At 40.6% G+C, this 72,089-nt stretch overlaps 1 pseudogene; it reads left to right on the forward strand.

Moving 5' to 3' along the window:
• Positions 1-10,976: 10,976 nt before the first annotated feature.
• On the forward strand, positions 10,977-56,621 carry LOC136318374 (histone-lysine N-methyltransferase PRDM9-like; annotated as a pseudogene).
• The last annotated feature ends 15,468 nt before the right edge of the window (positions 56,622-72,089 follow it).

Here is a 72,089-nt window from a genome sequence, read left to right on the forward strand (position 1 = left end):
TAGCATCCTTGTTCTGCTGTCACCTTTTTGACTGACAGTCTTTCTGCCTCACTATCTCCTCTCCTCAGCGTTCACATACATGCCATCCTGTACACATGCCTCCTGGGAGGCTGCTCAGACAGGCTGCGCTGCCTCAGCAACTGGGAACCGGACCATCTGAAGCAGCGAGCAGTGTCTGGCAAACTACCTGACTGGACACCACTGTTCTGGGCGGTCCCTGACTGCCGACAGCAGGAGTGCCCCATGGGTCAGATGGGCAGATCCAAAAACCCCTGCCTGCTGGGGGAACAGCATATCTGACACCGCACCCCACTGAAAACCCTGTAGACAGCTGTCCTTACCTCACAAATCAGTCTTTCCTACTGGTGCTGAAAGGTAACTAATCATCAACATTCTTAATCTTTTACTTTCCAAAATCCACCATCTACAGACCCGCTTCTTTACATGGGGAACAAGTGCCTGACAGAAAATCACTCAGATGACCCTAGGGGACACAGTATCACTTACAGAATGTTTCTCATTCTCAGGGACACCGTGCCTCCAGACATGAACTCAGTAAAAATACTAAATATCAGTTAGTAAATAATTTTTAAATCAACCAAAGACTCATAAAAATAGGTTTACAAAGAATTAAGTCAATTTCCCCAAGATGTCTATAAATTTCTTAGGATATAAAATAAAACATCAACAACATGCTCTATTTACATAAAGACAAGAACAAGCATTTATGAAAAAGGTGCTTGCAACCAAGAAACTCACTACAGGAAAAATTAAAGAGCCTATTGCAGCATACTCCAATGTACACTATGAAGGGGTTACAGCCCAACAAAGTAGGGATCAAAGACATGACCTTCAAACTCCTTGATACTTGGAAATACCAAATAAGAGAAAGTCCCGTGGTAACGCAACTGCCTGCAGGAAAACCAAGAGGTGTCGGACACATTTTACCCAGAAAAGACACGTTGAAATGGGAAAGAAGGGCTCCGCAGACCCAGCACAGAACAGTGATAAAACACCTTGACTTCCACACTCAAGGAAAGCTGGGAGAAACAGGCTCATAGAATGAAGACACTCAGCAGCTGGAACCCTAAAGTCAGTAACAAAACTCTATTCTGAATGCTGTATCACCACCTTCTCTGATTGATAGATAGCAAGGTAGAAAGAACACATGCAGTGAAGCACTATCTGCTCATCCAGGCCAAAGAAATAACATCCAACAATGCAAACAGAGGCTGATACACACATTTTAAACATGGTTATGGGACCTCAAACCACATCCTCATACTAAGGGAACCCACCTCAACAACCAAGACAAGTTAGGCACAGGTGGAATAAATGGACAACCATCGCACCCTGGAAACCTTAGGCAGGAGTGGAACTACAAAAAATATGAAAGAGTCCTCAATCACCACAGAGTAACATTTAAGCAAACAAACAAGCAAACAATGAGACAAAGGAGAAATCCAACAGGTGAAGCCAGGACTGTAACTCCAAACAGCCACTTTGATAACAACCTTTCTGAACTCCAGGTGAAAAAACAACATGAAAAGAGAACTCTGAAAGCCTCCCATCTCCAACTAACCCAACACCAATAGAGTGAAAAAAAGCTAATGAAACGAACCAGCCCAGCACTTACAGGTCCTGGAAAACCAGAGTGGTGGCACAGTTTCTACAGGTACAACTTCTGCAGTCCTCCATAGCTCATGTTCCTCAGCACTTTCTCATTTTTGGCAAGTGGACTAGTCAACAGAAATGTACTGGAAAGGTAATCACTGCAAATAATTTTCAGTTCCTGTTGATGGAGGAAACCTTAAGGGCCTCTCCATGATGTCAAAACCATGCACCAACAAATTGCAATATAGGTTCCCTGACAGCAGTGCTATCCCCAATTGGCACACTATGGGGCACCCCTTTTCTGTTCCTCTGGATGGCCTCTACTGAAAAGTTCTTTCAAAGGTACACGCACCTTGATGGCAAACATCCCAGTGTCACGGTGATCACACCATTACCATAAAGTAGGGCCCATAACAGCAGCTCTGGGTCATATGAAATGATGAACAAGCTGTGACACACAACCAGCACCAGAACCAACATCAGAAAGCCACACACAGCCTGACCAGGTGTTGGCACAGTGGATAGAGCATCAGACTGGGATGTTAAAGAACCCGAGTTCGAGACCCTGAGGTCGCTAGCTTGAGCACGGGCTCATCTGGTTTGAGCAAGGCTAACCAGCTTGAGCCCAAGGTCGCTGTCTAAAGCAAGGGGTTACTTGGTCTGCTGTAACCATCCCCCCTCCTGTCAAGGCACATATGAGAAAGCAATCAATGAACAACTAAAGAACTGCAACAAAAAATTGATGTTTCTCATCTCTCTTCCTGTCTGTCACTATCTGTCCCTCTCTTTTGTCTCTGTCAAAAAAAACAAACTCCTCAGCTGGAGGTTGTTGGCATCCAACCACAACCAGGTGCCCAGACATGATACAGAACATGAAACCTAAAGGGAAGATAGAAGACAGCAGAGACAGAGACATATATCAAGCCCTTCGTAGCAGGTTACATCCTTCAGAACTGAGTTCCACACCACCCACAGACCACACTCTGAAACATGGGACTCAAAGGCAATAGCAAAGCAACCTAGGACATCTGACACCCATACTGAGCATGCACAGATGACCTTAAACCACAGTCCCCAGCAGAAAAACCCCAGAGCACACTAGCCAGGAAGTAAAATCAAAATGTAAATCAAGTGTCCACAAACTTTCAGGAAGATGGTTTTCACTCTATTTCTCACCACCTTAGTGAATCGAGGAATCGAGAACCACATGGGGAAAAGGCTCTATGAACAGGACTCCCCAAACGGACCTGTAAGGAAGCCCTGCCACCACACATCACAACTCTTTTTTTTTTCCTTTTTTCTGAAGCTGGAAACAGGGAGAGACAGTCAGACAGACTCCCGCATGCGCCCAACAGGGATCTACCTGGCACGCCCACCAGGGGCGACGCTCTGCTCACCAGGGGGGCGATGCTCTGCCCATCCTGGGTGTCGCCATATTGTGACCAGAGCCACTCTAGCGCCTGAGGCAGAGGCCACAGAGCCATCCCCAGCGCCTGGGCCATCTTTTGCTCCAATGGAGCCTCGGCTGCGGGAGGGGAAGAGAGAGACAGAGAGGAAAGCGCGGCAGAGGGGTGGAAAAGCAAATAGGCGCTTCTCCTATATGCCCTGGTTGGGAATCGAACCCGGGTCCTCCGCATGTTAGGCCGACGCTCTACCGCTGAGCCAACCGGCAAGGGCCATCACAACTCTTTTTTTTTTTTTTTTTTTTAAACATTTTTTTTTTTAAATTTTTTATTTATTCATTTTAGAGAGGAGAGGGAGAGAGAGAGGAGAGACAAAGAAAGAGAAGGGGGAGGAGCTGGAAGCATCAACTCCCATATGTGCCTTGACCAGGCAAGCCCAGGGTTTCGAACCGGCGACCTCAGCATTTCCAGGTCGACACTTCATCCACTGCGCCACCACAGGTCAGGCTATCACAACTCTTAAAGAAAGGATAACTCAGGTCTGACCTGTGGTGGTGCAGTGGATAAAGCGTCGACCTGGAAATGCTGAGGTTGCCGGTTTGAAACCCTGGGCTTGCCTGGTCAAGGCACATATGAGCGTTGATGCTTCCTGCTCCTCCCCCCTTCTCTCTCTCTCTCACTGTCTCTCTCTCCTCTCCCTCTCTCTCTCTCTCCTTTTTAACCAGCGACCTCGGCATTCGAAGTTGACACTTTACCCACTGTGCCACCACAGGTCAGGTTTCTCTCTTTCCTTTCTAAAATGAATAAATTAAAAATAAATAAAATTAAATTAAAAATGCAATATATTTAAAAAAAAAAAGAAAGAAAGAATAACACATGCCTGATCTGTGGTGGTGCAGTGGATAAAGCATTGACCTGGAATGCTGAGGTTGCCAGTTCGAAACCCTGGGCTGGCCTGGTCAAGGCACATATGGGAGTTGACATTTCCTGTTCCTCCCCCCTTCTCTCCCCCCCCAATGAATAAATAAAAAATCTCAAAAAAAAAAAAAGAAAGGATAACACCGAACAGCAACAGAAAGGACCCATCCCTCAACCTCTGGAAGAAAACGTCCCAATAAGCGGACAGAATGAGATTAAAATGCAAATTCACAACTTCCTGATCACTGTTTAATACCTACAAAATTCCGTGAAATATGCAGATACTAAAAGAGAGCACAGTGAACATAGGACTGTGAAAGACCAAACAGTGAAATCTTACCTCTTGGGATCCGGTCCGCCCCAACCTATTTCCCCCTGTGTCCCTACTTTCTACATTCTCAACTCATGCCAGAGGACTCTTTCCTTCTTCCAAACTTCTGTCTGGGGCATCCCACCCACAGGCACTAGACAGCCATCATCAACCATACTGAAGTACATTAGGACAAAATGAAAACCAATACAACTGAATAAATACACCAAAGCCAATGCATCCCTCTCACGATGCAGGCTTCCATGTGATTCCCACACATGTCCACGGGAAGGCAGCGCGGAGCTGCACCTCTAAGTGATTCTCAAGGACATCTACTCAGCTGGAAAATAAAATGGCCAACAGGCTCCTCAAATGATTACAATCCTAAACAACGTTTTAGTTCCCAGTGTTAATCCAAATTCGGAGGGACCCGAAATATGGAAGACAGGAGCAAGGTCCGTCATTTACACATCAAAGCTTTATTGTCTAGCTTGGCCAAGCGGCAGAAACTCTGACAGAAATCTGACAGAGAGCGCTCCGGCCCTTTGTTCTACCTAGTTTTTATAGTTTTGTAAGTGGGAAGTACAGAAGCAAAAATTGCAATTAGGAGCCCTTTACCGCTTGTTGGGCAGATAAAATGTATTATGCTCACTTTGTTAAAGAGGCCATTGCCCAGGTGATATTAATGTGTGTTGGGGTGGGCTAAAGGCAGGCAGAATCCTTTAGCCTGGGGCTTGGTTTTGGGATTAAGCCTTTCCTACCCTTTTTGATGTAGGGCGGTACAATCCAATCATGCCTCAGAGAGGTGACTTTGTATTAGAGACTTCCCTGTTTTGTATATTGGATTAAGGGTTTGGATTTCTACACTATAAAATGGGAATGGAGTGGGAGTTTGCGCTCTTGGTTCCTGAGGTTAGCATGAGAGAGCAGAGAGAATAGAGCCAGCAGCGGGAGGAGGCCACGTGGAGAAGGCCAGGAAAAGCAGCCAAGATGGCGGAGTACTGAGTGAGATGCCAGTTTGTACAGAGTTTGTATCTGGATAAGGAAGGAAATGGGGAACTGAGGAGAATAAGGCTGTTGAGCTAGAAACCTTTGATTCTAGGAAACTCGGATAAATCAGTAGCTTTGTGAGCACTGAATGTGACTGGGTTTTGGAGCCAGTGTGTATTTTTACTTGCCCACCGGGTGCAAGCTAGATTAAAGACTATGGCCCACCAGTTTTTGGCTCCATGGTTTCTTTACCGACTGTCCAAATCCAATACGAACCTGCATAGGCCAGAAGGCTGCTGTGATAGTGGCCCTGGCCCTGCCTGCTGGCTTTACACCGCTATTGGTTATAGTCATATGTCCTTTAACATGATAGGACCACATTCAATTTGCAAACCATACATCATTTTGGAGAAAACAAATTTACAATCCAACACAATGGTATAAAGATGTCTCTTTACATATTAAAGGCATTCCTATATTATTTAGTGTTTATCTGCTATCTCTCTGTCCAGAGTCACACACTCATTTACATAGGAGAGGTAGTTTCGGTGGGACAAATGCCTGCAAATGGCTCATTGCTATAAGAAAAGGTTTATTTTGGCTTTTCTCTTCCTGCACCTGGCTAGCCATTCACCCCTTTCCCCACAGGTGTGGTGGAATGTCTGGGAATCCATGTTTTCCTCCCCTTGCATTTACAATACAATGCCAAGGGCCATCCTGGTTTTGACAATCACACAGCACAAAGACTATTCTCACAATTTCTCTGCACACCTTAATCCAAATTAATAAAATGTTTTCCAAGCCTCCTAAAATATTAATATTAATTCTGTAGCCTTTGGTACTTTACAACACCTGCGGGTAAAATGGCTCAGTGGCTCCTCACCAGTACACAGAATATGGGCACCGGGAATATAGTAACGTGGAAAATTTCCACAAGGAGCAGTCAGAGAACAGACATCAAAATAACGCAACAGACTGTGAGCTGAGTCCACACAGAGACAACACAAAAACAATGAAGATGAAACCGTCTTACCCTCACACGTTGGGGATACCGTAGTCTCCTCACTTCCAAGAGCAGCTAACATTCCCAAATGACACCCTCTTCTGAAGACCCAGAAAAGCTCTTCCATTCCAAGCACGGGGCAGTGGGTAAATATTCCAGTAGAGTTCTATCAAGGAGCATTAGCTTCATAACACCCCAAGTCTTACCTGTCCGGATGCACTGTCCAGGAAATCACATCGTTCTACCGGCACAAGCTGGGCCCACCCACGTACAGCAGTCTTACTTTTCCAGGCAAACCCACGGCAAAGACACTCACCATGGACAGGGAATGAGGCTTCGCAGTGTTGCATTGATCATAGCAGAAGACTATCCAGGGCTCCATCGGCTGGATACCTTTGCAGCCAGACAGGCGTCCAAACTCTTCTGAGGCCCCAGCCTAGAATGCCTCCCTTCTCAGAAGTGGCTCTTCATATGCAAATGCTGCAGTCCATACACAGGAATCTACTCACCTTGGGGCTGAGTGATTTGGAGGATTATCTAGGCTGGCCCCTGACTAACTCTGTCCTTTGTCTATTTCAAATGCAGCTGTTGGGTCATGTGCTGTGACACTGACCGAGTTCTCATTCAGGGAGAACTCCGAAGGGGGGAGAACGACCCGGAATGCCCTACCTCATTTGCCTCCCCAGCTTCAGTCCCGCCCACTCACCCTCCAGGGGAAACCTCCCATCTACCTCCAAGCCTAACACCTCCCAGTAACCCCTAACACTGTAGCCCTATCCCAAAAGCCGCACGCCCTAGACCTACCCTTTGACCACCACCCTGGAAGACACTCCTCGACCCTACGCATCCCTGAAACAAACCAAAAAGCGGTATCAGACCGCAGAGTCCTGGTGGTGGAAGGCAGGTGCTACACCTCGGGCATGGACTGCAGTCTGAGGTGGAACCCTGAATGTATTCCAATACATAACATGGCAGCCCAGGGACCCTGTCTCAAACTGCAGCCAGAGCCAGACACCAGGCCTCGGACCCCCGAGCCCTCAAGCCCCATGTCTCCCACCGGGTGGTGGGTGAGCTCAGAGCATGGATGATATCTTCATGAAACTTCTTCACCTAGGTAGGAAAAAGACAGTTAGCTGTAAATGATCCACATAACAATGACAATGAGGGCTGTGATGTCTTACTTCCTCACACTACACGGTGCAAAACACAACTGACAGGCTTCAGTAAGAGGCATTACTTTTGATGAAAGTTCTTCTGTCAGGCAGAACTACCCAGCATGAGCTGTCGTGGGTTAAAACATCAGATTTTCTGTTCCTTGGATCCACTTTACTTCCCCAACCTTCTCAGCTTCATTTACTATCCACAGTTCTGTTTAATTTAAAAAGAGCTATATTTTTTCTTTTTCATCAACAATAGAAACATAAATTTTCCTCAAGACCAGAAAGCTGTAAGAATCAGAGACAAAGCGACATGTACACCATGCCCTCAATTGGATAATAGCAACACCAGATGTCATACTGCACCGTATTCCTACAGAAAAACACACAAAGCCACACTATTTTACAAAACTTTCTATTCATTCAATAATCTGTGAATCTAGACTTCACCAAAATCTATAACAGAAAGAAGAGCTTATTTTTATCACATTTAACCAGATTAATTATTAAAAATGTCTTCAAAACATTCAAACCACCTGACCAGGCGGTGGCGCAGTGGATAGAGCATTGGACTGGGATGTGGAAGGGCCCAGGTTCGAGACCCTGAGGTCCCCAGCTTGGGCGTGGGCTCATCTGGCTTGAGCAAAAAGCTCACCAGGCCTGACCTGTGGTGGCACAGTGGATAAAGTGTCGACCTGGAAACACTGACGTTGCCAGTTCAAAACCCTGGGCTTGCCTGGTCAAGGCACATATGGGAGTTGAAGCTTCCTGCTCCTCTCTCTCTCTCTCTCTCTCTCTCTCAATCTTTCTCTCTCTCCTCTAAAAATGAATAAATAAATAAAAATAATTTTTAAAAAAAGCACCTGACCTGTGCTGGTGCAGTGGATAAAGCGTCGACCTGGAAACACTGAGGTTGCCAGTTCAAAACCCTGGGATTGCCTGGTCAAGGCACATATGGGAGTTGATGCTTCCTGCTCCCGCCCCTCTATAATAAATAAATAAAATCTTAAAAAAAAAAGCTCACCAGCCTGGACCCAGGGTCCCTGGCTCCAGCAAGGGGTTACTCGGTCTGCTGAAGGTCTGTGGTCAAGGCACATATGAGAAAGCAATCAATGAACAACTAAGGTGTTGCAACGCGCAATGAAAAACTAATGATTGATGCTTCTCATATCTCTCCATTTCTGTCTGTCTGTCCTGTCTATCCCTCTCTCTGACTCACTCTCTGTCTCTGGAAATAATCAACAACAACAAAAAAAAACATTCAAACCAACATGGAAAGCCCATTTGAGCTAAACAGAAACACATTCCACTGGAAAGCCACACTATTCAGAACACCTTGGTGTTGGAATCCATGGGAGTCTGAAAAGGCCAGAGTAACAGGCTTTATTGAAAGGAAGAAAGAAACCCTTGGGAGAACCTGAGGAGGTACTGAGTCAAAAGTTCTTGTTTGTGCCTTTTACGGTGTTATGGTTTCGGCTTTCTGGAACACTCCTTTTTGGGGCAGGTTGACCAGCTTCCTGAAACTCTTCTGCCTCAAGGCAATTATCCAGTAAGTAAGGGTGAGGTCAGGCAGCCAGGTGGGACAACAAAAGCTGGAATTTCTGGTAAACTCATATATCTATCACTTGGGAACTAATGAACAGATGATATACAAAAGAATGTGAAAGAAATCAACCACAGATATTTTACTATAGCTCCAAAGATGAAAAGAAATCCTACCACAACACATTGAATCAGTGCCCCATAGGAAAACCATCACAATACCTCATGACAATATCCAGGTGAATTCATTATGGACTATACTAGAAACCCATAATGGGAAACTGTTGTAAAGTACCATACCTTACTTCTATGGGTTTACGTAGAGACACCAAGTCCAAATGAATTTTTGAGGAGTTTTATTAATAGGAAGAGATTTATTAATAAGCCAGCTGCATATGACAAACACAGGGTATAGCTGACCCAAATCGTGCAGTCCCCAATATAGCTCCAAGGCTTGTTATATACACTTGATCACATATAGGTTAGTGGGAAAATGAGCTTATAACATCCATCTATAGCAGGGATAGTCAATGTTTTTTACCTACCACCCACTTTTGTGTCTCTGTTAGTAGGAAAACTTTCTAACCAGCCCCAGGTTCCACAGTAATCGTGATTTATATAATAGGGAAGTAACTTTACTTTATAAAATTTATAAAGCAGAGTTACATCAAGTTAAAGCATATAATAATAATTATTTACCAAATACTTTATGTCAAATTTTCACTAAGTTTGGCAGAATAAATCTTTATTGAACAACTTACTACTGCCCACCATGAAAGCTGGAATGCCCACTAGTTGGTGGAAGGGACCAGGTTGAACAGCACTGACATAAGGTTTGTTCTGTCCTTACTGATTTATTTATTTATTTATTCATTTTAGAGGAGAGAGAGAGAGAAGGGGGGAGGAGCAGGAAGCATCAACTCCCATATGTGCCTTGACCGGGCAAGCCCAAGGTTTATTGGGGTTTTTTAAACTTTTTTTTTTCAATTTTTATTTTTTAATTTATTCATTTTAGAGAGGAAAGAGAGAGGGAAAGAGAGAGAGAGAGAGAGAGAGAGAGAGAGAGGAGAGCGAGAGAAGGGGGAGGAGCTGGAAGCATCAACTCCCATATGTGCCTTGACCAAGCAAGCCCAGTGTTTCGAACCCGCAACCTCAGCATTTCCAGGTCGACGCTTTATCCACTGCGCCACCACAGGTCAGGCAAGCCCAAGGTTTTGAACCACTGATCTCAGCATTCCAGATCCGTGATTGTTCCACTGCACCACCACAGGTCAGGCCTTACTGATTTTTTTGAAGCAGGGTATCTATCACTTTTGAAGGAGTGACGATCAGTCTCTGAATGAGAGATGTGTTGAATATATTTCAATGATTGTTTTTCTTTTTTTTTGTAACTGTGCTGTAAGTGGCAGTTTATGTTATTGAGTTTATATTAAGTACAGGAAAAGTTGGAATCACCGAGTGAATAAAGCTTATTGATAGGAAGTGCTACTGTTTGCAGTGATAATTTTTGCCCTCAATCTTAACAACAGTTGTATAATATCTTTTTGTATAAGGTTTTCCTAATATAGGAGGGTTCCACAATAAGTTTTTGATGTGACTGAGAAGGAATTAATTGTTGTATTCATATTTATTAATTCTTGTAGTATTTTCCTTGGAATGACCGTCACCCTTTATTCACCCCACTGCGCAGTTTTTCTACCATTTCCCTTGCAATCATCGTGTCCCTTTAGGGTTATTGCATTTCAGAATGTCTCCTATGTTGTGATACCTGTTTATACTCTCTAAAGATGGCATTTTCAATGGCAGTTTTTAGTTTTATAAAGTGACAACGTATTTATTTTGCTAAAGTAAATGTGAACGTGTGTACCAGGTTCATGGCTGTTTTCATGTAAATTAACCATTGAAAACTGAAGTTGTTTGTGAGCTGCTGGGCCTGTCACGAGGCCTAAGGTAGGATCAGCAGGGAGGTGAGAGGTGGGGCCTGGGGTAGATGCGGGGTGGGGCTGGGCCAAGGGAAATTGGCCGGGAGCAGGTTGGAGATGAGGCGCAGGAAAAGAGGCAGCAAGGCCGTGGACGTGAGGTGCGAGGCTTCCAGGCAGGGGCCGCAGTTCACTAGTCGGGCGGTGCAGAGCTCGGATAAACGTGAGTGTATCCCAGGGGCCTGGGGATAATGGGGTGGGGGATGGGACAGAGGAAATGCAAGCGAGCTAGTGGTTCATGGAGGAGGCGCAGCTGGCCGCCAGAAGAGAAGAGCTCCCGGACTGTTTGTAGGGAATATGCTTCTGCTCCCCATGTAAGATCAGCAGAATGACCTGCTGTTTGTATTGTATGTCACTCATCATCTTGTTTCTTGTGGGGAAATGTATGGCCAGTAGGCAGGGCCATGACCACCACTAAAGCAGCCCGGCTCATGCAGGTTAACATTGGATTCCGACAGTCGGTAAAGAAACAATGAAGCCAAAAACTGATAGGCCATTTTCTTTAATACTAGCTTGCACCCAGCAGGCAAGTAAAAACACACACTGGGCTCCAAAACCCATTCACATTCAGTGCTCACAAAGCCACTGACTTATCCGAGTTTCCTAGAATCAAAGGTTTCTAGCTCACCAGCCTTTTTCTCCTCAGTTCCCCATCTCCTTCCTTGTCCCAGATACAAACTCTACACAAACTGGCATCTCACTCAGCATTCCGCCATCTTGGCTGCATCTCCTGGCCACGTGGCCTCTTTCTGCTCTCTGCTCTGCTCCCTCTGCTCTCTCATGCTAATCATCTCAGGAACCAAGAGCACAGGTTCCTGGATCTGTCCCCATTTTATACTGTAGAAATCCAAACTCTTAATCAAATATACAATATAGGGAATTCTTTAGTACAAAGTCACTTCTCTGAGGCATGATTGGAATGTACCACCCCACATCAAAAAAGAGTGTGAAAGCCTGACCAGGTGGTGGCGCAGTGGATAGAGCGTCGGACTGGGATGCGGAAGGACCCAGGTTCGAGACCCCGAGGTGGCCAGCTTGAGCGTGGCTCATATGGCTTGAGCAAAGAGCTCACCAGCTTGGACCCAAGGTCGCTGGCTTCAGCAGGGGGTTACTCGGTCTGCTGAAGGCCCGCGGTCAAGGCACATGTGAGAAAGCAATCAATGAACAACTAAGAAGTCGCAACGCGCAACGAGAAACTGATGATTGATGCTTCTCATCTCTCTCCATTCCTGTCTGTCTGTCCCTGTCTATCTCTGCCTCTGTAAAAAATAAAAAAAAAATAAAAAAAAAAGAGTGTGAAAGGCTTAATCCCAAAACCATGCTGCAGGCTACAAGGATTCTGCCTGCCCAGAGACACACATTAATATCACCTGGGCAACGGCCCCCACGTGGTCAGCGCCACTTTAACAAAGTGAGCATAATACATATTATCTGCCCAACAGGTACGGTTTGTCTTCTGAGTACTATTGGGCTTTGGGGCAGGATTATTGTGTGTGCTGGGGAATGGGGAATGTCCTCTGCATTGTAGGTGCTTGTGAGGAGGTGTTCCTTCTATTCACAGCCCAGAATTAACATCCAGCCAGATCCCCAAGCTCTTGATCAGGGGTCCCCAAACTACAGCACGCGGGCCACATGCGGCCCCCTGAGGCCATTTATCCGGCCCTCGCAAGCACTTCCAGAAGGGGCACCTCTTTCATTGGTGGTCAGTGAGAGGAGCATAGTTCCCATTGAAATTTTGGTCAGTTTGTTGATTTAAATTTACTTGTTCTTTATTTTAAATACGGTATTTGTTCCCATTTTGTTTTTACTTTAAAATAAGATATGTGCAGTGTGCATAGGGATTTGTTCATAGTTTTTTTTTATAGTCTGGCTCTCCTATGGTCTGAGTGGAAGTGAACTGGCCTCCTGTGTAAAAAGTTTGGGGACCCCTGCTCTTGATATTATTAAATGGCACCTTGTTGGCTGAATATGGCCCTGGGGCCTATTCACCTTTGTCAGAAAGCACAGCCCTGGAAGCTTTGAGCAATCTGGCCTTGGAAGTAGTATTTTCATCATTGTTCCTTTGAAATTATTTTATAAGATTACCATTGATTAAATTTTGTATTTAAAAAAATTATTTTTTTTTTGCACTTTTCCGAAGCTGGAAACAGGGTGGCAGTCAGACAGACTCCTGCATGCGCCCGACCAGGATCGACCCAGCATGCCCACCAGGGGGCGTCGCTCTTCCGCAATCATAGCCACTCTATGTATTTTTTAATTTAATGTTCATTCATTTAATAACATGTCTATGTAATGATAATTTTGGTCAAATAAGTTTGTAAATATAATGTACATGTTTGCTCACTTATAGTTTATATTGTGTATGTGGGGCAGGCTGTAAGCAGGCCAGGTCATTACAACTCTAAGGCTTAGTTTTAAGACTAAGCTTTTCCCCACACCTTTGACTGATTGCATGATGTAGGGTGGTGCACTCTTATGAGGAATCCCATTATGTCTCAGATAAGTGACTTTGTATCAGAGACTTTCTGGTTTGTATATTGAATTAAAGGTTTTGGATTTCTACATTATAAACTGGGGCAGACAGTGAGCTTGTTCTCTCTCAGTTCCTGAGATTAGCATTAGAGGAGAAAGCAGAGAGGAGAGCAGAGAGAGGCCACATAGAGGAGGCCAAAAGAAGCCGGCGAGATGGTGGAGTGCTGAGTGAGAAGACAGTTTGTGCAGAGTTTGTGCAGAGAAAAGGAGATGGGGAACAGAAGCAAGTAAGTCTGGTGAGCTAGAAACCTTTGATTTTAGAAAACCTGAATAAGTCAATAGCTTTGTGAGCACTGAATAAGTGGGTTTTTGAAGCCAGTGTGTGTTTTTACTTGCCCATCAGATGCAAGCTAGGATTAAAGTTGATGACCCACCAGTTCTTGGCTCCATTTTTTCATTACTGTCTGTCCAAATCAAATTCAAACCTGCTTGGGCCAGGTAGCTGTGATGATGGCCGTGCCTACTGACCATACAGATAATTTTCTTACAGGGTTCTAGATGAAGGGTTAGAAGAGCTGTAAAGAAAGAAATGTTATACAGTACCATACCCCAGATTCTGAAAGGCACTGTACCTTACTTTATTGAGTTTATGTAGAGACACCCAGTCCAGATAAATTTTGAAGAATTTTATTGAAGGAGATTTGTTAAATATGCTGGTCACATATGGTTGACTCGGGCATAGCAGTCCCAAATCATGTCCCTCAAGTACATCTCAGAGGCTGGTTATATACCTTTTGACAACACACAGGTAGGGAAGCATGACAGCAAGACACAATCATTAACAAGATTTACATTACATTAACAAGATTAACATTAAAACTTTCAAGGTAATACAATCAAAGACATTTACAAATCCTTTTAGTGTCTATCTTTCCTCCTTTGCCTAGAAGTACATGTCACTCTCAGGATTACAGGAAGGGAGGAAGAGCTAAGATCAGTGTAGGGTGGTATGTAAATTTTGTCTCTTATTGAAAGCAAAAAGGAGTTCCTCAGATAACCTTAATCATTTCAGAGAACTTAAAACCAAATGACCCCAGTCATCCTTGTAAGTCAGGAGACTTCAATATTCTATTTCTTCCATTTTCCAAAGAAAGGACTGGACAGAAAGCTGACTTTCTGTCCCTTTAAAATGGCAATGTCAATACTAAGTTTTACAGTTCTCTGGTGTGTTACTGCAGTTCATGGCACTTTTTTTAGTTTATTGAAATGTGTAGGAAGGTGGTTTATCATCCAGTATGGTCAGTTTTTAAAAAGTGGCAAGCATTCTTGTAAGTGTGGTAGATTTGAATATTTGGAGTATTGTGGATGTTGGGCAGATAAAATATATTATGCTCACTTTGTTAAAGATGGTACTGCCCACATGGAAGCCTGTCACCCAGGTGATATTAATGTGCGTTAGAGGCGGGTTATGGGCAAACAGAATTCTTGTAGCCTGAGGCTTTGTTTTAGGACTAAGCCTTTCCCACCCTTTTTGATGTGGGGTGGTACAATTTCATCATGTCCAGATAAGTGACTTTGTATTAGAAACTTCCCTATTTTGTATATTGGATTAAAGGTTTGGATTTCTACACTATAAAATGGGGGCAAAACAAGAGCTTGTGCTCTTGATTCCTGAGATTATCATTAGAGAGCAGAGAAAGGTCACATGGAGGAGGCCAGGAGGAGCAGCCAAAATGGCAGAGTTTTTGCAGGGAGAAGGAAGGAGATGGAAAACAGAGGTAAATAAGTCTGTTGAGCTAGAAACCTTTGATTCTAGGAAACTCGGATAAGTCCATAGCTTTTTGAGCACTGAATGTGAGTGGGTTTTGGAGCCCAGTGTGTGTTTTTACTTGCCCACTGGGTGCAAGCTAGGAGTAAAGATAATTGCCCACCAGATTTTGGCTTCGTTGTTTCTTTATCGACTGTCTGAATCCAACGCAATCCTGCATGGGCCAGGTGGCTGTGATGTTGGCCTTGGATATTGGCCTCACAGTGGATTAGTTATATTTATGGAATGTTATTTGCCACTTAGGTTATTTTAAAAAATGTTTTTACACATTTTTTAGTTGCACGCATCAGTTTTGAAAGCTGTGCTCCATTGCTGATTGAGATGTGTGTTCAATTACCTTTATAGTTATGTGTGTTTCTGTTCTCATTTAGCTGTGGTGTGTTATTTGAGTTTGTTATGAATTGCATGTGAATGTAGATATTCCCGGTCTACTGAACCTACTAAAAAGATTTTGTGTAATTATGGGACCAGGTTTTGCCTTAAAATGTACTGTAAGTTACCCAAATATTTTTGGTGTTTATTTTTAGTTCTCTTAATGTCTTGCTGCCTTATGTTATAGGCAGCTCCAGTGTTTTCTATTAGGTGTGGGTAGCTATTAACTTCCAGAATGAAGTGCTTTCAGTGGATGTCAGGATGTAGGGGTGTCATTTGTTTTCTCATATGGTTGTTTTGATACCAGTTATGATATGTTACAAAGTACCCTACCCCAGATTCTGAAAGGCACTGTTCCTCACTCAATCGAGTTTATGTAGAGCAGTGGTTCTCAATCTTTCGAATGCCGTGACCACGCAATTCAGTTCCTCATGTTGCGGTGAACCCAAACCAAATAATAATTTTGGTGGCTACTTCATGACTGTAATTTTGCTACAGTTATGATTCGAAATGTAAGTACGTGATATGCATTATGTATTTTCCAATGGCTTTAGGTGACCCCACTGGGGTTACAACCCACAGGTTGAGAACCGCTAATGTAGGGACACCCCGTCCAGATAAATTTTGAAGAATTTTATTGAAAGAGAAGATTTGCTAAATATGTCAGCCACATATGGCTGACACAGGGCATAGCAGTCCCAAACCTTGAGCCCCGAGTACATTTCAGAGGCTGGTTATATACATTTTGACCACATACAGGTTGGGAGGGGGCATGAAAGCAGGACACAATCATTAACAAGATTATAACATTTGTCTAAGGGATTTACAGAAAATGTTAAAACTTTCAAGGTAATACAAAGACATTCACAAATCCTTTCAGTATCTATTTCCTCTTCTTTGCCTAGAAGTACCCTTGAATTTCAGGATTCCAGGAAGTGAGGGAAAGCTAAGATCGGTGTAGGGTGGTATGTTAATTTTGCCTCTCATTGAAAGCAAAAGGGAGTTCTTCAGATAACATTAATCCTTTTAAAGAATTTAAAAACAAATGACCCTAGTCATCTTTGTAAGTCAGGAGACATGTATATTCTTTTTTCTCCATTTTTAAAAGAAAGGACAGGAAAGCCTGACCTTTTCTGCCTAGAATAGCAATATTAATTTTGTTACTTTTTGGTACCTTACAACAATATCATAACTTTTTCTTTCATTTAAAGATAAACCTTTGTCATATATATTATGTGTTTGAATTTGAATCCATTACTTTGTGCCAATAATTAGGCTATTTATGTTTATTGATAAGGAGTTACCCCAGCAGTTCATTTTAATAGCCATATGCCACAAGGAAATTATTCAATGTAGTTGTGGTTTTTTCTATTCATTGCTTTTTGTATACTGTTGATCAAATAAGTTTGTAAATATGATACTGATAGATATATGAATTTATCAGAAATACTAAATGCCCTTTGGCTATTCTGCCTGACTGTCGGACCTCAACCTTATTTACTGGATAATTGCTCCTGAGGCAGAGGAGTTCCTAGAAGCTGGTCAAGCATCCTAAGGAGGAGTGTTCCTGAAAGCTGAAACTATAAATCTGCAGGAGGGGACATACCAGAACTTCTGGCTCAGTACCTCCTCAGGCTCTCCCAAACACTATAAAAATTTGCTCCCTAGTCTGTATTGGTACCCTTCTCCCTGGAGAAGTGCCCAACAGGGTTTCTTTCTTCCTTTCAATAAGCTTGCTACACTGGTCTTTTCAGATTCCCATGGATTCCAACAGATATATAGGTTTGCTCACTTATAATTTACATTGGGTATAGGGGACAGGCTGTAAGCAGGCAGGGTTGTTACAGCTGAAGGCTAAGTTTTAAAACTAAGCCTTGCCCACCCTTTTGATGAATCCCATTATGCCTCAGATAAGTGACTTTGTATCAGAGACTTTTTTGTTTGTATATTGGATTAAAGGTTTGGATTTCTACACTATACAATGGGGCAGACTGAGAGCTTGCTTTCTAGGTTTCCAAGATTAGCATTAGAGAGCAGAGAGCAGAGGAAGGCCACATAGAGGAGAGGAGAAGCAGCCAAGAAGGCAGAGTGCTGAAAGAGAAGCCAGTTTGTACAGAGTTTGTGCAGAGAGAAGGAGATGAAAAACAGAGATGAATAAGGCTGGTGAGCTGGAAACCTTTGATTCTAGGAAACTCAGATAAGTAAGTGGTTTGGGGAGCCCTGAATGGAAAGGGAAGTGTTTTCCCATTGTGTGTATTTTATGCCCACCGGGTGCAAGATAGGATTAAAGCTAATGGCCCATCAGTTCTTGGCTTCATTGTTTCATTACTGTCTATCCAAATCAAGTGCAAACCTGCCTGAGCCAGGTGGCTGCTTCTACTCTCCTCCACGTGGCCTTTCTCTGCTCTCCTTTAGCATGGGCTCCTCTGCCCCATCTTATAGTGTAGAGATCAAAACCTTTAATGCAATATACAAACAAGAAAGTCTCTGATACAAAGCCACTTATCTGAGGCATAAATTGGATTCCTCATAAGTGCACCACCCCCTATCATGCAACAGTCAAGGTTGTGAGGAAAAATTTAGGCTTAAAACTAAGCCTTAGGTTATAAGGACACTGCCTGCTTACATCCTGTTCCCCACATCCAATACAAACTATAAGCAAGCAAACATATATATCATATTTGCAAACTTATTTGACCCATAGAGCTCTTTTTCTCTATATATATAATTTCACACATACTAACTGGGCCCTGTGTAAAGGGCATGGTCTTGCTTGTCATATCCCTATACACTAAATTAGCTCCCACCCAGAGGGTATAGCTTATTCACTTACCTAAGTAGCTTTTAATATTATACCTTAATATTTTAATATATTTTCTATATTTCTATGTATTTAATTACTATAACATTATATTACTGTAACATTCTACCCTTTGATCCTGATGAGCTGTAAGCTTTCTGGCTTCTGGTGCCTGTCCAGTCATGCTTGTTGTGTTCATGTTGGCAGGAAGGTAGATATTGATGGGGAAAGAGAAGGAAGAGAGTTTCACACTGTATTTTATGAAACTGCAAGGAGAAACTTCATGGTTCCATTTAGTCTAATCTGATAGAAGGCTCCAGTATGCATAGGGTTAATGGCACATTAAAAAAATTCATTGTGTCCTGAGAAGTCCATTGGCCTCATCAACCCTCTAGCCTCAGGTTTGGGAAGAGTTTCCCCAAGGCACTGCTGGTCAGGTGTTTTGGGGAAGCAAGGAAGAAATGGTTCCATTGTAGGAGACACACCATGGGAGTCAAATGTGGGTGGGAAACACTGTGAGTTTCAGAGTTGAGATAGATTATGGTTAAAAAAAAGTAGTCCTTTCTAGTTGTGGAAAATAGAAACATGATCTGTTGAAAGATCTGGGTCTTTTTCTTTATTTTTCTGTCCCTTTTTTCTGCATTTTTTTAGAGAAATGTACTAGGCATGTTGCAGATATATCACACCATTTCTAATTGGATTTTAATGTTTTTACATTGATTTGAGAAAGAGAGAGATAGAGAGAGAATATAAAGCCAGTAGTCAGGGCCGCTATCACAGCAGCCTGGCCCATGCAGGTTTGCATTGAATTCGAACAGTCGGTAAAGAAACAATGAAGTCAAAAACTGGTGGGCCATAATCTTTAATCCTAGCTTGCACCTGGCAAGGAAGTAAAAACACACACTGGTCTCCAAAATCCACTCACATTCAGTGCTCACAAAGCTACTGACTTACCTGAGTTTCCTAGAATCAAAGGTTTCTAGCTCACCAGCCTTATTCACCTCTGTTCCCCATCTCCTTCCTTCTCCCTGCACAAACTCTGCACAAATTGGCTTCTTACTCAACACTCTGCCATCTTGGCTGCTTCACCTGGCCTCCTCCATGTGGCCTCTCCCTGCTCTCTGCTCTGCTCTTTCTGCTTTCCAGTGCTAATCTCAGGAACCCAGAGAGCAAGCTCCTGTTCTGCCCCCATTTTATAGTGTAGATTCATAACTTTTAATCCAATATACAAAATAGGGAAGTTTCTAATACAAAGTCACCTATCTGAGTCATGATGGGATTGTACCACCCCACATCAAAAAGGATGGAAAGGCTTAGTCCTAAAACTAAGCTCCAGGCTACAAGGATCCTGCCTGACCACAGCCCGCCCTCAACACACATTAATATTACCTGGGCCATGGCTTCCATGTGGGCAGCACCATCCTTAAAAAAATGAGCATAGTATATTTTATCTACCCAACAGAGTAGTATTAGCTTATTTCTCCACTTAGTTGTTCCATTTAGTTGTGAAATTTTTGTTTGCTTCTTTTAAATATTGAGACCTGGGATGGAACCCAGAACCTTGACACACAGGAAGGACACTCCATGCACTGAAACATCTGGTCAGGGCACCATAGGTTTATTTGTTTTTTATTTTACTATTATTTTTAAGTTGAAAAAAATTTAGAATTCCAATTGCAATGTATGTTTCAGGTTATTTAAAATGGTATTTAATAACTAAGTAAAAGGACTTCCTGTTTTATCTATTAATACTGATTTCAAGGTTGACTGTTATGAGAGTAGGAAACATGGGTTATGTAATTTTAAATCTCTAAAGTTTGTTGCTGTGGGTCAAATAAGTGTAAATATGATGTATATGTTTGGGGCTTATAGTTTGCATTGGGTGTGGGGCACAGGCTCTGAGCAGGCATGGTCCTTATAGCTTAAGGCAGGGGTCAGGAACCTTTTTGGCTGAGAGAGACATGAATGCCACAATTTTAAAATGTAATTCCATGAGAGCCATACAATGACCTGTGTAAGTTATGCATTATCTAATAAAAATTTGGTGTTGTCCTGGAGGACAGCTGTGATTGGCTTCAGCCACACACAACCATGAACATGAGTGGTAGGAAATGAATGGATTGTAATACATGAGAATATTTTATATTTTTAACGTTATTTTTTTAATTAAAAATTTGTCTGCGAGCCAAATGCAGCCACCAAAAGAGCCACATATGGCTCATGAGCCATAGGTTCCCAACCCCTGATCTATCCAATTTAATCTGCAACAACAACCAAAAAATGCCATTGTCATTTTTTTTAATTTTAATTATTAATACTAGAGAGAGGAAGGAGGTGAGACAGACAGATAGTCAGAAACACCAATCTCTGTATGTGCCATGACCCAGGATCAAACCTATGACATTAGTGTATGGGTGTGATGCTCTAACCCAGTGGTCGTCAACCTGGCCCCTACTGCCCACTAGTAGGCATTTCAGCTTTCATGGTGGGTGGTTGCAGAGCACCACAAATACATACTAATTGACTAACTATTGACCAGTCAAGATCAGCAGTTAGACTCTGTTACAGGGTGTTTGTATTGGGACCGCATCAACCTCTTTCACAACCACCTGCCCCACATCTGCAAATGGCCAGGTACCTAATCCTGGGTTCGCACCCACCTCCCGGGCAGTTTATGACCACTATTGTTGGCCCAAAACTAGCAATTTTTCATTTTATTACCCCATAGCAAAGACAAAGAACTCCATGGTTCAACACTTCTTTCTATGACAGAAACTACTAGACAATGGAGATACCAATTAACTCATATTTTCATCTCAATTCCCAGATTTTATGGTAATAAGGTGACATTCTAACCCCCCCCCCTTGGACTGCCAAAACTAGCTGATGTCTTGCTACTGCACCCCAATCATAAAGAAGTGATGCCATTGGCCAATACTCGCTACATAAAATTTTATAAAATGCACAACCACAGATACTCACTAACTTACTCTCGTCTCAACAAACTCACTCAATCATGACACTTGTATCATCACAACCACACAACAGACTTCAAGAGCATAAGTTTTGTTCACATTTTGTAAGTGAAGCTAAATTGTTATGTAATCAAAACTAAAGACAGTACATAGTTGATTTCTGAGAGCAAGCACAGTTTCAAACAAAATATTGTGAAATATTATAAGCCCATGTCTCAAAAAAAAAATGCATGCAGCTATTTGCCAGAGTATCTGAAGATGCGTTTCATAAAATCTCTGGCAAATAAACAACATTCAGTGTGTTTATTGTGCCATAAAACATTATCTAATGAGGCAATGAAGTCAAGTCAATTGTGAGAACATCTTTTACAAAGCATCCAAATGACAAGCACATTGCATATTATTATTTTATTTTTTTTAATAAATTTTTATTAATGGTAATGGGATGACATTAATAAATCAGGGTACATATATTCAAAGAAAACATGTCTAGGTTATTTTGTCATCAAATTATTTTGCAAACCCCTCGCCCAAAGTCAGATTGTCCTCCGTCACCCTCTATCTAGTTCTCTGTGCCCCTCCCCCTCCCCCTAACTCTCTCCCTCCCTCCCTCCCATGTCCTCCCTCCCCCCCCACCCTTGGTAACCACCACACTCTTGTCCATGTCTCTTAGTCTCATTTTTATGTTCCACCAATGTATGGAATCATGTAGTTCTTGTTTTTTTCTGATTTACTTATTTCACTCCTTATAATGTTATCAAGATCCCACCATTTTGCTGTAAATGATCTGATGTCATCATTTCTTATGGCTGAGTAGTATTCCATAGTGTATATGTGCCACATCTTCTTTATCCAGTCTTCTATTGAAGGGCTTTTTGGTTGTTTCCATGTCTTGGCCACTGTGAACAGTGCTGCAATGAACATGGGGCTACATGTGTCTTCACGTATCAATGTTTCTGAGGTTTTGGGGTATATACCCAGTAGAGGGATTGCTGGGTCATAAGGTAGTTCTATTTTCAGTTTTTTGAGGAACCACCATACTTTCCTCCATAATGGTTGTACTACTTTACAGTCCCACCAACAGTGAATGAGGGTTCCTTTTTCTCCACAGCCTCTCCAACATTTGCTATTACCCGTCTTGTTGATAATAGCTAATCTAACAGGAGTGAGGTGGTATCTCATTGCTGTTTTGATTTGCATTTCTCTAATAGCTAAAGAAGATGAGCATCTTTTCATATATCTGTTGGCCATTTGTATTTCTTCCTGGGAGAAGTGTCTGTTCATATCCTCTTCCCATTTTTTTATTGGATTGTTTGTTTGTTTGTTGTTGAGTTTTATGAGTTCTTTGTATATTTTGGATATTAGGCCCTTATCTGAGCTGTTGTTTGAAAATATCATTTCCCATTTAGTTGGCTTTCTGTTTATTTTGTTATCAGTTTCTCTTGCTGAGCAAAAACTTCTTAGTCTGATGTAGTCCCATTCATTAATTTTTGCCTTCACTTCTCTTGCCATTGGAGTCAAATTCATAAAATGCTCTTTAAAACCCAGGTCCATGAGTTGAGTACCTATGTCTTCTTCTATGTACTTAATTGTTTCAGGTCTTATGTTTAGATCTTTGATCCATTTTGAGTTAATTTTAGTACAGGGGGACAAGACTGTAGTCCAGTTTCATTCTTTTGCATGTGGCTTTCCAGTTTTCCCAGCACCATTTATTGAAGAGGCTTTCTTTTCTCCATTGTGTGTTGTTGGCCCCTTTATCAAAAATTATTTGACTATATATATGTGGTTTTATTTCTGGACTTTCTATTCTGTTCCATTGGTCTGAGTGTCTATTTTTCTGCCAATACCATGCTGTTTTGATTGTCGTGGCCCTATAATAGAGTTTGAAGTCAGGTATTGTAATGCCCCCAGCTTCATTCTTTTTCTTTAGGATTGCTTTGGCTATTCGGGGTTTTTTATAGTTCCATATAAATCTGATGATTTTTTGCTCTATTTCTTTAAAAAACGTCATTGGAAGTTTGATGGGAATTGCATTGAATTTGTATATTGCTTTGGGTAATATAGCCATCTTGATTATATTTATTCTTCCTAGCCAAGAACAAGGTATATTTTTCCATCTCATTATATCTTTTTTCAATTTCCCTTAACAATGGTTTATAGTTTTCATTATATAAGTCCTTTACATTCTTTGTTATGTTTATTCCTAAGTATTTTATTTTTTTGTTGCAATCGTGAAGGGGATTATTCTTTTGAGTTTGTTCTCAGTTGTTTCATTGTTGGCATATAGAAAGGCTATTGACTTCTGAATGTTAATTTTGTATCCTGTGACCTTACTGTATTGGCTTATTGTTTCTAGTAGTCTTTTTGTGGATTCTTTGGGGTTTTCGATATAGGATCATATCATCTGCAAAAAGTGATACCTTTGCTTCTTCTTTTCCGATATGGATGCCTTTTATTTCTTTGTCTTGTCTGATTGCTGTGGCGAAAACCTCTAGTACCACATTAAATAAGAGTGGAGAGAGTGGACAACCCTGTCTTGTTCCTGATTTAAGGGAGAAAGCCTTCAGTTTAGTGCCATTTAATATGATGTTAGCTGATGGTTTATCATATATGGCCTTTATCATGTTGAGATATTTTCCTTCTATACCCATTTTGTTGAGAGTCTTAAACATAAAATTGTGTTGTATTTTATCGAAAGCCTTTTCTGCATCTATTGATAAGATCATGTGGTTTTTGTTCTTTGTTTTGTTGATATGGTGTATTACGTTAACCGTTTTACGTATGTTGAACCATCCTTGAGATTCTGGGATGAATCCCACTTGATCATGATGTATTATTTTTTTAATATGTTGTTGTATTCGATTTGCTAGTATTTTGTTTAGTATTTTAGCATCTGTATTCATTAGAGATATTGGTCTGTAGTTTTCTTTCTTTGTGCCATCCTTGCCAGGTTTTGGTATGAGGGTTATGTTGGCCTCATAAAATGTGTTTGGAAGTATTGCTTCTTCTTCAATTTTTTGGAAGACTTTGAGTAGAATAGGAACCAAGTCTTCTTTGAATGTTTGATAAAATTCGCTAGGTATAGCCGTCAGGGCCTGGACTTTTATTTTTGGGGAGGTTTTTAATAGGTTTTTTCTATATTCCTCCTACTGATAGGTCTGTTTAGGCTTTCTGCTTCTTCATGACTCAGTCTAGGAAGGTTGTATTGTTCTAGGAATTTATCCATTTCTTCTAGGTTGTTGAATTTAGTGGCATAAAGTTTTTCATAGTATTCTACAATAATTCTTTGTATATCTACGGTGTCCGTGGTGATTTCTCCTCTTTCATTTTGGATTTTATTTATATGAGTTCTTTTTCTTTTTTCCTTGGTAAGTCTTGCCAAGGGTTTGTCAATTTTGTTGATCTTTTCAAAGAACCAGCTCCTTGTTCTATTGATTTTTTCTATAGTTTTTCTGTTCTCTAATTCATTTATTTCCTGCTCTGATTTTTATTATCTCCTTTCTTCGGCTGGTTTTGGGTTGTCTTTGTTCTTCTTTTTCTAGTTCCTTAAGGTGGGAAGTTAAGTGGTTCACTTCGGGCTCTCTCTTGTTTGTTCATATAGGCCTGAAGTGATATGAACTTCCTCTTATTCACTGCTTTTGCTGCATCCCATAGATTCTGATATGTCGTATTGTCATTTTCATTAGTCTGTATATATCTTTTGATCTCTGCACTTATTTCTTCTTTGACCCATTCATTTTTTAAAAGTATGTTGTTTAGTTTCCACATTTTTGTGGGATTTTTTCCCCTCTTTTTTGCAGTTGAATTCTAGTTTCAAGGCTTTATGATCAGAAAATATGCTTGGTACAACTTCAATTTTTCTGAATTTGCTGATATTGTCTTTGTGGCCCAACATATGGTCAATTCTTGAGAATGTTCCATGTACACTGGAGAAAAATGTATACTCAGTCACTTTGGGATGAAGTGTCCTGTAGATGTCTATCATATCCAGGTGTTCTAGTATTTTCGTTTAAGGCCACTATAGTCTTTATTGATTCTCTGTTTGGATGACCGATCTAGAGCCGTCAGCGGTGTATTGAGGTCTCCAAGTATGATTGTATTTTTGTCAGTTTTTGTTTTAAGGTCAATAAGTAGCTGTCTTATATATTTTGGTGCTCCTTGGTTTGGTGCATATATATTAAGGATTGTTATGTCTTCTTGATTCAACTTCCCCTTAATCATTATGAAATGACCATTTTTGTCTCTGAGTACTTTTTCTGTCTTGTAGTCAGCATTATTAGATATGAGTATTGCTACGCCTGCTTTTTTTTGGGTGTTGTTTGCTTGGAGTATTGTTTTCCAGCCTTTCACTTTGAATTTGTTTTTATCCTTGTTGCTTAGATGTGTTTCTTGTAGGCAGCATATAGTTGGATTTTCTTTTTTAATCCATTCTGCTACTCTGTGTCTTTTTATTGGTAAGTTTAATCCATTTACATTTAGTGTAATTATTGACACTTGTGGGTTCCCTACTGCCATTTTATAAATTGCTTTCTGTTAGTTTTGTATCTAGTTTGATTCTTCTCTTTTGTTTTTCTATCATTTGTTTTTGTTTGTTTGTGTTCCATACTTCTTTCCTCTGTTGCTACCTTTTTTAAGTCAAGTGTTTTTGTGGTGTTTTTTTTAAGGGTGGTTACCATTAAGTAATGAAAAGGGTACCTACCATATTCATTGTAGTACCCTATCTTATAAGTATTTCTGCACTTCATCATCCTTTGCTACTGTTAATCTCCATCCTCTCCCCCCTTTTTTTCCTTTGTTGTCACAGTTTAAGTTTGGTTTTATTGTGTTCTTGGTGGAGCTGTTACTTGTGGTGTTGTTTTCTTTTGTTCTTTGAATCTGGTTGGAAAACCCCCTTTAGTATTTCCTGGAGTGGGGGCTTTCTGTTGATAAATTCTCTCATCTTTTCTGTATTTGTGAATGTTTTTATATCTCCTTCATACTTGAAGGATAGCTTTGATGGGTATAGTATTCTTGGCTGAAAGTTCCTCTCTTTCAGGGCTTTAAATATTGGGGTCCACTCTCTTCTAGCTTGTAGAGTTTCTGCTGAGAAATCTGATGATAATCTAATAGGCCTTCCTTTATATGTTGTACTCTTCTTTTCCCTGGCTGCCTTGAGAATTTTTTCTTTGTCATTGGTTTGTGTCATCTTTATTATGATGTGCCTTGGAGTGGGTTTGTTGGGGTTAAGAAAACTTGGTGTTCTGTTTGCTTCTTGAATTTGAGGCTTTAGTTCCTTCCACAGGCTTGGGAAGTTCTCGTCTATTATTTGTTTGAGTATATTCTCCATTCCATTTTCTTTCTCTTCTCCCTCTGATATACCTATTATTCTTATGTTATTCTTTCTGATGGAGTCAGACAATTCCTGTAGGGCTTTCTCATTTTTTATTATTTTTGAGTCTCTTTCTTCTTCTCTCTGTTGTGCCTCAAGTTGTTTGTCTTCTATTTCACTAATCCTATCTTCAATCTGGGCTGTTCTGTTAGCTAAGCTTGTTACCTCGTTTTTCAGCTCGTGAATTGAGTTTTTCATTTCTGTTTGATTTGTTTTTATAGTTTCAATTTCCTTGGTAATATATTCTTTGTGTTCATTGAGTTGTTTTCTGATCTCCCTATATTGCCTTTCTGTGTTTTCTTGTATATCTCTGAGTATTTTTAAGATTTCTATTTTAAATTCTCTGTCATTTAGCTCCAAGGCTTCCAATATGTTAAGTCTTTTCTCCATAGATTTTTCCACATCTATTTGTGTTACCTCTCTTTCTTTTGTATCCATAATATTCGATTTCCTCTTTCTTATTGGCATCTGAGGGTGGTCTTATTGATAGCACTAATTAGAATTAATAAAGAGTAAAAAGTAAAAAAAAAAAAAAAAAAGGGTAAAACACCCCACAAGAAAAAAACAGTAATAATTATTATTTCCCCCTTTTTTTCTCTCTTCTCTTTCCCTCCTCTCCCCTCCTCAGGGAAATATCGTGCCTATAATAGAGGGCCTGATTTGGGGTGAAGAGTTCAAGGGGCAAAAAAAAGGGAGTAGGGACCTACTAAATGCAAAAAAAAAAAAAAGGAAGAAAATCTTAGACAAGCATAAGATGATTTGCTTGTAAGTGATGGTCAACTAAGAGATATAATGAGAGGGATAAGAGGGAACCAGAAAAAAGGACCAAAAAGAATAATAAAGAAGAAAAAATAAAAATAATAAGTAAAAATCTGTTGTATTAAGTGGAGCGAAGAGTAAATACAATGGAGACCTTGGGTTGGGAGGACCCAAAATGCCACAAAAATAAACAAACAAGAAAAAAAATAAAAACAAAAGCAAAAAAGAGAAATAAAGGCAAAAAAAAGCCTTGAGTCCCAAATTAACTAATTTGTTCATGATTGAGGATTATATGGGAGGAAAGTAAAATGAGAAAAGAAAAAACGAATAGAAAGGAAAAAATAAGAAAAAGAGAAAAACGAAGGAAGAAATAAAATAGGAAGAGAAAAAAACAAAATAAAGCAAGACAAAAAAAAAACAGAAGAGGAGTGAGAGAGAGTTAAGTGTTTTGGAGTATAACCTTAAAGGAGGGTGAGGATAAAGAAGAAAAATAAAATGCAACAGTCATGGGTAGTGTAGTTCAAGAAAGTGGAAGCATAAGATGGGCAGAGAATAGAAGGACCGAGGTGGAGGAAATAAAGGCAAAAAGATAGAAGAAACAAACAACAACAACAACAAAAAAAGATTAGTGGATCAAGTTGTAAAGTCTGTGGGTTTTTCTTGATTTTGAGAGGTTAACTTCTTCCTTTTTCTTTTCTCTCCCTCTTCCTGGTCGGTGACTCTGTACCCCAGGCTCTGCCCCTGTGTCACTCTTAGGTAGTGATTTGCAGTTGATGGGATTCTATGGCAATGTCATATAATTGGCTTTAGTCTTGCTGGAAGTAAAGGCTTGTTGGCGTTTGCAGGGTCCAACGATGAGAGAGTTTGCTTTCCTGGATTCTCTCTCCTAGTCCCCCCTTTCTGAATTAGCAGCCTGGTGATCCAGCTATAAGGCTGCAACTGCTTCTGCCTGGGGAGTAAGAGGCTCAAAGAGCTGGGAAATCCCCACTCTATCCCCACTCAGTGCAAGGCTTTGGGAAAGGCTCTGACAGTCAGGGCCTCCAGTGTAATCAGGCGGGGGTGGGAGTCAATTGTTGTCAAGGTGACTGTTCAGCGCCTATCATTTAGTTGGACCTCTCAACCCAGGCTTTCCACACTTTGTAGCCTGTTTTTGCAGGGAAGAAGAGGCACTAGTCTCTGCTTACGACTAGTGTAGTATAGACCTTATTATCTGCCAAGTCCTTCTTGTTAGCGTTTATCCCTGAATATGGAGGCTCTATCAATCAGAAGTTGCCCCCGCCCCTTTAGCGAGAGGCACTAAAAAATATCACGCCTCTTGTCTTGGATCGCTGAACTGAGAGAGATCTTATCAATTAGAACCGAGGGTGCGCAGATTTTATGGGTTAAGCTAATTTCAGTGATTGGGTCGCAGCTGTGCTTCCGAAGGTATTTTAGGCTGCCTGCACGCGCCCCTCCCCCAATGCTTGATTGTTAGCTTGAATGGCTGGGTGAGGTGCCCCGCCCACGGAGATAATCTCCCAAGCCTCTCCCGCTCGCCCCGCCGCTGGCGGCTGGACCGCACCAGGCGCAGGATAATGGAGCCCCCCTGGGTGTGCGGGCCAGCAGGGCGCCCTGGGCACATGGAATGCCCAAGGCACGCGCGTGAATGGGGTGCTCTGGGCACCGGTGGCCGGCGACCCCCACTCGCAGTGTGCAGGCCGCTGGGAACGTCAGCGGTGCTCAACCGGATTGGGCGCTCGCGCGGCCGCTCGCAGCGGCTCGCGGTTCCCAAGTATATGGGCTGACTCACCACAGGCGCACTTCCTTGCGGTTTGAAAGAACGTCCCTGTGGTAGATTCCTCCACACCCTCCTCTCTCAGATTCAAGTGATAACAGTCCTTTCACTATCAGTTTGTGTGGAACTCCGGAATGCTCCGAGGATAAATTTTTCTGTTTCTAGTTGATAAATTTGTTGTGATTTAGAGGAGAGCTGTCGGACGCACTGCTCACCGCGCCATTTCCGTGACGTCACTCCACATTGCATATTATTTTCTGGAAATATTTAAAAATTTTCAAAATTGTTCAACTATTGTTGCATCATTGAAGAAACAACATACAATGAATAAAGATGGATTAATTGCCACTTATCTCATTTCACAAATAATTGCAAAAAGCGGTAAAAGCCTTAATATTGGAGAAACTGTAATAATACCTTCTATAAAAGAATTTATCTCAACAGTAATGCATCAGAATATACCTCAAATTTTAAAAAGTTGCCCCTAAGTGATAGCACAGTAAAAGCAATGAATTGATAAAATGGCAGTTAATGTTTAAAACAAACATAAATATTCTCCAAAACTCTTTATTTTCCATGCAATTGGACGAATCTACCATTGCAGATAATGATGCTTTATTGATGGTATATGTATGCTATTTTGATAAAAACAATATATTATGAGAAGAAATGCTATTCTCAATAAATCTCATCACAGATACAAAAAGATTATCTCTTTTTAATACTGTGAGAACATACTTTACAAAATAGAATATTCCTTTGAATAATGTTGTTGCATGTACTACTGATGGAGCACCATCAATGGTATGCTGCTATCGTGGATTTGTTGCTTATTTGAAGCAGAAAGTGCCAAATGTTTTATGTATTCATTGTGTGGTACACAGACAACATCTTGTAGAAAAACATCTAAGTACAAGTCTCCATTCATCATTAAATTCATCAAATCCAAAGCAAAGAATGATAGAATGTTTCAGCAGCTATGCCAGGACAATAATGAAGATTTTATTAAGTTACTTTTGCACAGAGAAGTTCATTGGCTGTCAAAGGGTACATCTTTGGATAGATTTGTAGGATTATATAATAGTGTCATACAATTTTTTTGAAAGTAATAGTGAGACCAATCTGTGTCAACAGTTAAAAACAGTAAAAACTGATGCCTTTTACTTGGCAGATATTTTCAAAAGATTTAATGATGTCAATTTGCATCTTCAAGGAGCTAATAAAACTCTTATAGGTTGCCAAAATATTGTGCTATTATTTATTGACAAACTTGAACTACTTCATCATAAAATATTGAAGAGAGAATTTTATCAGTTTCCTCAATTATCATCTATAAAATATGATGTAACTCCAGATGATATTGACAGATTGAGTAACCACCTCAACAAACTTAAATGGGACATGGAAAAACAACTTGAAGATATTTTGAAATTGAAGGTATATGACTGGATGAAAAATCCTTTTACTGCATATTGAAGAGGCTGATACAACTTGCCAAGAAGAACTGTTAGAAACTAGATATGATGAAGAAAGTAAACAAATTCGACAGTGGTAGATATAAAAACTCATGGCAAAATAAAAAAATGCCGGTCTTATATCAAAATATGTGGAAAATAGTATTCAGTTTATTGATACCTTTCCCTACCTTATATCTTGTGGAAACAGGATTTAGTGCTATTAATCATATTATGACAAAAGAAACCACCTAAGTTTCCTAAAGGGGAGACCTTTGTTTGTTCCTCACAAAAATTGAACTGGGCCCTGGCCGGTTGGCTCGGCGGTGGAGCGTTGGCCTGGTGTGCGGAGGACCCAGGTTTGATTCCCAGCCAGGGCACATAGTAGAGGCGCCCATTTGCTTCTCCACCCCCCCTCCTTCCTCTCTGTCTCTCTCTTCCCCACCCGCAGCCAAGGATCCATTGGAGCAGGGATGACTTGGGCGCTGGGGATGGCTCCTTGGCCTCTGCCCCAGGTGCTGGAGTGGCTCTGGTTGCAGCAGAGCATCAACCCTTGTGGGTGCGCCGGGTGGATCCCGGTCAAGCACATGTGGGAGTCTGTCTGACTGTCTCTCTGTCTCTCTGCATTTGCAGCTTCAGAAAAATACAAAAAATATAAAAAAAAATTGAACTGGATATTCAATATTTAGTTTCCTAGCATCAGCCTCAAGAATCTCACTAGTAATTCAATTAACTAATGTAATTTCTATGTATGCAAAGTATAAATAAATAGATTTAACTATAGTAAGTTTTTTTTATAAAGATTTATTTTGCCAAACAGCAAAAATCTGACATAAAGTACTTGGTAATTGTTATTATATGCTTTAACTTGCTGAATCCCTGCTTTATAAATTTTATAAAGTAAAGTTACTTTCCTACTTTATAAATCACCATTACTGTGGAACCGGTGGGCAGTTAGAAAATTTTACTACTAACAGAGATACAAAAGTGGGCAGTAGGAATAAAAAGGTTGACTACCCATGCTCTAACCTACTGAGATTTTTGGTAAGAGCAAGCCATTGTCTTTTGGGAAAAAAAAGTACTAGAGAAAACCTGAGTTAATTTAAAAAATAAAATAATAATCTATCTGCTGTAGTAACAACACTAGAAGTCTTTTCTTTGCTATTGAGAGTCAGGGATGTAAACACTATTTCTAATTGTTTAGCACAAAGTGACCCTTTCCTAACATGCATTCTTTCTTATGCTGTGGTAGCAGTCCAACTGAGAGACCTGCTAAGCTCTGGACATCTGGAATTTATCTGAGCCTGGGTCACCACCTACAAGCTAGGTTATTTTGGTCACAGAACACCTCCCAGGGTATTTGTTTTTTCACTTGTAAATTTTTTCAGTTTTATAGCTGAGAACCTGCACTGCTGAAGGACCAAGACTTAGGCCTCAACTCTGCCTTCAAAGAAGTTGAGATATTGGACCTGGCCATGATCCATCAAAACTGGAACCAAAGGCATTGCACTGCCAAATCCAGTGCTTATCACAACTTATAATTATTTTATTTATGTATATTTTTCATTCCCTCTGTCTACCCCATGACAGCATAGTATTCATAAAGACAGAAAGTGAGTCTGTCTCATTCACTATAGGCAACAAGTGTCAAGCACAGTGTCTGGCACATAATAGAAATACAGTAAGTGTTTATTGGAAGAGTGAATAAATACTCATTTGTATACATATACAGATATACACAAATAACAGACACACATGGACACAGAGATATGCTCATGTGCAATGCACATCTATACACACAGATGTACACACACAATCTACCTGGGTACATTTAGAGAAATATAATAGGTACACAGAGAATATGGGAAGAAAATATCATAATATTAACAGTAAATATCTCTATGGGAAATTTGTTGTTTTGTTTTTCTTATCATTTTTTTAGCATTTTTGCAATAGGTACATTTTTTATAATAAAAAAATTGGTAAAATTCAATATATTTGTCAAATCAGAGCACATCATATTTTATAATAAATTAAGGAGATTTAAATGAAAAAAGTTAAAAAGATAGAAATAAAAATAGTAGAACGGGAAGTCATTGAGTGTAGGGACATGAGTTCCTAGCACAGTGCCTGGTATATGATGGGCACTTCCAAAGGCTTTATGAGCATGGCAGAAAGGAAAGATGGTAAACAAGATGAAAAGAATGGTGATACAGAATTCCAGGGAGGGAAAGAGGAAGAGAAAAAGAAATAAAGAGAAAAACAAATCATAGCTTGAGAGAAAAAATAGGGGAGGAAAGAGAGAGATTCATCACAACTATACACATTCATATTCTTTGAGATCCTAAGTTTATGATAAAAGTTCTCCGTATTTACCAAGCATTCAGAAAATATTTTTACAGCATTAAAGAATACATGGAACTTACAGGCTCCACAATGTTGAATTTCTTGAACTCCTGAACTTCCTGGATTTGATAAACATAATTAAGGGACAACTTGAAAATAATGTGCCTCTTTTTGTCCACCTGCAGGTTTACCTGTAGAATGGTAGCAAATGTCACAAATTGGCACTGTCTTTCATGCAAGTTAGTGCTTATGGAATGAACAGAATGCTAGCGCTAGAGGAGAGTTTAGGCACCACGGAGTAATCTGATCTCTTTATTTTACAAATAGGGAACAGGAAGCCAAGAGATAAAAAGCAATTAACACAAGACTTTTTGTTTCTGATTTTACAAGTAAGAAGCTTGGAAGTTATCATGCCCATCCTCACAGGAAAAAAAAAGCTAAACAAGGTGAAAATAAAATACTCCTGGATGCAACAAGTAATTGAAGTCAGAGGGAAAATCAATGTCTCAATAATTGTATAGACATTTGACTATGAGGAATAAAAGCATATCAGAGCAGAAGCCTATTGCTGCAGCCAATATTAGACTTTATTTAAGAACTCTCCAGTGGGTCCAAGATGGTGGCCCATGTAGACGCTGAACTTGCACCCTCCCCAAAACCCATCCAATGTACCCCTTTACTTAGAACAATTCCTCCTGAAAGACAACTGAGAAACAATTAAACAGCTTCTGCACAAGATAGAGAGAAAGAGAGAGAGAGAGGGTGCATAGAGAAGGCTGAGGAACCAGGAGAGTCTGCAGGAGGTGAAGAATCAGCTCCAGGACCAAAGAGACCAGGGAGCACCTCTGTTTACATCTCCCAGACATGTGAATACATAGAGCTCCATTCAGGCTCTATGGTCACCCACAGGGCACTGCAGAACATCCCCACCTACCTCTCCTGGAGCTAAATACAACAGAATCATGAGGGCAGCATAGCTTGTATAAAGACAGCTTTTCTTTCAGAATATCAGCCCAGCAGGTAGGTATAGCAGGGCGTCACTTTGCCAACTGAGCTACATGTGTATATGTGGCTGCCCCACCTAGAGAGAGTGCAGAGCTAGCAAAACACTCTGGTACCAGCTGCAGGACTTTATGATCCAGAGCAAGTGCAGAAATAGTGGGTTACTACTGGCATTACCCCTCCTAGAAAATGGGGAGCCAGCAAATGGGCTATGGCCTGCACACTGGACTGCCTAATCAAAGAAAGTGCAGAAATTTGGAGGTGCTGCTGCATGCACTGGTCAGGCTGCTCTACCCAAAGAAAGCACAAAGCTAGCAAAACCTTGTGGCCCAGTGTGGAGTGAAGGGGGCAATGCTGTGCATGTGCACAGGGCTGCCAAGCCCTGAAAAGGTGAAGAATGAACAAATTAAGGCTGTGTGTGCACCCAGGATACCCCACCAGGACAAAGGGTGGATCTAATGGGGGTGAGACACAAGAAAGCACTCAGGTAACCCAGTGCAGACCGTGCTCTGACAACAGATAATTAAAACAGGACATGCAGAGCACACACCACTGAGCCTCTTTCACACCAGGAGCCCTGCCAGATTAAATATGCAACGAGGCTCCCACACCCAGGTGGCTCATTCAGAACCCACTCAGGCCAGGTGACAAACAGGCACTGCATGCACCTCCCCCAACCACAACCAGCAGCTGAAACTATTCAACACAAAATGTAACAAAGACAACATTTTCAAGACTGGGCGAGATGACTATTTCATTCTACTCAAAGGAACAAAACCAGAAAGTCAAACAAAATGGGGAGACAGAAGAATATATACCCCCAATGAAGGAAGAAGAAAAAACTCAGGAGAAATGTCCTAATTAAATGGAGATGGGTAATTGGACAGATAAAGAATTCAAAGCAAACAGTCATAACGATGTTCCATAAACTTGAGAGTAGAATAGAGGAACTCGAGAGTGCTTGAACAACAAGAAAATGTAATAAGCTCATCCGGCTTGAGCGTGGATTCACCAGCTTGAGTGTGGGATCATAGACATGACCCAATGGTTTTCGATTGAGCCCAAAGGTCACTGGCTTAAAGCCCAAGTGGCTGGCTTGAGCAAGGAGGTATCTGACTTGGCTGGAGTCCCTGGCCTGGCTGGTCCTTGCTTTTCTGAAGTTGGCCCCACGTGTTCCCTCTCTGTACACCCCAGCGCAAGCACACACGCATGCAAATGTGTGCCCGTGGGACAGCAGTCAGCCTCATCACCGTCTCCCGCTCAGGCACGTCGGGGATGGGCCTGCGGGGTGGCCAGAGCACAGACACAGACGGGATTTTGTGTGGTGTGGGGGGGCACTGAGGGAGAGGTGGGCAGTGGGCTGGGGGAAGTCTGGGCCTGAGGAGCCACTGTGCCACCTCATCCTCAGGTGTTGTAAAGTATCAAAAGCTACAGAATCAATATTAATATTTTAATAGACTTAAAGAACATTTTATTAATTTGGGTTAAGGTGTGCAGAGAAATTCTGTGAATACTCTCTGTACTGTGTGATTGGCATAAAACCAGGATGGCCCTTGGCATTGTATTGTAAATGCAAAGGGAAGGAAAACATGGATTCCCTGATATTCCACCACAGCTGTGGGGAAAGGGGTGAATGTCTAGCAAGGTGCAGGAAGAGAAAAGTCAAAATAAAACTTTTCTTCTAGTACTGAGCCATTTATGGGCATTTGTTCCCACAAAAACTACCTCTTCCATGTAAATGCATGTAGTTAAGATGTGTGACACTGGACAAAGAGATGGCGGATAAACATTAGAAAATATAGTAATGTCTTTTAATATGTAAAGAGACATCTTTCTATCATTGTGTTGACTTATAAATTTTGTTTTCTCCAAAATGATGTATGGCTTGCAAATTGAACATGGTCCTATCATGTTAAAGGACATATGACTATAACTACTAGTGGTAAAGAGCACCTAATTGCAATTTTTGCTTCTGTACTTCCTGCTTGCAAAACTATAAAAACTAGGCTCTGCCTCAGATTTCTTTCAAAGTTGCCGCTGCTTGGCTAAGCTAGACTATAAAGCTTTGGTGTGGAATTGATGGTTCATGTCTTCAATGTTTTGAGTCTCTCCAGATTAGGCTTAACAGACCAAGCAGGGCGAGCAGTGGTTTCTGCTGGATGCTGCGCAAAGTCATGTGGCCGTGTCTCCCCCTAGGACCCTGAAGCCTTCAGGGACATCCGCGCTTACTTCTCCTGGAGGGGTGGCCGCCTTTGGTGACTGGGAGAAGCTGTGCTGCCCCAAAGTGGAGAAGAACCAGGACACGCTGCTGCACACAGGTCATGGGGCATGGAAACCAGGATGTAGAAACTCTGGGCAGCTGGCCCACCTGAGTGGGGGCTGCTCGTTTAAGCAATTTGCTTTGGGGACCAGGATTTTGTTTCTCCCCAGAACTCAGAGCCCCTCTAACCTCTTTTATGGTTTACCACTTGCAGGACACCAAAACCCTGGCAGTGAACACTGAGGTCTCGCATGAAAAATGGACTAGGAGGCAACAAGATGAGGGGCCACAGGCATGGCGCTGCCCTTTTGAAACTGACAATGGTCAGGTCCCAGTGTCTCAACAGCTAACAAGGGACAGAGCTTGCATTTAGCGAACAAGCGTGATGAAAACAGTGCATTGTGCGATTTGCTACACTGCTTCCATGTGTAAATAATTACACATATTTATAGATGTGTTAATGAGCAGGGATGGTATAGAAGTATAAAATTAGCACATAAGAAATAACTCATTCAGAGCACTTGTCATCACAAGAGGAGGAGGAAGGTCTGGCCGATGAGCAGTGCTCCAGAACAGGGTTGCCTTGGCTGTGCCAGCCACACTGCACATGGGAAAGGATTAAACGTGGTGATTAAGGCAGCTGTGGTTGTGAGCCAGGGATCATTGTATCAGGCCCTGTGTCAGCCATCTCTTCAATGTGTCTGGAAAACACTCTAGTTAAAAATTGGGTAAGAGAAAATCATTTGTAGATTTCAGCTCCTCTGAGTCCTCTAGAAAGGCTAATAAGTATGGCCTAGGTATGTGGGGTAGACTTTGGATAGGCCTGGATTTAAACTCTACTAAATTCAAGAGTGAATTTAACACTGGAGATTTGGGCAAACCTTACAAATTCTCTGAGCTCTTGAATACTAATATGTAAGGTAAAGATACATGCATATATTCTTTGAAAGTGTTGAATTCAATTTATTTATTTGCATATGTATTTGTTTATATTTTAGGTAAGATGAGGGAAGATAGTGGGGCTGACTCTCATATGCACTCCTACAAGGATCTACCTGGTAACCCCAATTTCTGAATACTGAGCTGGTTTTTAGCACCTCAGAATGATGTGCTCCAGCCAACCGAGCTTTCTCAGTGCCCAGGGCCAATGCTAAAACCAATTTAACTGCTGGCTGCAGAAAATAAAGAAGGAGAGAACTGGGAGAGGGAGGGGTGGAGAAGGAGATGGTTGCTTCTCTTATGTACCCTGACCAGAATCACACCCAGGACATACAATGGGCAAACACTCTATCCACTGAGCCACAGTCTAGGGCAAAAATTCAATATAAAAAAACTGATATTTTCATGTTGTCCAATAAATACACCCCTGATACTAGCGACCATATCCTGTTGGTGTTGTATAATAGGCCTTTTCTCAATACCTTACATATGCTCTGCTGTAAATATTCAATATATATTTTATGAATAACTAAAAGTTGGGAAATTAAACATCATAATGGGAAGATCTAGAAACAAAGTTTGAATTGACCATCTTTAGTCAGTATAGAGGCTTACTATTATAGAGAAGTTCTGAGCCAATAATTGACAAAAGAAAATACAAGAGTATAAAAAAGAATGAATGATAATTTGATAGGAGGACATCATGTGTGTTTTTTACAAAGTAGGGACTAACACTCCAGACTCCACCAAACTCACTCTTCTTTGACTTAGAACTCATGAGAAAGGAGACTGAAGTAAAAATGTATACCCTACAAGAAAGAAAAGGCCAAGTGTACCAAGAGGTTAACGAGCCCCAGGATGACGACTACCTCTGTAAGTGACCATAACAATGCATATTATCTGTTCATACAATAATTTCATCTGGTCATTTGGTCATTAGAGAATTCTGTTACCCTATGGATCTGCACTACAGAATTGAGGTTCAATGATGTGAGTGCCTGCACTCTCTCTGAAGCTCTGTATGTACAGGATCATGCACTAAACCTTCCCTAATCCCTGTTGCTCTCACCCCCAGATTGTGAGAACTGTCAGAACTTCTTTATTGACAGTTGTGATGTGCATGGGCCTCCTACATTTGTAAAAGACAGTGCAGTGGATAAGGGCATCTGAACCACGCAGCCCTCACTCGGCCCCCTGGGTTGAGAATCAGACCATCGGGCATTCCTGAAGCTGGTCTTGGAGTGTGGAATTAGGCATCTGCTCAGCCAGTGGGTCTGCACTTTGGCCCTTATAAGGGCCAGATCACAGAAGATGAAGAGGCAGGCAACAACGGATACTCCTGGCTGGTGAGAAGCATTAACCTCTTCCTGTCTTGTGACTTCTCACATCCCTGCCATGGTTTGGTGGGACCTGTCTTTCTACATACAAGGACATGGATGGAGACAATATGGTTAGCTCTGGGTACTGAGTAGGCTTTGCAGACCATGGAGCTCCTGTTGAGGATCACAGGTTAAGTGGGAGCAAAGTGGTACAGACACAAAGGAATGCCTCCTCCTACCCTAAGTGGACAGGTCAACTCAGATGTAATGAGTAAAGAAAGTATCATGTAGTCTCGAGTGGCAATGCATGCAAGCTGAAAGAGCTTTGTTGACAGTAGAGGAAATACCTCCACATCCAAAAAAAGCCTTTATATTTTCTTCCTGAAATGCAGATCACCAAAGGAAGAAACTGCCATGAGTATGTGGATGGGAAGGATGAATCCTGGGCCAACTGGATGAGGTAAGGCCAGAAGTTTTCAGGGAGTAGTGGAGAACACACATCCCTCTCAGGCCCATACATCTTTCCTTCTCATCATGCCTTCCTCAGTGGTCTCCCTCAATCCTCTGTTTCTCTTTTTTTCTCCTCTTGCTCTTTCAAAGCAAGAAGTATTTAGATGAAAAAAAGAGATAATAATATAGCATATATCCTCAAAATATAAATCTCTATGCTAGACAAAATTTAGGCAGTGGAAAAAAATTTTGAGATCCTGGATTACACTTTAATTGATCTAATGAACATTATTTAAGCAAGTCTTTACTATATTCCAGTTTATAGGAAGGTATTCATTATTAAAACAGATTATATAACCCATTTTTTTATGGAGGACAAATTGCAGACAGAGTAAAACAATTGATTTTTAAAAATGTTTAACTCTAATTTTCCTATTTTTTGAGAAGTGCACAGTGCCAGGATACCTAAAGCAAGGATAGCCTAAAACTGTGAGGGCAGCAAATTATCCCAGCCTCACTTCTAACTAGAACTGAGTTCTGAAGCCTTCAGAACAATGATTATTTGCCACTTTTCTAGGGGCTCTTTTACCAGAGGCTACAGAATGTGAATAAGCTATTATTGTTCTGATTGATTTTGATAAAATAAAGAGACCTCCAAGTTCTGATCAGTTGGCTTAGCGGTAGAGCATCAGCCCAATCATGGAAGTCCAGGGTTTGATTCCCAGGCAGGGCACAGAGAAGTGCTCATCTGCTTCTCTACCCTTCCTCCTCTCCTTCATTTCTACCTCCCTCTTCCCTTCCTGCAGCCAAGGCTATATTGGAGCAATGTTGGGCTGAGCACTGAGGATGGCTCCATGGCCTCTGCCTCAGGTGCTAGAATGGCTTCAGTTGCAGCAGCACAATGCTGAGATAGGCTGAATATCTCCCCCTGGTGGACATTCCAGGTGGATCCTGGTTGGATGCATGCAGGAATTTGTCTGCCTCCCCATTTCTCACTTTGGTGGGGCAGGGGGACCTCCAGGTGTTTTTGGAAACCTGGGTGAGGCATCAAGTGCTACCTAAATAAAATGTGAGAAGAAATGAGAAAGGCCTCTCAAAAAAAAATAAACTTAGACTGTGTATTCAATGATGTGAACTAATCTAGACACAGAGTCCTACATCAAGTATCAAGTTCTGTGATATAAACAGAACCTGAGTTAGTTTAGAGAAGGTAGAGGTCACTGGGTTTTATGGCCAATCAGGGTGGAGGTTACATCTAAAATTGGCTTTGGAAAATGGTATTAGTCAGGATGAGCACCATAAGCAGGACCTGAAGATAGAAAGTATTATGACATTGTGACAGGCTCAGACATTGAACAGAAGGTTCTCTGGGAGCACTGTGATAGTGGGTGACATCAGAGCCAGAGTGTCAGGTTCAGAGCTGGACATGGATCTGAGAGGTAGTAGAAACTCATTATCTGTGCGTTCCTTTTCTCTCACCTGCCTCAATCTTAGGTATGTGAACTGTGCCCAGGAGGATGAAGAGCAGAACCTGGTGGCCTTTCAATATCGCAGGCAGATTTTCTATCGAACCTGCCAGATCATCAAGGCAGACTGTAAGCTGCTAGTCTGGTATGGTGACAAGTATGACCAGAAGCTGGGCATCAAGTGTGGAAGCAAGCAGAAGAGAGAGCTCTCAGCAACTAGAGGTGGGCACAACCATTCTTCAAAATGGAAAGAAAAAAGAGAACTCACCTTAGAAATGTTCATGATATACTCTAAAGTCTGTAAGATTTTGAATCAGATGGTTCAGAAATTAAGGATTCATTTCATATGCCTCTGATACTTAGGAGAAATTTTTATATTTTTTAGTTTTTTAAATTTTTTTCTTTTTATTTTAATTAATTGTGTTTACATAGATTCTAGGGTGACCCCGAATGCATCTCCCCTCCCCCCATTTCCCCCCAAATCTCGCTCCCCCCTCCTGACAACACCCTCCCCCTCTTTTCTTTAGGTTTATCCCATCCTATCATCCCCTTTCCCTCTGTCCTCTTTTTCTCTGGTCCCTTTGATCTTTCCTCTGTCTCAATTCTATTCCTTAGTTCTCATTATTCTTTGGATTCCTCAAATGAGTGATGTCATATGATATTTTTCTTTCTCTGCCTGGCTTATTTCACTCAAAATATAGTTTCCAAGTCCCTCCATATTGTTGCAAAACGTAATATTTCCTTCATTTTCATAACCCCAGAGTATTTTATTGTATATATGTACCACAGCTTTTTAATCCACTCATACACTGATGGACACTTGTGCTGTTTCCAGATCTTTGATATTATGAACAATGAACGTGGGGGTGCATTTTTTTTTCAGTCGGTGATATGGTGTCCTTGGGATATATTCTTATAAGTGGGATGGCTAGGTCAAAGGGCAGTTCTATTTCTAATTTTTTGAGGAATCTCCATACTGTTTTTTTTCCACAGTGGATGCACCAGTCTGCATTCCCACCAGCAGTGCAGGAAGGTTCCCTTTTCTCCATATCTTTGTCAGCACCTATCGTATGTTGGTTTTGTTTTGTTTTTAATTTTTTTTATTTATTCATTTTAGAGAAAAGAGGGAGAGACAGAGAGAGAGAGAGAAGAGAGACAGAGAGAGAGGAGGGGGGAGGAGCTGGAAGCATCAACTCCCATATGTACCTTGACCAGGCAAGCCCAGGGTTTCAAACCAGCGACCTCAGCATTTCCACGTCAACGCTTTATCCACTGCACCACCACAGGTCAGGCTATCGTGTGTTGTTTTGTTAATGAGCACCATTCTGACTGGTGTGAAGTGGTATCTCATTGTGGTTTTAATTTGCATTTCTTTAATGATTAGTGATGTTGAACATTTCTTTTATTTGTCTATTGGCCATCTGTATGTCCTCTTTGGAAAAGTGTATATTTATTTCTTGTGCCCATTTTTTGATTAGATAATGTTTGTCTTTCTGGTGTTGAGTTTTACAAGTTGTTTATAAATTTTGGTTATTAATCCCTTATCAGATGTATTGTTGAATATGTTCTCCTATTGTGTGGTTTGTCTTTTTAATCTGTTCATATTGTCTTTAGTTGTGCAAAAGCATTTTAGTTTGATATAGTACTATTTGTTCATCCTGTCTTTTAATTTATTTGCCTGTGGAGATAAATCAGCAAAGATATTGCTACGATAGATGTCGGTGAGCTTACTGCCTAAGTTTTCTTCTAGGCTACTTATGGTTTCACAATTTACATTTAAGTCCTTTATTCATTTTGAGTTTATTTTTGTGAATGGTGTACGTTGGTGGTCTAGTTTCATTTTTTTCAAGTAGCTGTCCAGTTTTCCCAACATCATTTGTTAAAGAGACTGTCTTTACTCCACTTTATGCTCTTACCTCCTTTGTCAAATATCAATTGTCCATGAAAACGTGGGTTTATTTTTGAGTTCTCTGTTCACTTCCATTGATCTATATGGCTGTTCTTATGCCAGTATCAAGCTGCTTTGGGTACAATGGCCTTGTAGTATAACTTGATATCAGAAAGTGTGATGCCTCCCACTTTATTCTTCTTTTTCAAGATTGCTGAGGCTATTCGTGTTCTTTTCTGGTCCCATATAAATTTTTGGAATATGTGTTCTATATCTTTGAAGTATGTCAATGGTATTTTAATTGGTATTGCATTGAATTTATAAATTGCTTTGGGTAATATTGACATTTTAATTATATTTATTCTTCCTAACCATGAGCACAGTATATGCTTCCACTTGTTTGTGTCTTTCTTGATTTCTTTTATCAATGTTTTATAATTTTCCGAGTACAACTATTTAACCTCCTTGGTTAAATTTACTCCTAGGTACTTTAGTTTTTTGGTTATGATAGTGAAGGGGATTGTTTCCTTACTTTCTCTTTATGATAGTTTATTTTTCATGTATAAAAATGCCTCTGATTTCTGAGTATTAACTTAATATTCTGCCACCTTTCTGAATTTATTTATTAGGTCCAGTCGTTTTTTGACTGAGACTTTATGGTTTTCTATATACAGTATTATATCATCTGCCAATAATAATAGTGTTACTTCTTTTCCAATTTGGATGCCTTTTACTTCTTCTTCTTTTCTGATTGCTGTAGCTAGGACTTCCAGTGCTATGTTGAATAAGAGTGGTGAAAGGGGGCAAACCTGCCTTGTTTCTGCTTTTAGGGGAATTGCTTTTAATTTTTGTCCATTAATTATAATGTTGGTTGTGGGTTTGTCAGAAATAGCCTTTATCATATTGAAGTATGTTTCCTGTATTCCCACTTTGCTAAGAGTTTTGATCATAAATGGGTGCTGGATTTTATCAAATACTTTTTCTGCATTGACTGAAATTATCATGTGGTTATTCTCCTTCCTTTTTTTTAATATGGTGAATCACATTAATTGATTTAAGAATGTTGTACCATTCTTGCCTCCCCACAATAAATTCCACTTGATCATGATGTATGATTTTTTTCAGTATTGCCAGATCTAGCATGCTAATATTTTGTTGAGAATTTTAGCATCTAAATTCATCAGGGTTATTGGCATATAATTTTCTTTCTTTGTGTTGTCTTTGCCTGGTTTTGAAATGAGAATTATGCTCACCTCATAAAAGAAACTTAGAAGTGTTTCTTCCTTTTGAATTTTTTGAAATAGCTTGAGAAGGATAGGAGTTAATTTTTTTTTAATATTTGGTATAATTAGCAAGTGAAGCCATCGGACCCAGGAGTTTTGTTTTTCGAATCTGTTTGATAACTATTTTGATCTCTTTTGTTGTAATCAGTGTTTTTAGGTTTTCTGATTCTTCTAGAATGATTTTTGGAAGATTATATGTTTCAAGGAATTTGTTCATTTTACCTAGGTGGTTTAATATTTTGGCATACAGTTCAGTGTTTCCTTACAATATTTTATATTTCTGTTGTGTCAGTTGTTATTTCTCCACTCTCATTTTTAATTTTATTTATTTGAGTTTTCTCTCTTCCGTTCTTGTTCAGTCTTGTTAAAGGTTCATTGATCTTGTTTATTCTTTCAAAGAACCAGCTCTTAGTTTCACTGATCCTCTATATTGTTTCTGTAGCTTCTATGTCATATATTTCTGCTCTGATCTTTATTATTTTCTACCTTTTACTACCTCTGGGCCTTACTTGCTGTTCTTTTTCTAGTTCTTTTAGATGAAGGGTAAGGTTGTTTATTTGAGCTTTTGCAAGCTTCTTAAAGAATGCCTGTAGTGCTGTGAACTTCCCTTTCAGGACTGCTTTTGCTGTGTCCCATAAATTTTGAGTTGTTTTTTGCTCATTATCGTTTGTTTCTAGGAATTTTTTTATTTCTTGTTTGATTTCATTGTTAACCCATTCATTACCTAATAGCATGCTATTTAGTTTCCATGTGTTTGGATATTTTTCAGTTTTTCTGTTGTGGTTGATTTCTAGTTTCATGCCATTGTGATCAGAGAAAATGCTTGATATGATTTCAATGTTCTTAAATTTGTTGAGACTGCTTTTGTGTCCTAACATATGGTCTATCTTAGAGAATGTACCATGAGCACTTGAAAGGAATGTATATTCTGCTGCCTTATGGTGAAAGGTTCTAAAGATATCTATTAAATCAAGTTGATCTAGTGTGTCCTTTAAGTCTGCTGTTTCTTTGTTAATTTTCTTTCTTGAGGATCTATCTAGTGATTTTATTGGGTTCTTGAAATCTCATACTATTATAGCATTGCTGTTGATCTCGCCCTTTATATCCATGAAAGCATGCTTTATATACTTAGGTGCTCCTATGTTAGATGCATAGATATTTATTATGGTTATATCTTTCTGTTTGATTGCTCCCTTTATTATTATGTAGTGACTTTATTCATCTCTTACTATAGTCTTTGTTTTAAAGTCCATTTTCTCTAATATTAGTATTGCTACCCCATTTTTTTTTCATTTCCATTTGCATGAAATATTTTTTTTATCCTTTTATCTTCAGTCCATGTATCTTTTGTTTTAAGGTGTGTCTCTTATAGACAGCATATGGACGGGTCCTATTTTCTTATCCATGCATCTATTTCATGTCTTTTGATTGAATCATTTAAGGTTATTATTGCTATGTAGTTGTTTATTGCCATTTTATTTTTTAAAGCTGTATTCCCCTTTTGCTATATTACTTTCCCAATTTGATCTGTTTACAACAGACCCCTTAACATTTCCTGCAGGCCTGGTTTGGTTGTAATGAATTCCTTGAGTTTTTTTTGTTTGTTTGTTTTCTTTTTTGGTCTGGAAAGCTTTTTATTTCTTCTTCAATTTTAAATGATAGTCTTGTTGGATAAAGTAATCTTGGTTGTAGTCTCTTGTTCTGCATTACTTTGAATATTTCTTACCATTCCCTTCTGGCCTCAAATATTTCTGTTGAGAAGTTGGATGTCATTCTTATGGGGGCTCCTTTGTAGGTTATAGTCTTTTTTCTCTAGCAGCTTTTAATAGTTTCTCTTTATCACTTAGCTTTAGTATTTTAATTATGATGTGTCTTGGTGTAGGTCTTTTTGGGTTTTTCTTTAATGGAGTTCTCTGCTTCTTGAACTTGTGAGATTTTATCTTGCATCAATTTAGGGAGATTTTCAGCTATGACTTTGTTGAATAAAGTTTCTATCCCTTGTTCTTTCTCTTCTTTTTTATGAACCCCTATAATGCGGATATTATTTCTCTTCATGGTATCACAGAGCTCTTTTAGAGTTACCTCAGACTTTTTGAGTCTCTTTTTTCTGCTCTGCTTCCATGCCTTTATTTATCGTGTTTTCTAACTTGCTGATTTGATCCTCAGCTTCATCCATTCTGCTTTTAATTCCTTTTATTGTGGTCTTTATTTCTGATATTGTATTTGTCACCTCCAACTAATTTTTAAAAAATATTTCAATGTCCTTTTTTATACTTGCTATCTCTTTTTTTAGGTGTTTGTAATGACCATCTATTGTTGTTCTAAGATTCCTAGCATCCTAACAATTACTATTCTAAACTATATATCCAGCAGTTTGGTTATTTCCATATCACACAGTGTCTTTTCTGGAGATTTCTTTTGTGGTTTTATTTGGATTGCACTTTTCTGTCTTCTCATTATGTCTGTGTGTTTGGGTGTGTTGTTTGTAGGGCTGTTTGAGTCTAGGTTTGGTGTTGTCTGCCTCCAACTTTTATTTGTGTTATTCCTTGGTCTTCTTGGGTTGTTATCAGCTGTCATTTGTAATCCACTGTCAGGTTTGCCTTTTCTAGTCAAGCAATTTTGAAGTCTTGATTTTTTTATTGTCTTCTGAGTTATCTCAGTGGTAGTCTTGTTTACTGATCTCAGCAGGGGGCTTATTTGAAACTGTATCCAGGAATGTGGTGGATGTAACCTGAGGCTCTGAAGGCCTGATCTGCCAGTTACTCTCTCTCTGGGGTCAGGGTGTTTTCTCAGGTTCAGTAGGCGAGGTGTATCTCAGATCTCCATGGAGATCTGGGTTACTGCCCCTCCTCCCCACTTCTTGTTTTCAGCTTTGTCTTCTTGCGTTGATTGGAGCTGGAGAGATATCTTGAGATGGGTGACTGGAACCTCTTGTTTTGTGTTATGTGGAAGGATAAACCCCTCCCCCAGCTACGGCCTACTCCAGCACTGGATGAGTCAACTTCTCAGGTGTTCCCATGCATTTCTCTGCCAGTCACTGTCTGTCACTCTTTCTCTTTTCCTTTTGGAAGATAAGTCAGCCCTTCCAACACACCTCATCCCCAGGTCCCAGTCAAGTGGCTGTGAGCAATATTTACTACTCTTTTCCTTGGAATGAGAACCCTTCTGTGCTCTCAGCCCCACAATTTCTTTGTTCCTTTTAGAAAGGGAGACTCACCTCTCCCCGGCTTTTCCTACCAGGCTCAGTGTGGCTTCTCCTTTGCTCCTTAGTTTTTATTTTTAGAGCTGTTCTTGTAGTCCAGATTTGGTTTTTCACACTGATCTTATATTAATTTGTAATCCAGTTTGGTGATATGAGCTGGGAGTCTGTGCATTTGCCTACTTTGCTGCCATCTTCTGGTTTCTCTAGGACAAATATTCCTTGACAAGCCAAACATTTCCTAAGCCCTTTTGATTCTGTTTGTTTACTGCTCCTGCCATTCCCCAGGCACCAGGTGAAATAAAAAACTGCCATTAACCAATAAGCAAGGAACATGATAGCCTTTTAACACCACACTAAACTTAATTTTCTATGATAATGGAACAAATTTAAAAATTTTAATTCTTTTAAGTGAGAGGAAGGGAGATAGATTCTTTTATGTGCCCCAACCAGGATTCACCCAGCAACCCCAGTCTGAGGTCCCTGCTCAGACTACCGAGTTATCCTCAGTGTTTGCGGTCAACACTTGAACCGACTGAATTATCGAGCTGACGATTAAACCAATCAAGCCATTTACTGTGAAAGGGGAAGAAAGAGAGAAGGAGGAGATAGAGGAAAAGAGAAGCAGATAGTCGCTTTTTGTGTGTGCCCTGACCAGAGTTCGAACCTGGTATGTCCACATGCTGGGCCAATACTCTATCTACTGGGAAAAGTAGCATGGGCCTGTTTTCTAGCATATAGGGTAAGAGCAGAGGTCCAATTGATGCCCAGAAGCCTGGAATACAGTGCTGTGATCTGAGCTGAGGTGCTGGAACCTTTCCTGAGTGAGGTTTATGATGGTGCTGTTCTTGTCTCTAGGGTGGCTTATTCTTTAAATTTTGCTTTGTTAATTTTTAAAGAATACAGTTCAGTGGAAATCCTCTCAGAAATTACTTTATCTCCAAGTGAGAGAGAATTATGGATTAGCTAAAGAGGGATGGAAGTCAGGCATGTAAGAAGTATGATTGGGGGACCTGGCTGGTTAGCTCAGTTGGTTAGAGCTCCAACCTGTAATTCCAAGGTTGATCCCAGGTCAGGGCACATACAAGAAATGACCAATTACTGCATGTCTAGGTAGAACAATGAATAAATGCCTGTCTTTCTCTTTTTTTTGTCTTTCCTTCTTCTCCTCTTTCTCTTATTCTTCTTCTTCCTCCTCCTCTTTTTGTCCTCAAAAAGCAATCAATTTTTAAAAAGTATGGCTAGGAATATATTTTGAAAAAATTTTTTTCATTGTATATAAAATGGGCTGACACTGAATAAAATCAAGTATGAATATTTGATGTGAAGCTTGAGGAAAAACATATTGTCAGTTTATCATCTGTCGGAAACTATAATGGAAGCAATTTCTAGTTGGGGTCAGTGGTGTCTATAAAAAACTGTGCTAAAAGCTACATGTATATAGAAAATGTCAGCACTGGTCCACCCATAGAAGGGGAGAAACAGCCCCTGATGCTATTTGACAGTCCCTCATTTGGCAATGCATAGAAAGGACCCTTGATATTGGATTTTTGAATTTCTAAAGAAGATATAGTACATAAACATGAAAAGACAAAACAGACTTTAAAAAAACACTTTGTGGGAGACAGAGATTACATTGTTAACTTCATAATAATGACTCGTGGGACAGGTCTAAACAAAACATATGACTCAGGCAGCCTTATAAACATCTGTCCTGACAAAAATTTTCTCTTTCAGCAGAACCACAGCCAGAGATACACCCATGTTCTTCCTTCTCTCTGGCTTTCTCCAGTCAGAAATTCCTCAGTCAACATGTGGGATGCAATCAACCCTCTGATATTCTCTCAGGAACATCTACAAGAAAACACCTCCAATCAAAAGATCCCTACCCACAGGATGAAAATCAGCAGCTGCAACATACTGATACACACATGAGGATGGCAAAGCTGAAGGTCAAAAGGTGAAAGAGAAGTACAAACATCTGATTAAAAGAAACAGGCTGAGGAGGATTTCAAGGGCCTTTTTCAAACCTCCCAAAGGACACATGGGAAGCTCTAGTGAGCAAGAGAGAATGATACAGAAAGCACTGAGCAGAGGCCAGAATGAGAATGCAGTGGACACAGAAAAACTCTCTATGAGAGTAGTAATGTCAACACATGAAGCTATCAAGCATGGAGATTGTAGCAAGGCTTTGATAATGGGTCACATTTCCTCAAAAACCAGAGAACACACACAGGGGAGAAGAACTATGTTTGCAGGGAGTGTGAGCGAGGCTTTACAAAAGAATCAGAGCTCTTCAGAAACCAGAGGACACACTCCTGGAGGAAGCCCAATGTTTGCAAGGAGTGTGAGCAAGAATTGTCACAGAAGTCAACTCTTTTCAGGAAACACTCAGGGGAGAAGCCCTATGTTTGCAGGGAGTGTGAACGAGGTTTTACACAAAAGTCAGATCTCCTAATACACAAGAGGACACACTTAGGGGAGAAACCCTACGTTTGCAGGGAGTGTGAGCAAGGCTTTACAAAAAAGTCACAACTCTTTACACATCAGAGAACACAGGGGAGAAGCCCTATGTTTGCAGGGAGTGTGAGTGACGCTTTACAGAAAAGTCAGATCTCATCACACACCAGAGCACACACTCAGGGGAGAAGCCCTATGTTTTCAGGGAGTGTGAGTGAGGCTTTATACAAAAATCACATCTCATCACACACCAGAGAACACACTCAGGTGAGTAGTCCTATCTTTGCAGGGAGTGTGAGCGATGCTTTTCATGGAAGATAAATCTCCTCTCATACCAGAGAACACACTCAGGGGAGAAGCCCTATGTTTTCAGGGAATGTGAGCGAGGCTTTTCACTAAAATCAACTCTCCTCTCGCACCAGAGAACACACTCAGGGGAGAAGCCCTACGTCTGCAGGGAGTGTGAGTGAGGATTTTCACAGAAGTCAACTCTCCTTAGACACCAGAGGACACACTCAGGGGAGAAGCCCTATATATGCAGGCAGTGTGAGCAAGGCTTTACACAAAAATCACATCTCATCACGCACCAGAGAACACACTCAGGGGAGAAGCCCTATATTTGCAGGGAGTGAGAGCAAGGTTTTTTACAGAAGTCAACTCTCCTCAGACAACAGAGGACACACTCAAGGGAGAAGCCCTTTGTTTGCAAGGAGAGTGAGTGAATCATTAGCAATAAATTGTGTCTCCATATACATCGCTCTTACACAGGTCATACCCCAGCTCTGAGGGGACTTCATAGAAAGTTCACTGACCCCTTACCCTCATTAGATTGTAATTAGTATAGTAGTAACTAGTTAAACAACTTCTTCACTTTCATGACAAAAGATGAGCTGGACAAATAGTTTCTCAAGTGATATGGAAATGTCAACACCCATATTCTCCTGGTCTCTTGCCTCCTGTTCTAATAAATCTTATCTTCATAAAACTATGATGCCCATATACCTCATTCTTTCCCTCCCCATCACTGAAAGCAAAGAGTTCCCAGAGGGCCATGGAGAACTCACACTGTCAAGCACAGAAACTTAACCCCTTAAAGACATAGAAATCTGAAGTCAATTTACATAGATTACTTCTCAGGGAGAGGGATTTGAGACAGACTCACCAGGGAAAGTGATTTTCTTCACTCCAGGGAAGTGGAGGCTTCTCTCCTAGTAGGCTCACCACCCTCCTCTCTTGGGTTTTCTTGGCTCCTGTCCGGGTTTTCTCTGAGCTCTGTAGTCTCTGGTGAAAATGAGAAAGAAATATGTGCATGTCCATGTCTGTGTCCTGGCTCAGGCTGGGCAGCTAGTCTCCCTCACTCTCTCCTCACTGTTTCTTCAGGGTGAGAATGTTATGGTATACACCACATGGACTCTAGATCATTGCATAGTGGGTTTCAATCTCGGCTCTGCCTTCACCAGCTTTGCGACCTAAGGCAAGATTCTCAAATTCTCTGTGCCTGTTTTTTTATCTCTAAAATGGGAATGGTGCCTAACCAAGCAGTGGTGCAGTGCATAGAGCATTGGAATGGGATGGGAATGACCCAGGTCTAAAACACCAAGGTTGCTGGCATGAGCACAGGCTCACCAGCTTGAGTGCTGGGTTGCATACCTGAGCATGGAATCATAGACATGACATTATGGTCACTGTCTTGAAGTTCAGTGTTGCTGTCATGAGCAAAAAGTCACTTGTTCTGCTTTAGTCTCCTGTTCAAGGCACATAATAGAGAGCAATCAATGAACAACTAAGGTGCTCTAACAAAGAATTAATGCTTCTTATCTCATTTTCTTTCTGTTTGTCACTATCTGTCCCTTTCTCCATCTCTCTAAAATAAAAATTGCTTTTCTGTCTCCACACTCTAACATAGATAAAATAAATAAATAAAATGACTAAACTCTCCAGATCAAGGATATATGAAAGTTGATGCTTTCTGCTCTTCCCCCTTCTCTCTCTCTGTCTCTCTTTATCTCCACTCTCTAAAATAAATGTTAAAAATAAATAAATAAAATAGAAATTGCTACACGATCAGTCTGCAGGATTGGAGATCTTCCTTCCAAACATTTGGAGTCATTTTGGCTCACATAAAATTAAAAACTTTCAGTTTTCATGTCTTATATTTCAACAAGACCAAGTACCTAACTTTGTAAAAATAAGCTCTGACTGATATATGATTAGAAAATGGCAAATTCAGACTACTATAATATGGCACTCACATCTGTTAGAACAGCTAAAGTTTAAATATGACAGTACCAATGTTCTCATGCATTCATTAATTCTTAGATGTCCCCTGACTAAGGATTCAGCCTATAACTTTGGTGTATCAGAATGACGTTCTAACTAACTAAGCTTCCTGGCCAGGGCATAACCATGGATTTCATCCAACTCTCATTTAAAGATAGAAAACACCTCTTTCAGAACCAATAGATTACCACAAAAAAAGAAAACCAGTAGAGAGAAAACTTAGTTAACATAAGCAGGTAAGTGCATCAACTGAGGAAGGAGGGGCAGGCCCCCTCTTCACTGAGGAGAAAAAACAAGAAAAATGCAAGAGAAGGGAGCCTGCATGAGTAACTGAGTCAGACAGTTCTAGATTAACTACTTTCTATAGTTCTCTGAAAAGGTGCCTGGGACCACTTGCTACACAGAGCAAGAAAGATAAAAGTTATCTGAAAACCCCTTTTTTTCTTCTCAAAAGCATTTAAGAAACCATGTTTACATACCTTAATTAAAAATTTCAACACTTATCTTCTGATTACACCTGAATTTACCCTCCCATCCTGCAGTCATGAGAGTGACATGTACCTCTAGACAATGGGGTCACAAGCTCCTTGCATGAATATTTGTATTCTGTAAAAAGTTTATAAGATGTCAGAAATCTAACTTTAAGGAGCACACATTTGGTTTCCTCTTTGGGGATCAATCTGCTCCACAAGCTAAATAAATTCTATTTCCTTCATCAAGTTGTCTGGGTGGTTTTTCTTGCCTTGATTCCTGCAACACAACCAATGACAGATAATGCAATGTACCCACCCCTGTAACTCCTTACTGCCACCAAGGTGTTATTCCAAAAATGCACACGACCTAACAGCAGTGACACAGACTGAGGACACATTTAAAAGGGACCATATTGCACTATAAAGCAAGTGACAATAAACATTAAAGATTTGAAATTATATAACCTGTTTCCACCTCTCATGACAGCTGACCTTGAAATTTTTATTAGCAAATAAACCAGGAAGTCCTTTTACTTACACTTATAAAATACAATTTTAAATAACCTGTAACATACATGGTAATTAGAATTCTAAAATAATTTTATCTACTGAAAGAGAATAATTAAAAAAAAACCTGTGGTGCCCTGAACAGATGGCTCAGTGCATGGAGTGTCCCCCTTGTGTGCCAAGGTTTGAGGTTTTGTCACAGGTCTCAGCACCTAAGAGAAGTGACCAAGAAATAATTTTATGTTTCTCTCTCTTTCTCAAATCAATGTAAAAAATTAAAAATTTAATGGAAAAATCTGTGATAGAGCTGCAACATGCCTAGTGCATTTCCCTCAACAGAAAGGCAGAAAACAAAAGAGAAACTAAAAAATGCAGATTATCTCTTCAGACTATATTTCTATTTTCACCTAGAAAAGACTACTTTTTTTTTACCATCAACAATCTAATTCTGCACCTCACAGTGTTTTCTGCCCGTTTCCGCCTCACATAGTGCCTCTCCAACACTGGAACCATTTTTCTCTCACTTTCCCAAAACATGACCTGAAGATCCCGTAGTGAAGACAGGTGAGCAAGAGGACGCATCCCCACTTTTTGTCACTGTCCCAAGAGAAGAAAATCTCCATGCGGGGAGTCTTCCCTGATAGAGGTTGTCACCACCTGTCAGAAAGCTCCGAGAGAGAGAGAGAGAGAGAGAGAGAGAGAGAGAGAGAGAGAAAGTGGAGAAGTTTGGCTAGGCACCTAGTCTTTCTGAGCAGTCTACTGAGATGGAAAGTCCAACCCCTCAAAAGCTGAGGCATGTCAGAGAAAAACATTTGACCAGAGCAAATTTTTGTGAAAAAGATAAGCTGACTGGGGAAGGGGAAGGAAGAAAACTCCTTACCTTCTTGTCCGGCAAGGGTTTCGAACATGGTCAGATTGCCGGCCAATCAACCTACAATTACATGTCCAAACAGAATCATAGAGTAAGCCTGGGATGAGCTGCCGCTGCCCATTGCTTCTCTGAGAGCCCCCTCCCCTCCCTTCGCAAAAACCAGTTTCTTATCCACCACTGCCATCTCTTCTCCCCTGCTGGCCAGGGGCCCCTCCCTTTACTGTGTTCTTAAGTCCCTCCTCTGTCAGGCCTTTCTCAGCCTGGCATTGGCTCTTACACTGGTTTTCAGGATGTCCAACCCCAATTTTCTTGCAGGAAGTTCTGGCCCTGTCCTGCCTTTGGCTCCAGCGTTTCCTGCAGGATCTGGGTGCCGTGCTCAAAATGAGCCCTCCTCCTTTTATTCTCAATCCCCTAAACCCCTATCCAGAACCTGTTAAGATGGCATTTAAAGTTTTTAACAGTCCCAACTAGTGGAAACAGGCCAAGGCTGTTCACCAGGCCCGCATGCAGCAGAAGGTAATGCTCCAAACCCCGACTTTTGTGGCGATTCTGAGACCAGAAGTGCCACCAGCAGCTTACATTAATTGTGGCAAGCAGGACCATTGGTCCCTGCCTATGGCTGCCCACTGAGCCCTGCCCTGATTGCAAGCAGCCTGGTCACTGGTGGAGTGATTGCCCCTTTGGGCAACAGGTTTTTCCTCAGCACCTGTACATGGAGGACAAGCCGCCCAAATGGAAGGCCAATTCAGCCAGGTGGGTGCATCGCTCAAACTCCTAGGACACGGCCTGGACTCGGAGAACCCAGGGTATGCTGCAACAAGAGGGTAAGTCCATCTCATTTCTTGTGGACATGGGGGCTACCTTCTCTGTTTTGCCATCACACTCTGGACCTCTAGTTCCCTCACAGGTCTCAGTTATTGGAATGAATGAGACCCTCTTCCTTTCCCCTTTTATGCCACTCCTGACATGCAGTTTTGCCTCAAGGTTGCCTCCTTACAGGACCACTGGCATTCGGAAACACTGGACTCCATACAACTCCAGCTCCCAAAAGTTTGAACCCTACAAATCCCCCTATTACTCCTCCTTTTTTAAATCCTTACAGGATCATATTTGCAAAGACACCCCTCCAAACCACCACTTTCTGATCTCCCCCTCCCCATGACACCCCTATTCAGCAGGAAGTAGCCAGATGAATAAATGGTGCCCTTTTTACTATTTAACACAAAGGTCAGAATGTAAGGTTGGTGGATAATGGGAGATGCTCACTTGGGGAACTCAGACCCGCAAACTTTGACTGGGACCACCCACAGCCAAGCGCACCAAGAGAGGCTTTCGCAGGAACTCTTTGGAAAAAAGCGACTGTCTGCCAGCCAGTGAAATTTCAACATGTCATATTAGCTCAACTACCCTAGAGGGACCCCTTTAAATATCTCCCACGTGGTTTAATCCCTGCAACTTCCCTGGCCTCCATCTTACCTTGGGGCCAGGGAACCTTGCTGGGTGGGATGCATGCTCTGTACTCAATAAAACCTTTTGATATTCCACACTTTGCAGGCTCCGAGCCCTCTTCCTTCCTTCTCAGTGGGGAAAAATACCTTACAATTACCCCTCTTGGAAAATGGGGAGCCAGCAAATGGGCTATGGTCTGCACATAGGACTGCCTGATCAGAGAAAGTGCAGAGAATCGGGGTGCTGCTGCTCACACTGGTTGGGCTGCTCTACTCAAACTAAGCACAAAGCTAGCAAAACCTTGCGGCCCAGTGTGGAGTGAGGGGGGAAATGCTGTGTATGTGCACAGGGCTGCCAAGCACCTAGTAGGTGAAGAATGAACAAATTAAGGCAGTGTGTGCACCCAGCTATCCCACCAGTACAAAGGGTGGATCTAATGGGGGGTGAGATACAATAAAGCAATCAGGTAAACCAGCGCACACTGTGTTCTGACAACAGATAATTAAAACAGGACATGCAGAGCACACACCACACAGACCCTTTTACACCAGGCATCCCAGTCCAGATTAAAAGGCAAGGAGGCTCACACACCCCAGGCAGCCTATTTAGAACCCACTCCTTCAAGCCAGGTGACACGAGAGGCACTACATGCACCTCCCCCCAACTACAACCAGTGGGCTGAAACTGTTCAACACACAATGTAAAAAGACAACATGTTCAAGACTGGACAAGGTGACTATTTCATTCTAAACAAAGGAACAAAAACTGACAGTCAAAGAAAATGGGGAGACAGAAGAATATACCCCAAATGAAGGAATAAGAAAAAAACTCCCAAGAAATATTCTAATAAAATAGAGATGGGCAATTAAACAGATAAAGAATTCAAAGCAAACAGTCATAACAATGTTTAATAAACTTGAGAGTAGAATAGAGGAACTCAAGAGAGCGCTTGAACAACAATAAAATGTAATAAGCTCATCCGGCTTCAGTGCTGGGTCATAAATATGACCCCATGATTGCTGCTTGAGCCCAAAAGTCGCTGGCTTAAAGCCCAAGTCGCTGGCTTGAGCAAGGAGTCACTGAATTGGCTGGAGTCCATAGCCTGGCCAGTCCTTGCATCCCTAGGGCTGGCCCCAAGTGCCGCCTCTTTTTTTTTTTAAAGACTTTATTTATTCCATTTTTAGAGAGGAGAGAGATAGATAGAGAGGAGAAGCAGGAAGCATCAACTCCCATATGTGCCTTGACCAGGTGAGCCCAGGGTTTCAAACCAGCAACCTCAGCATTCCAGGTTGATGCTCTATCCCCTTGCGCCACCACAGGTCAGGCCCAAGTGTCACCTCTTAAGACACCCTATCGCAAGAGCACACGCAGGAGTGCAAGTGAGCACCCGTGGGCCCAGCAGTCAGCCTCAGCGCTGTCTCCCACACAGGCACATCGGGGCTGATCATGCGGGCTGGCCAGAGTGTGGACGTGGAAAGGAGCCCACCAGGTAGCGCTGAGGGAGCAGCAGGGATGGCATGGTGGGCTGGGGGCAGCCAGGACCCAGCGGGGCGAAGGGGGTTCTGCCGGAGACTGTACAAGGTCATGTGGCTGCACCTTCCCCCAGCCACCCAATGACTTCAGAGACATCCGCGCCTACTTCTTCCAGGAGGGTGGCCGCCTTGGGCGACTGGGAGAAGGCGCGCTGCTGCGCAAAGGTGATGGGGTGTGAGGACCAGGAGGGACCGCGGGGCAGCACACAGGCGGCCTGAGTGTCGGTGTTGCTGTTGGGCAGATATTATGCTCACATTGTTAAAGATGGTGCTGCTCACGAGGGAGCCCATCACCCAGGTGATATTAATGTGTGTTGGGGGCGGGCTGTGGGCAGGCAGGAAGGATCCTTATAGCTTGCAGCTTGGTGTTAAGACTCAGCCAGGGGTTAGAAATCTTTTTGGCTGAGAGAGCCATGAGTGCCACATATTTTAAAATGTAATTCTGTGAGAGCCATACAATGACCCTTGTATGTTACACATTAGCCAATAAAAATTTGGTGTTGTCCCAGAGGACAGCTGTGATTGGCTCCAGCCACCCACAACCATGAACATGAGTGGTAGAAAATGAATGGATTGTAATACATGAGAATGTTTTATATTTTTAACGTTAATATTTTTTTTATTAAAAATTTGTTTGTGAGCCAGATGCAGCCATCAAAAGAGCCACATCTGGCTCACGAGCCATAGGTTCCCAACCGCTGGACTAAGACCTTTCCACCCTTTTTGATGTGGGGTGGTACAATCCCATCCTGCTTCAGATAAGTGACTTTGTATCAGAGATTTCCTTGTTTGTATATTGGATTAATGGTTTTGGTTTCTACACTATAAAGTGGGACAGACCAGGAGCTTGCTCTCTCTCAGTTCCTGAGATTAGCATTAGAGAGGAGAGCAGAGAAAGGCCACATGGAGGAGAGGAAAAGTAGCTAAGATGGCAGAGTGCTGAAGGAAAAGCCAGTTGGTGCTGAGTTTTTGCAGAGAGAAGGAGATGGGAACAGAGGTGAATAAGGCTGGTGAGCTAGAAACCTTTGATTCTAGAAAACTCTGATAAGTCAGTAGCTTTGTGAGCACTGAATGAGTGGGTTTTTGAGCCCAGTGTATGTTTTACTTGCCCACTGGGTGCAAGCTAAGATTAAACATGATGGCCCACCAGTGTTTGGCTCTGTTGTTTTTTTACTGACTGTCCAAATCCAATGCAAACCAGCATGGGCCAGGTGGCCGTGATGGTGGTCATGGATTCTGGCTTTACATGCTCCTTCAAGTGCTTCCTTTTGGGGACCACGATTTTGTTTCTCCCCAGGCCTCAGAGCCCCTGGGCCCTCTTTCATGGGTCACCGCAGGCAGACCACCAGACCCCCTGCAGAGGACACTGAAGACTCACATGTAAAATGGACTCAGAGGTGCCGAGGTGAGGGGCCGCAGGCATGATGCTTCCCTTTAGAAACCGACCTGGGTTGAGATCCCCAAACTCTCAGCAGCTAATGAGGGACAAAGCTTGCATTTAGCAAACAAGTGAGATGAAAACAGAACATTTTGCAGTAAGGATGATTCGCTACACTGCTTCCAAGTGTAAACAATTATACATGTTTATACATGTGTTAATGAGCAGGAACGGTATAAAAGTATAAAAGCACATAAGGAATAACTCATTCAGAACACTTGTCATCACAAGAGGAGGAGGAAGGTCTGGCAGGTGAGCAGTGCTCCAGGACAGGGTTCCCTGTGCAGTGCCAGGTACATCGCAGACAGAAAAGGATTAATCATGGTGATTAAGGCAGCTGTGGTTGTGGGCCAAGGTAAGGACCATTGTATCAGGCCCTGTGTCAGCCATCTCTTCAGTGTGTCTGGTTTCACGAGGGTGTGGTCAGTAAGGTCCTTCCGCTTTCATGGGTCTAGCATTGAAACACAGCTGAAGTCCAGATGTGATCTCTAACTTGATGCAAATGGTTTCTGTGGTCCACAGACCTGAGGCTTTGTTCATAAGACTGTTTGATGCTGACTAGACTTTAATGATTAAGGAAGGGTAAGGACAGCCAAATGTGTAAGGGTGAAAGTATAGGAAGGAAAGCAGCCCTGACCAAGTTGCTTAATTTGTTAGAGTCGTCCCCATACACCAAGGTTATGAATTTGATGTCCACTCAGTGTGCATATAAGAATCAACCATTGAAGCCTGACCAGGTGGTAGCACAAAGCATAGAGCATCATCTAGGACGATGAGGACTCAGGTTTCAAACCCCAAGGTTGTGGGCTTGAAAATGAGTTCACCAAACTCAGTGCATGGTCGCTGGCTTGAGTGTGGGACCATAGACATGACCACATGGTCATTGGCTTGAAGCCCAAAGTTGTGGGCATGAGCCCAAGGTTGCTGGTTTGAGCAAGGGGTCACTGGCTCAGCTAGAGTCACCTAGTCAAGGCACATATAAGAAAGCAATCAATAAACAATTAAGATGCTGCAGCTATAGGTTGATGATTCTCATTCCTCTCCTTTTCTGTCTGTCTCTCTAGCTAAGAAAAAGAAAAAAAAAGGAAGAATAATCAACCACTAAATGCATAAATGAGTGGAACAACAAATCAATTTTTCTCTCTCACTCTTGCCTCCTCTCTCTCTAAAATTAATAAAAAAATTTAATTTATTGATTTTAGAGAGAGGAGTGAGAGAAAGAGAAAGAGAGAAGGGGGAGGCAGACAGGAGCAGGAAGCATCAACCTGTAGTGTTGCTTTTTGTATGTGTCTTGATCAGGCAAGCCTGGAGTTACAAATTGGTGACCTCAGTGTTCCAGGTCACCGCTTTATCCACTGTGCCACCACAGGTCAGAAAAATTTTTTAAAAATGTTAAAAAAGACAGAAAGGAGAAAGTGTTATGTTAAAGAAATGGACTTTCTATCCAGTTAAGTTACCTTTATTATATTTTTGACATGAATGACCAATTTCTTTTTCTTTTTCTTTTAGTGTGAGATAGAGAGAGAGGGAGGGACAGACTGGCTGAAAAAGAGAGGGATGAGAAGCATCAATTCTTCATTGAGCTCCTTAGTTGTTCATTGATTGCTTTCTTATATGTGTCCTAATTGGGGGGCTACAGTACAGTGAGTGACCGCTTGCTCAAGCCAGCTACCTTGGACTTGAGCCAGCAACCATGGGGTCATGGCTATGATCCCACGCTTAAGCTGGTGACCCTTTGCTTAAGCTGGTGAGCCTGCACTAAAGCCAGATTAGCCAAAACTTAAGCCAGCAGCCTCAGGGTTTCAAACCTGGGTCCTCAGAATCACAGTCCATCCTCAAGAAGCAAGACCCTCTGGACAACACTCTAGATGAAAATTGGGTAAGAGAAAAAAATTTGTAGATTTCAGTCCCTTTAAGTCCTCTAGACAGACTAATAATTATGGCCTAGGTATGTGGGATAGACTTTGGATAGGCCTGGATTTAAGCTCTACTAAACTGAGAGTGAATTTAGCACTGGAGCTTTGGGCAAATCTTACAGATTCTCTGAGCTCTTGAATGCTAATGTGTAAGGTGAAGATACATGCATATATTCTTTGACAGTATTTAATTTAATTTATTTCTTTGTGTATATGACATATCAGAACAAAACCAGTAATAAGAGGAAAGTTCATATTACTACAGACCTATATGAACAAACAAGAGAGATCCTAAGTAAACAACTTAACATCACATCTTAAGGAACTAGAAAAAAAAGAAGAAAGGCACCAAAAACCAGCAGAAGAAGGGAAATAATAAAATTCAGAGCAGAAATAAATGAAATAGAACAAAAAAACTATAAAAATAATGAATAAAACTAGGAGCTTAGTTCTTTGAAAAGATCAACAAAAATTTATAAACCCTTGGCAAGATTCACTAAGAAAAAAAGAAAAAGGACTCATATAAACAAAATCCAAAATGAAAGAGGAGAAATCACCACACATATCAGATATACCAGGGGTCCCCAAACTACGGCCCGCGGGCTGTATGCGGCCCGCGACGGCCTTTTACCCGGACCCAGTTGCACTTACGGGGATTCAGCTGGTTCCCTGATTCATTTCAATTGTAAGCGCTCTGGTGCTTACAATTGAAATAATGCGCCCGCCGCTATACAGGAACTCTCTTTCCTGTATTGCGCTTGGCGCTCACTGTCCTACCTAGATGATCACGTCGCGACGTTGTAGCGCGCGACATGCGTATCTAGGCCTGACAGACTGAAGACCGAGGCGCCGGGTCCACAGCGCGGCAGCAGCTGCCACATTAGGTAAATATATTTTTTATTTATTTTTTAATTGGATTTTAAAAATGGACCTACATTGTGGGCAGAGAGCTGAACCTACATGAAAGGCAGAGACCTGAATCTACAAGGGAGGCAGAGACCTGGACCTACATGAGGGGCAAAGACCTAGATCTACATGGGGGGGCAGAGACCTGGACCTATATGGGGACAGAGGGCATGGACCTACATAGGGGGCAGAGGGCATGGACCTACATGGGGGGGCAGAGGGAATGGACCTACATTGTGGGAAGAAACCTGGACCTACATGGGAGGCAGAGGCCTGGACCTATATGGAGGGGCAGAGAGCATATATATATTGGTATTTAACTATTATCAATTTGGAATCCCTAGGAAACAATGATGTCAAGAAAGAGAAAAATTGACTCAGAGTGTAGGATATTCAAAGAACAGTGGACTTATGATTACTTTTTCATGCAGTACAAGGAAAGAGCTGTGTGTTTGATATGTCAGAATATAGTGTCTGTGTTCAAAGAGTATAATTTGCGTTGACACTATCAAACTCAACATAAAGATAAATATGATTGTTTGGTTGGAGATGTGAGAAAAGATAAAATATTAAAACTGAAAAATTCATTGTCAACTCAGCAAAATACTTTTGTGAAGCAGAAGCAGCTAAATATTTCATCACTGTGAGCAAGTTTTCAAGTTGCCAAGCTAATAGCGTGTGCTGGCAGACCATTTGTGGAGGGAGAATTTGTTAAAGAGTGCCTTCTTTCTGTTGCCAAAGAGATGTGTCCAGAAAAGGCAGACTTATTTAGTACAGTTAGTCTTTCATAATCTACAATAACATGAAGGATTGAAGAAATGGTGGACAATTTGCATCAGCATTTGCAAAACTCTGTGAGAAAACTTTCTTATTTTTCCTTGGCACTCGACGAGAGCAATGATGTTCGTGATTCTGCACAACTTCTAATTTTTATTCATGGGATGAATGACAATTTCGATGTCACAGAAGAGCTTGCTGCACTGCAAAGCATCAAAAAAACAACTACAGAAGAGAATATCTATGAATAGGTTTCCCAAACTGTGAAGGATATGGAGCTGGACTGGGCTAAACTATCCAGTGTGACAACTGATGGTGTGCCTAGTATGGTGGAGCCTAAGAAAGGAGTAATTGCTCGCATTAACCTAGAGATGGACAAACTTAATCATTCTCATACAATAGCCATACACTGCCTCATCCACCAACAAGCGTTATGTAGTAAATCAATGAAGTGGGACTCTGTTATGAAAATTGTGGTACATTGTGTTAACTTCATTAGAACTAATGCACTAAACCACAGGCAATTTCAGGAATTTCTGTCTGAGCTAAATGTGGCCTATGAAGATGTTCTGTACTACACCGAAGTCCATTGGCTGAGTCAATGGAGAGTTTTGAGACATTTCTATGACTTACTTCCACAGATTACAGCTTTTATGCTTTCAAAAAACAAAGAAGTACCAGAGCTCAATGATGCAGAATGGAAATGGCACCTCGCCTTTCTGACAGATGTAACAGAGCTCCTCAACAGTTTCAATGTGCAACTTCAAGGAAAAGGAAAGCTCATCTGTGATATGCAATCACATGTAAAAGCATTTGAAGTAAAATTAGGCCTCCTTATTAAACAAGTGAAGGAGGAAAATTTCTGCCATCTCCCCTTAACTCAAAATCTGTTAGCAGAAAAACCCTTGATTGCATTCCCAAAAGAAGTATGTGTGGATTCACTGGAAAAGTTGCAAAAGGAGTTCCAATTTAGATTTAAAGAGCTTCATCTCCATGAACAGGACATTCAGCTTTTCCGTAACCCATTTTCTATTGACATTGAAAATGTGGATTCAATTTACCAAATGGAACTGACTGAACTGCAGAATTGTGACTCTCTGAAAGACTCATTCAAGTCAAACAACTTGCCTAATTTCTATGCCCCTCTCTCATCAGAGACATAGCCTAATATCAGGAACCATGCCCTTAAAATGTCAACAATTTTTGGCAGCACTTATGTCTGCGAACAGACATTTTCTAGGATGAGAAATTTAAAATGTCCAACCCAATCTAGACTAACCGATGAACACTTGCATCATTTGTTGTGGCTAGCAGTGACAAATATGGAACCGGACATTGACTATCTGATTAGCCAAAAGCAAGCCCATAGTTCCCATTGAAATGTTGGTAAGTTTGTTGATTAAAATTTACTTGTTCTTTATTTTAAATTTATTCCTGTTTTGTTTTTTTACTTTAAAATAAGATGTATGTGCTGTGCATAGAGATTTTCATAGTTTTTTTAGTCTGGCCCTCCAACGGTCTGAGGGCCAGTGAACTGGCCCCCTGTGTAAAAAGTTTGGGGACCCCTGAGATATACAAAGAATTATCATAGAATACTATGAAAAGCTATATGCCACCAAATTTAACAATCTAAAAGAAATGAATAAATTTTTAGAATAATACAATCTTCCTAGACTGACTCATGAAGAAGTAGATAGCATAAGCAGACCCATAAACAGGGAGAAAATAGAAACAACTCTCAAAAACCTCCCCAAAAATAAAAGTTTAGGGCCAGACAGCTATACGATTGAATTCTACCAAACATTAATAGAAGACCTGGTTTCTATCCTTCTTAAAGTCTTTCAAATTATTTAAGAAGAAGCAACACTTCCAAACACATTTTATGAGGCCAACATAACCCTCATACCAAAACCTGACAAGGACAATACAAAAAAAAAAAAAATCAAAACTACAGACCAATATCTCTAAGGAGTACAGATGCCAAAATCCTAAACAAAATAGTAGCAAATCAAATAAAACAACACAATAAAAAAATAATACATCATGATCAAGTGGGATTCATCCCAGAAGCACAAAAATGGTTCAACATATGTAAAACAATTAATGTAATACACCATATCAATAAAACAAAGAACAAAAACCATATGATCTTGTCAATAGATGCAAAGAAGGCATGTGATAATATACAACATCTTTTAATATTCAAAACACTCAATAAAATAAGTATAGAAGGAAAATATCTCAACACAATAAAGGCCATATATTACAAACATCAGTTAATATCATACTAAGTGGTGAAAAACTGAAAGCTTTTCCTCTAAAATCAGAAACAAGACTGACCACTCTCTCCATTCTTATTCAACATAGTGCTGAAAGTTTTAGCCAGAGCAATCAGACAAGAGAAACAAGTAAAAGGCATTCAGATCAGAAAAGTAAAGGTTTCACTTTTTGCAGATGACATTATCCTTACACTGTAGAAAACCCCAAAGACTCCACAGAAAGACTATTAGAAACAATAAACCAATATATTGAGGTCACAGAATACAAAATCAATATACAAAAATTTATTGCTTTCATATACACCAACAATGAAACTTCGGAAAATTAACCCAGAAAAATAATCCTTTTGACAGTTGCAACAACAACAACAAAATACCTAGGAATAAACTTAACAAAGAATGTAAATGATCTATATACTAAAAACTACAAAGCATTTTTAAAGGAAAATGAAAAAGACACAATGACATGGAAAAATATCCTATGTTTTTAAATAGGAAGAATCAAATTAATTAAAATGGTCATATTACCCAAAGCAATACACAAATTTAATGCAATTTCCATCTAAATTCCAATGTCATTTATTAAAGAAATGGGAAAAAATCTCCAGGTTTGTATGGAACCATAAAAAACCCCAAATAGCCAAAGCAATTGTGAGAAAAAGGAATGAAGCCAGAAGCATTACAATACATGACTTCAAATAATACTACAGAGCTACGATAATCAAAACAGCATAGTATTGGCAGAAAAATAGACACACAGACTACTGGAATAGAATCAAGAGCCAGAAATAAAATCACATACATATGGGCAAATCATCTTCAGTGAAGTAACCAAAAACACACAATGGAGAAAAGAAAGCCTATTTAATGAATGATGTTGGGAAAATTGGAAACGCACATGCAAAAGAATAAAACTTAATTACAATTTGTCCCCCTGCACAAAAGTCAACTCAAAATGGATCAAAGACCTAAATATAAGAGCTGAAACAATAATTTACATTGAAGAATATATAGAAACTAAGCATATGGACCTTGGCCGTAGAGAAAAATTCATGAATTTGACCCCAAAGGTGAGGGAAGTAAAGGCAAAAATAAATGAATGGGACTATGTCAAATTAAAAAGCTTCTGCTCAGCAAAAAAAACTGACAACAAAATAAATAGACAGCCAACTAAACAGCAGATGATATATGCAAACAACTGCTCTAATAAGGGGTTAATATCAAAAATATATAAAGAACTCACAAAGCTCAGCAACAAGCAACTGAACAGTCCAATTAAAAAATGGGGAAAGGACCTGAACAGACACATCTCCCAAGAAGACATACAAATGGTCAACAGACATATGAAAAGATGTTCAACTGCACTAGCTATTAGATAAATGCCAAAACTACAATGAGATCCTGCCTCACACCTATTAGATTGGCTATTACCAAAAAGAAACATAATTACAAATGTTGGAGAGACTGTGGAGAAAAAGGAACCCTCATTCACTGCTACTGAAGGTGTAAATTAGTACAACCATTATGGAAGAAAGTATGGTGGTTCTTCAAAAAATTAAGATTAGAACTACCAGCCTGACCAGGCAGTGGAGCAGTGGGACACAGAGGACCCAGGTTCAAAACCCTGAGGTCTCCAGCTTGAGTTCGGGCTTATCTAGTTTGAGCAAGGCTCACCAGCTTGAGCCCAAGGTTGATAGTTTGAGCAAGGGGTCACTCGGTCTGCTGTAGTCCCCCAGTCAAGGCACATATAAGAAAGCAATCAATGAACAACCAAGGTGCCACAATGAAGAATTGATGCTCCTCATCTCTCGCCCTTCCTGTCTGTCCCTATCTGTCCCTCTCTATCTCTGTCTCTGTCACACATACAAAAAAAAAACTACCATATGACCCAGCAATCCCTCTACTGGTTATTTTCCCCCAAAACTCAAAAACATTGCTACATAAAGACACATGCACCCCCTTGTTCATTGCAGCATTGTTCACAGTGGCCAAGACATGGAAACAACCAAAGTGCCCCTCAATAGAGGATTGGATAAAGAAGATGTGGTACATATATACTATGGAATACTACTCAGCCATAAGAAATGATGACATAGGATCATTTACGACAACATAAATGGAACTTGAGAATAATATAATGAAATAAGTAAATCAAGAAAAAGCCAAAAACTGTATGGTTTCACACATAGGTGGGACACAAAATTGAGATGCATGGACATAGATAAGAAAGCAGTGGTTATCAGGGGGAGAGGGATGTAGGAAAGGGGGTTGAGGAAGGGATATAAAGAAGGCCAAATACACAGTGACGGAAGATGGTTTGACTTTGGGAGATGGTCACACAATGCAATATACAGATCATGTATCATAGAGATACACACCTGAAACCTATATGACCTATTAACCAATGTCACCCCATTAAATTTAATAATAACTTAAAAACTTGTTATCAAGAGTTTATAATGTCAAATATATAGTATTTAATAGACATAAACTGGAATAGGTAAACTCATGAAAGTCATAGCCTTCCAGTATACTGGTATAACTTCAGTATTACACGAGCAACATTGATAGAATGTCATCAGCTTTGTTTGTTTCCCCATAAAATTCTTAGGTTTTCTTTTTTACATCTTTGGGAACTGCATTGAAAATTTTATTAATATATCAGTAAGTATTAAGAGTTTCCTTTCTCAATAAATGTTCCAATGAGTTGTTAGGAGAGGTTATTTTCTACCTAACTTGTATGCCTTATACCTCTTGGGCATACTTTGTTTTTATTAGAAAAATATTTTGACATTCAGATACATTTTGGGACAGTAGTCAAGTAATCGTATGGCCAATTTAAAAATCTTAAAATAATTTAATGTTTTTCTTTTATACCTGTTTTGAAAGCCTTCACATTTTTTTGTCAAGTAGTTTTCCCAAGCTGTGAATATAATCTATTCAAATATGTTTATTCTATCACTTCTGTTTTTAAATTGAAAAAAAGTTAAAACTGTTTATAAAGAAGAGTTTAATAAAATATTTTTCATCTTTAAAAAAAAGGAAGGAAAGAGCTGATAGAATGATTGTAGCTAACCATGTTTGGACTTTATTTTCCTGCTTTCTTTTTTGATGCAGCTGAGGAGAGTGTGCACTAAAATTATAATCCATGGCTTATTTAAAAATGTGTCTGACAATTATCAGAGAAGGACAGAAAGGAAAATTATGGCCCTGAATGATGACTTTGGGTTCTTAATGGTTTTCAGGAAAATTTGCCTCAGTTTGGGTGATAAAACTGACAGGCTATTTGCTAAAGAGCTGAAGCTGGCTATAGAGATTTTTTTCATGAATTTAAATTTTAATATATATTTCTTTCTGCTTCAGATAGCTCAAATAGTCTGTTTTCTTATCTCTCTAAAATCCTTAGTTTTCCCTTACTATTTGGTTTTACACATTTATCTTTCATAACTGCACTAATGTTGTATGTTTCATTGTACAAATGCCTTTTTTAATAGGAATTCACAGAGCAATGTTTAAATTTTTTTTTCTCTGAAGCAAAAGAATTCACAATAAATTAGCCATGCCCTAATCATTCCTACCAGTCCATGTGCATGGCAGGTAAATACCTTCTCAAAGGAATTATCTTCCAAAACAGGAAGACTCCATTTGAATTTCTCAGTGCCTATCTTATTCAGTTTGTGCTGTTATAACAAAATACCATAGATGGTGCCTTAAACAGACATGTAATTCCCTCGTTTTGGAGGCTGGGAGTTCAAGATTAGGGAGGCATCATGGTTGGGTCTAGCGACAGCTCTCTTCCTGGCTTTTCAGTGTTTGCCTGCCCACTGTGTCCTCCACATGGACAAAAGAGAAAGAGAGTTTCTTACTCTCTCTCTCTCTTCTTATAAGAACACTAATTCCTCCACAGCACCTCTGGTGTTTTAGTATCCTCAGGTTTCTGAGGCCTGGTAAGTGCTCCTAAATCTTCAGGCCAGTGTGGCTTCATAGAAAACATGTCAAGTATAAAACCAGAACATATGTAAATGAAAAATGTGGTAAAGGGGAGTTGACTCATTCTAATGGACAAAATCAATATGGGTCCCTTAGAGGGCAGATCAAAGTAGAAATGCGCAGGTTGAGACATAAAAGGCAGGTGAGAATTTGGCAGATAAGTGTAGGTGGGTGGATGAATGTTAATTATAGGTAGAAACCATAACATATGCAAAGAAAAAAAAATGAAAGGAAAAAAAGTAATATTCATATGAATGCAAGTAGGTGAGTTTGGCTAGACCATAGATTATAAGAGGTTGAGGATGATGTACCTGGGGATATAAATGGGCCAGACCAAAAAGACTCTTGATGCATTATTAACCATTAAAGGCATTAACATGGCAAGGACCTACCCCTTCTCAAAATGTGCAGGTACAAAAGGTCTTGTATATATTTTTTGATCTTGCTTTTCTTTGCCTTTGACCCAGTCATTTTTTATGTCTGTTGTTTAATTTCCACATTTTTGTGGATTTCTTTTACTTCTTTTTTGCAGTTGAATTCTAATTTTAAAGCCTTATGGTCAGAAAATATGCTTGGTATAATTTCAGTCTTTCTGAATTTGTTGATGTTAGTTCTGTGGCCCAACACACGGTCTATTCTTGAGAATGTTCCATGTACACTGGAGAAAAATGTATATTCTGAAGTCGTAGGATGAAATGTCTTGTAAATGTCTATTATGTCCATTTGGTCTAGTGTGTCATTTAAGGCCAATATTTTTTTTTATTGTCTTTCTGGTTGGATGATCAATCTATAACTATCAATGGTGTGTTGAGATTTCCAAGTATGATTGTGTTTTCATCTGTTTCTATTTTTAGATCAGTTAATATATTTTGGTGCTCACTGGTTTGGTGCCTATATATTAAAATGTGTTATGCCTTCCTGATATAATGTCCACTTTATCATTATGAAATGACCATCTTTGTCTCTGGTTACCTTTGTTGTCTTAAAGTCAGCATTGTCAGATATGAGTATGTCCATACCTGCTTTTCTTTGGGTATTATTTGCTTGGAGAATTGTTTTCCAACCTTTCACTTTGAATCTACTTTTGTCCTTACAGCTTAGATGTGTCTCTGGAAAGTAGCATATGGTTGGGTTTTACTTTTTGATCCAATCTGCTACTCTGTGTTTCACTTTTGGTGATTTCAAGTCATTTACATTTAGGGTAATTATTGACACTTGAGGATTTCCTATAGCCATTCTATGTATTGTTTTCTGATGGCTTTGTGTCTCATTTGGTTCTTCTCTTTTGTCTTTCTGTCAGTTGTTTTTGTCTGGTGGCATCTATACTTCTTTTCCCTGTTCTTTTTAAGCTACATGTTTCAGTAGAGGCATTTTTGTGGGTATCACCATTAGGTTATTAAAAGAAAAAATTGTCATATTACAAGAGTCCATTATCATAAAAGTGCTTCTGCATTCCATCCTCTTTTGTCCTCTCCCCTTTATGTTACTGTTGTCACATATTATTCTTGTTTTTATTGTGAGCCTGGTTGGAGCTTTTACTTGTAGACATTGTTTTGTTCTTTGTATCTTAGTTGAATACCCCCTTTTGTATTCCCTGCAGTGGGGGTTTTCTGGTGATAAATTTCCTCAGCTTCTGTATGTCTATAAAAGTATTTTACAGTATTTCTCTTTCCATATTTGAAGGATAGCTTGTGATGATATAGTATTCTTGGCTGGTAATTATACTCTCTTTCTGTACTTGAATGTTTGGGTCCACTTTCTTCTGGCTTGTATAGTTTCTGCTGAGAAGTTCTGATGATAACCTTATAGGCTTTTCTTATATGTTATGGTCTTCTTTTCCCTAGCAACCTTGAGGATTCCTTTGCTAATTGATTTTTGACAATTTTATTATGCTATGCCTGGAGTAGGTGCTGGTGGGTATTGAGGTAACTCAGTGTTCTGTTTGCTTCTTGGATTCAAGGCTCTAACTCAGGGTCCCCAAAACTTTACACAGGGGCCAGTTCACTGTCCTCAGACCATTGTAGAGATGGACTATAAAACTATTAACAAATCCTATGCACACTGCACTATCCTATTTTAAAGTAAAAAAACAAAATGGGAACAAATACAAGTATTTAAAAGAACAAGTAAATTTAAATCAACAAACTGACCAGTATTTCAATGGGAACTATGGGCCTGCTTTTGGCTAATGAGATGGTCAATGTCCAGTTCCATATTTGTCACTGCTAGCCATAATAAGTGATATGATGCACTTCCGGAGTCATGATGCGTGCATCCTGCATCACTGGAAGTAGTACTGTATGTGAGCAATGCCGTGCTTTGCGTTCTGTGCTCCTCTCACTGACCACCAATGAAAGAGATGCCCTTTCTGTAAGTGCGGCAGGGGCCAGATAAATGACCTCAGTGGGTCACATGCGGCTTGCGGGCCATAGTTTGGGGACCCCTGCTCTAACGCTTTCCACAGGCATGGGAAGTTTTCATCAATTATTTGTTTAAATAGGTTCTCCATTCCCTTTTTTCTCTCTTCTTCTTTGGATATACCCATTATTCTTATACAGTAGTACCTTGAGATCCAAATTTAATTCGTTTTGTAACTGAGCTTGTAAGTCTATCAACTCGTATATCAAACTGCCAATACTGGACCTGTGCACCAATGCACCAACTAGCAGCAGTTTCCTGAATCATGACTCATATCTCAGAATTTCGCTTGAATCTCGAACAAAAATACAGACTGAGTCGCAGTTCATATCTTAAAAAAAACAACATATATTGGTCTGTTCATATCTCAAGGTACCACTGTATTGATCTTTCTAATGGGGTCAGACAGTTCTTGCAGATCTAATTCTTTTTAATTTGTGAGTCTCTCTCTTCTTCTCTGTATAGTGTCTCTAGTTGCCTGTCTTCAATGTCACTGATTCTCTCCTCTATCTGGCATGTTCTATTAGCTTAACTTGCTACCTCATTTTTCAGTTCATGTATTGAGTTCTTCATCTCTGTTTGATTATTTTTTATAGTTTCAATCTCCTTGAAGTACTTCTTTTATTTATTCATTTGTTTTTTGAGGTCATTAAATTGCCTGTTGGTATTTTCTTGCATCTCTTTGAGTATTTTTAGAACTTCAATTTTGAATTCTCTGTCATTTAACTCCAAGATTTCCATGTAATTGAGATTTTTTTGGGAGGGGGAGATTTTTCACTACTTATGTGAACTACATCTTTGTCTAGTATATTCATGATGTTTGATTTCTTTTTTCATGATGGCATTTGAGGGTAGTATTGTTAAGAACTCCAACAAGAAAATTTTTTTTCTAGTAGGTGTTGCTATACTACATGTTTTGGCTGTGTGAAGTCTTAGGCAGAACTCCACTGAGACATTGCTGTCATAGTGAGGTAGACAGGGACACATTCACATTGGTGGGTGGGACATGTTGTGAGGGCTTTACAGTTTCAGCTTTATAGCTTTTCAGCTTTATGGCTTCAAAAGTGGTGGTTTCAAGTCTCAGGAGTTCTTCCCCATGTCTCAGAAGACCAGAAAATCAGATGCAAAACAGTTCTGCCTCTCAGGAGAGAGAGTGGCCCCAGAAGTCAGCTGTGAGGGGGCCAAAACCACCACATTTTCTACTGTGTGGGGAGAAGTGGGATCTTGAGCCTGGGGGGCATGCCTTTGATCTTCCATGACACTTTGCAGAGTGTGGGCCACTGGTAGAGTGCCTGGATGCAGGCTGAGTGTACTTGAGCACTGTGGGCTGAGGGAGGACATAGCAACACATGGGCCAAATATGGAGGGTTTAGTGTGCACCAATGAAATGTAATGCCATGCTGCACTGTGGTCCAGTGAGTGCCAATTGAATGATTGATTGAGCGTTGTGCCCATCACCAGCGCTAATTGCAAACCAGAAGCCATGGGAAGTCTTTGGTAACCCAGATGTAACCATGCACCTGTTGCACCATTTTGTTCAGTTCCGTCCTCCTCTGCCCCTCAGACCTCTCCCACCTCTCCTGATTTAGAATAAAACTCAAGCCTCCCTTTCTAAGTCCAACAGAAGAAAGAAAAATTCAGTCCTCTGCCTTCTCTCCAATTCCACCATAAAATCATTTTATCTTCTGTCCCCCTTTTCAATCCATTCCACCTTCTGTCCATTTGTTGCACAGATCTTTCAGTCACAGCCTGCAAGCTCAGCTGGAGTTCTTCACTGCATTATAGTTGTTCCAAATTTATTGAAATTTCAAAGGAGAGAGATGAGAAATATCTCTCAAGGCTGCCATTTTGATTGCATCACCCAGAACCACCAACAAAAAAAAAATCAAGTAATCCAATTTAAAAAACAGGCAAAAAGACCTG

This window comes from Saccopteryx bilineata, unplaced genomic scaffold, assembly GCF_036850765.1.
Source record: "Saccopteryx bilineata isolate mSacBil1 unplaced genomic scaffold, mSacBil1_pri_phased_curated manual_scaffold_90, whole genome shotgun sequence".
Classification (NCBI taxonomy): Eukaryota; Metazoa; Chordata; class Mammalia; order Chiroptera; family Emballonuridae; genus Saccopteryx; species Saccopteryx bilineata.